Source organism: Toxorhynchites rutilus, chromosome 3 (assembly GCF_029784135.1).
Source record: "Toxorhynchites rutilus septentrionalis strain SRP chromosome 3, ASM2978413v1, whole genome shotgun sequence".
In the NCBI taxonomy this organism is placed as follows: Eukaryota; Metazoa; Arthropoda; class Insecta; order Diptera; family Culicidae; genus Toxorhynchites; species Toxorhynchites rutilus.
In genome coordinates, this window is record NC_073746.1 from 5,195,930 (window position 1) to 5,267,558 (window position 71,629).

The 71,629-nt window shown below is 39.6% G+C and overlaps 6 protein-coding genes and 1 long non-coding RNA gene across 7 annotated transcripts in view; 4 read left to right on the forward strand and 3 right to left on the reverse strand.

Moving 5' to 3' along the window:
• Nucleotides 1-21,056: 21,056 nt before the first annotated feature.
• On the reverse strand, nt 21,057-23,211 carry LOC129777002 (zinc finger and BTB domain-containing protein 47-like). The gene is made up of 4 exons (XM_055783029.1): nt 22,995-23,211; nt 21,639-22,929; nt 21,494-21,579; nt 21,057-21,438 (listed from the first exon to the last, which is right to left on the reverse strand). Exons 1-4 carry the CDS (start codon nt 23,178-23,180, stop codon nt 21,148-21,150), a joined length of 1,854 nt encoding a protein of 617 aa, XP_055639004.1. The 5' UTR covers nt 23,181-23,211; the 3' UTR covers nt 21,057-21,147.
• A 4,553-nt stretch (nt 23,212-27,764) lies between these two features.
• LOC129775649 (mediator of RNA polymerase II transcription subunit 17) lies at nt 27,765-31,226 on the forward strand. Its single transcript, XM_055780629.1, has 3 exons — nt 27,765-27,964; nt 28,023-29,796; nt 30,860-31,226. The coding sequence occupies exons 1-3, from the start codon at nt 27,876-27,878 to the stop codon at nt 30,938-30,940; spliced, it is 1,944 nt and encodes a 647-aa protein (XP_055636604.1). The 5' UTR covers nt 27,765-27,875; the 3' UTR covers nt 30,941-31,226.
• Nucleotides 31,073-32,871, reverse strand: LOC129775650 (histone acetyltransferase KAT6B-like). The gene is made up of 3 exons (XM_055780630.1): nt 32,264-32,871; nt 32,046-32,205; nt 31,073-31,983 (listed from the first exon to the last, which is right to left on the reverse strand). Exons 1-3 carry the CDS (start codon nt 32,665-32,667, stop codon nt 31,267-31,269), a joined length of 1,281 nt encoding a protein of 426 aa, XP_055636605.1. The 5' UTR covers nt 32,668-32,871; the 3' UTR covers nt 31,073-31,266.
• A 4,923-nt stretch (nt 32,872-37,794) lies between these two features.
• Nucleotides 37,795-38,448, reverse strand: LOC129778717 (uncharacterized). Its single transcript, XR_008743484.1, has 2 exons — nt 38,244-38,448; nt 37,795-38,062 (listed from the first exon to the last, which is right to left on the reverse strand). It is a non-coding gene; the product is annotated as an uncharacterized LOC129778717 (long non-coding RNA).
• Nucleotides 38,449-41,835: 3,387 nt separating this feature from the next.
• LOC129779923 (uncharacterized protein K02A2.6-like) lies at nt 41,836-53,900 on the forward strand. The gene is made up of 2 exons (XM_055787701.1): nt 41,836-42,112; nt 52,575-53,900. The coding sequence occupies exon 2, from the start codon at nt 53,124-53,126 to the stop codon at nt 53,898-53,900; it is 777 nt and encodes a 258-aa protein (XP_055643676.1). The 5' UTR covers nt 41,836-42,112; nt 52,575-53,123.
• An 8,606-nt stretch (nt 53,901-62,506) lies between these two features.
• Nucleotides 62,507-64,986, forward strand: LOC129779933 (uncharacterized). The gene is made up of 2 exons (XM_055787718.1): nt 62,507-62,589; nt 62,652-64,986. Exons 1-2 carry the CDS (start codon nt 62,507-62,509, stop codon nt 64,984-64,986), a joined length of 2,418 nt encoding a protein of 805 aa, XP_055643693.1.
• Nucleotides 64,987-69,481: 4,495 nt separating this feature from the next.
• LOC129778984 (RNA-binding protein Rsf1) overlaps nt 69,482-71,629 on the forward strand; it is a 3,327-nt gene continuing 1,179 nt past the window's right edge. Inside the window, exons 1-2 of the mRNA XM_055786197.1 lie at nt 69,482-69,693; nt 71,225-71,629. The exon at nt 71,225-71,629 is cut by the window's right edge and continues 1,179 nt beyond it. Of these exons, the coding sequence (XP_055642172.1) occupies nt 71,362-71,629 (268 nt within the window). The 5' untranslated portion in view covers nt 69,482-69,693; nt 71,225-71,361. The remainder of the gene's footprint in view (nt 69,694-71,224) is intronic.

The following is a 71,629-nucleotide window of genomic DNA, read 5'->3' on the forward strand; positions in this document are numbered from 1 at the left end:
GAAACGGTTAGTGAAATTTCCTGAGGAATGTTTCATATTATAAGAATTTCACAGTCGACAAATAAACGATAAACGCAGCACTGCGTCGAGCAAAATGAAGAACTTCTTCGGAGCGCCCACGTTCCACCTACGGATAGACAGGAAACGCTGGGAGTTTTCTCGCAGCCAGCATTCTGTGCAAGTGCGAGCTAAGCCTTCCCAAGTGGTTCCCGCATTTCCACTGGCAATCAGAGAACATTTCATTTCAATCAGCACACTCGAGTTTCAGCGCCTCCTCGGTACCTCGGGCTTTCGCTTTGAACCGTGGACATGGAATATTCAATAAGAATCCAAATCAAAGCACTCAGAAATCGTTATGTAACTAAATACATTTTTTGGTGTGAAGGAAACGACGGGAGCTTATCCGGATAAAAAAAACCAGCACAACATATGTACAAATATAGCACAGCCAAACCCAATTGAACAGAAAGCAAATTGGAAACAACCAACAGCTTTGAATGGGGTAAAATCGTGGGAAGCACTCTGCCAGTCCTCGTCCATAACACTTCTAGTCTGGCCGGATGCTGGAGGAAGAACAGTGTTACCACTTTTGCCCCGCCGGGACACGTTGGTGGAAAATTGAATTTAATAATGGAGAATATTCTGTGGGGCAAATCTGTTCTGATCGTTCCAGCTGCAATCGCTTGTCTTTCATTGGTCTGTCTGCACACACACAGAATGAGCGCATTTGTCGAACTTTGCCACTTACCTCTGGTACAAACCCACGTTTTGTCGGTTGTCAGTGGCCAAGACAAAATCCAAAGAGTGGAGGTTTAAATATTCATTTGTGCAACTCTAGTGGCACCCTCAAAACTATCGTCGATTTGAGATTTATCTGAATTCTGCATGAAACAAAGCGGAACGAACCGATGACGATTGCGCTCGCGAGTGCTTGGTATCGCCGGGGATGACCCCGAATCGCGGATGTCGTTTCGATGTATAATTAATGAAACGAATTATGTCCATTACCTACTTAAACATGATGTTGAAATCATGGGAACGTGATGCTAATATCACCTAGTTTTGCATGTTATTGTATTAGATTTTTTAGGATCATAGAAATTGTAGTTTCCCAACATTAAGTTCAGGTTTACAGGAACGCAGGAAGGAAACTAGAGACACGTAGAAATATGGACTAGAAAATCTTGTTGGAATTTGAATATACGTTATATTTTCCATAGTTCAGTGTAACAGGTATACATCAGTAGGTATGATTGTAAGATCATTTTTTCAGTCTACCTTTTACAATATCGCATTGCTCGAATTTTTCTTCGCACATCTTCCATTATCTTCTGCCCATTTCCTTCTTATGTGGCAGCTACAATCCATTTCCATTTCCAGTTCAGTTGCAGTTCCACTCTTTTCCTTCAGTTTGTGCTTCAAAACGGACTTGTATTCCTCAATTGGCCTTAACTCCGGAGTATTGGTCCTTGGAGTATACAGTACTGGACAAAATAAAACACGCATCCACTATCTTAATGCTGAATTTCCTGTATCTTTTCTAATATAAGACATGTAAACTTGATAAATTCGGATACATTTTTGAATATACCAACAATTGACGTAATAATGTTGCCAAAGAGTTGCATATGTTATTCACACTAAAGCATAATTGTATTTTCGCTTGGTCAAAAAAAAAGTACGTATTCTTAATAACATAACCAGATTACTATTTCTCAGCTCAGAATTTTTTATTTCAATAGTGCCATACCCCTCATAAGTCTAAAATGATTCCTATTTCTACAAAGAAACGTAAGAATAATACGTTAATTGTTTAATTGTTTATCATTATTAGTGCGCGGTTCAATCTCATAAGATGGGAAAAAATGAGGTATCCGTAGATATCCGTAAACTTGAAGTTAAAACAGTCAGAAAGGTCTAACTTATAGAGAAATTGTTCTAAAATACGAAAATAGCTGGAAATAGGTTGTCTGGAGCGATAAAAGTACTCTTCGTTCGCAAAACGAGTTTGAACGAAACCGACAAAACTAACCGATAAAAATATCCTAAAAAGGCTAAGCACGGAGGTGGCAGTATCATGGCATGGGTCGCTTTGCTTGTCTATATTCTTGAGAAAAGTGATAGCATAATGACGGCAGACTATTAAATCAGCATTTTGAAATGGAATTCTAAAAAGTCGTCGCGAAAAGTTGGCTTAGAGAAGAAGTTAATTTTTCAACAAGACAACGATAATAAACATACCGTCCACAGAACCTTCCTTGTTTCATGTATTAAGCAATTGGAATGACCACCACAATGCTCGAACTCAAATCCAATGGAAAATTTGTGGTCCATTTTGGATGAAAATGTCGACAAGGGAGATGTCACCAATCACGACAAACTGTTTGAAGCTTTGGAAAAAAAAACCTGGAGGAGTGTCAACTCTCAACATATATAAGGGATATTCGAAAAAATAATTTCCCATATGCTCTATATATTGTAATAAGTGCTGTTAATTCAAATGAAATTCGCATTGAGATAATGTCGTATTCCGTTGGGTGGAATTGGGCGTTGGGCGAAGCGAAAATGGAAATGGGTTGAATAAACACTCAGAAAGTAAAATTATAAATGAAAATTACCTTTTCCGTTCCAAATATATTTTCTTTATAATAAAGTAAAATGTTTTTTCTGGTGAAAAAAAAATGATAATTGTGTTCGATGATGATAATTATCTTATATTGCATTGGTGAGTTTTTTTTTTCTGGTGGATCACAGGATCGTCCAGGATTAGAGATGGCGGTTTTCATCATATTTCATTTCACTTCGGCATCTTCTATCGCGATACGCACCATCCAACGACTGATCATCCTTTTGTCACCATCACTTGATTGTAAACACTGGTGGAGGAAACAAACAATACCCAACAACCAAACGAAACGGCCCTTCCAGGGCTACCAAATTATTATCAAAGAGTTTAACGATGTAATTATTCAGACATATCCAAAATCAGCAGGCAACAGATAGTCAACTATGCGGTGGTGTCTCGGACACAACCCTCCTGTGACTTTTCAAAACGATTTCTAAAGTGTGAATTTTAATTTCATCATTTTTTTTGTTTCTTTGCAAATTCAACTTTTCAAGAGTAATATTAGAATCAAACCACTTTTCCATTGCACTTCAGTTGATTTGATGGCACACAAGATTTGATCTCTATCAACGTTTAACCTTTTGAGCCAGGCTATCATCAAATCTTTGGGAAGAATAGAGTAAAACCATCCAAGATCATCTCCAAAATCATCCCTCCATTTGTTCTCATCTGATAAATGACTATTATCGGCAAATGGGGAATAATTCATAATACGCATCGACTCACATTGTGAGCTAACGCTCGAATTGTAGGCAAAAAGATAACTCGTCGCATTGTGGGGGATAACGAATGGCTAGGAAAATCGAAATAACATACCCATTTTAATCGTCAAATTGTTTACTTTTTTACCATATTGCTCACTATTCATGTTTCAAAGAAAAAAAATGCTGGATGAATTTCCTGTCTAACAGTATACAACATAACATATATCGCAATAATGATTTTGCGTTCTAGGTGTCACAGTAGCCATTTTTGGACGTATGAGTACTTCCTTCTGTTCTTCCATTGTTCAATTAGTACCACCGGACAGCGGAGACAGTATAACAAAGTACTTCGGTTATTCAGTGTCATTCCGAATGAAAAAGCATTTGCGGCATTCTCTTTTTTGTTGCGCTAAAAATGATGAATTTCACCTGGTGAAGCCGGCCGAAAAACGATGCTCTGTGTGTGGTGGAACCAGAAGGATATGGTATACCATGAGCTACTAAAACCGGATGAGAGGTAAATACAGATAACTAACAACAACATATGATGAAATTAATATTTTTCGAATTGATGAAAAAATATCGGAATGGACCAGAAGATACGATGAAGTTATATTACAGTATGACAACACACCGGCGAACGCAGCAAATGTCGTAAAGAACACAACAGAAACCCTCAACTGGGAAACGTTATCGCACTCACCGTATTCTCCAGACCTGACCCCGTCAGATTATCATCTTTTTGCTTCAATAGGAAATGCAGATCAATTTCACTTCGCCGAATATAAAGATGTCGAAAAATGGGTCGGTGAATGGTTTTTGTCGGAATATTAAAAAAAGTTGTTCTGGAAAGGAATCCACTGTTTGCCAGAGAGATGCGCTAAATGGGTTCAATCAAACGGAGGTTATTTCGAATAACAATATAATAGGTTTTCTCGAAAATTATGCTTCGTCGAAAAAACGGTCAATTTCAACCTGCGCACCTGTTAGAAATTTTTTATATTGTTCTCGTTAGACGCGTGGCTCTATTCGAATCAGTTTCAAACTGATACACCAATGTTTTCTAACAAATCCAACAAACATTAAGAAGTGGAACGTCTTATTAAGACATATTGATAAAGTTCAGCTTACAGAAGTGAAAATCAGCGTGGCTGCCTAAATTTTCTGCAATCTGTTTCACTTTGTTTCTCAAACTGACGAAAATCCATCCCCGTTTGGGAGCTCCAATGCACCGTTACTTGCACTTAAGTCATATTTAACGACTGTTTTCTTGTGAGTTTGTTGTTATGCGAACAAAAAAAATAGTACAAAACTTTCCCAACGTCAACAGCAGCAGTCGAGCCCCAAGTTGCGCGCCAGAACAGGTAGGACCACAGCATAAGAACGTGCTTTTGAAAAGCGAAACATAAAAGAATAATAGAATTCTACTTTGTATCACATCTTAAACTCCACCAGCAGTCAGCGTTTTTGCTTGCGTGAAAATTTCCATTTCCATCTCCTCACGAAGACGATGCCATCGAGTCTAACTGCTGATTGCCGTTGCCACCATATCGCATCGCCGCTAAGAAACGAGAAGAGATTTCAACGAGAGCACCCTCTCATCCCCCTCATCCCAACAGCTTCCGCGTTTATGCACGTACACAAGAGGTAATGCCATTTTGGCTGCTATTTTACGCGCCGAGTAACGTACACACCGGTACTTCAGTGAGAAATATCTTGTAATATTCCGACAGCTGTGGCGCTTTCTTCTGCAGTTACAACTAATGAAATTAAAATTACTTGCCACATGCTGCAGCTTAGCACCGAAAGGTGAAATAAAACAAAAACAATTCAACGCGGGATAAAGACTAATTCACCTATTGGGACGAACTCTAAACATCAGAGATGGAAAACAAATGTTTGTTTGAACAAAAACTTTGTCTTGCCATCACAAATTTTCACATGCATTAATTGGGTCGCTTTACTCATTCCATCAACCGGAAAGATAATCCGGGGTATAAAAGTAACCAGTGTTCCATAGTTCAAAATAACTGCAGCTCAGCATGGTAGGTACATACGGAGTGGTAAATGTGCTCCCCAAACTAATGGCAAAATAAAATCAAGAAAATATGAAACGAACTTCTATACGGCATTCCTTTTCTTTCTCGTTCATTCTTCTCTCTTCTGTCCCTTGGCCCCATCGTGCAGATTTTTTAACTCTTGTAGAAGAAACAAAATATTAATTTAAAATTAATCATCACTGTTCTGAGGTACAGCTCATCTCGAACACATGGGATAACATCTGATGGCGGTTTCACCTATTTTCTAGTGACTGTTCTAGCAAAAGTTTTGCACTTCCATCCAGTGGCGTCGAGTGAAGCTGGTAATTGTAGTATTTTTTATTAGAAATGGTGCTTTAAAAATATTTTATAGGTTAGAATATTTTTTTATGTTATTTAGGGACTGCGGCACCGAGTAGTGAAAATGGTTGATCTCTAGGAGGGAGACCTGAAAAAAAATTACGAAGAATGTAAAAAAATGCAAAATGCAAAAAAAACTGTGGAGCGATCCGCCCCCTCCGCACCCCCCAGTCGACGCGACTGCTTCCACCACTGTTGATGCTTCAAACATGTTTTTGACGTAGGATTACGTCTTTCGGGAACATATTGGGGTACAAATTGAAAAATGAAAATCGATCGCATCGTGAAAAATGTCCAATTTCAAACGCTTGTTACTCATTCATTTCATGATGGATTGATGAGATTTTTGCATCAAACGATTACGGCACTCCATAACAATTTTTCACATTGAATAAAATAGTATATATCATATAACTAACTATCGAACAATTGAAAAAATTCAACCCCTATCCAAACAGAGATACCCAGTCCTGATTGGTCGAAATTGACGTCATTTCTTTTTCGCGCCCGCTTCGTTCTCTCACCGGCAAGCTGCATGGCAATCGAGTAGGAGGCGCCTACTTCACACATACCAAATGATATAAAAGGAAGGAGCATTCGTGGATCTCATTCTTACAACGGACGTGAAACGGACAACAACAAGTGGAGAGCAGCAGCAGTGAAAGCGGCTAATATATAGGCGAGCATAGAAGTTCAGCGGTCTAAATGCGAGCTGTGTCTCACATCGAGCTTCTATGGCAGCATAAGCAGCGGCAAACAGTAGCAACGGTTGTTGAAACCGGTCTACTACTAGTGGCAGCAGCAAGCATCACGAGCGGATCGTTTCAGGCACGCTCTCTCCGTCAGAAATGTGAGAACGTTTCTTGGCATCGTGAAAGTGCAGTATCGAACCTGAGCGGCCAACAATTGAGCTGTGTCTCACATAAGTGGCAGTAGCAGCAGCAGCGGCGGTAAACATCAAGGCTGAACCTCAACAGTCGAGCTGTGTCTCGCATCGGTCCACTACTGTTGGCAACAACAAACATCATGAGTAGAGAGCAGGGATGGTAAAAAATCACATTCAACGATCAATGAATAAGTATATCCCTCTAGTCGGATGTTTTTAAATCACCCCCAGCAGGCGAGGCTCTTTTATTCTTCATATGTACACAGAGAGAATACTTGGAACGGTGAGCTACCAAGATCTCAAAAAAGCAATATGAGAGCGGAATCCCAACTGCTTGCACTCTCGAAGCATTACTTCTACTACTCAGGTTTTATCGTGAGTGCAAGCCACAAACGATTAATCCCATTCCATAGAGCGGATGATGAGTTCTTGATCGGAAAGTGTAACAAGAGACGATCAACTGAAATCTTACGACACTCATCGAGGGATTTTTAATTCTCTATTGCACTGTCCGCAGTGAGTGGCTGACTCAGTCTCGTGTCGATTTTATTTTGCTGTCGTCTCCCGCCCGATAAACAGCAGACGGGTAATGGATGCAATTGATTAATTTTATTACCAGCAGATTTGGGCGAATCTCATCCCGCCCAAAATTGTTTTTAGATTCCAATAATTCTGAACATTCACATTTCTCTCCAAATAATTTTTCCAACAGTAATTCAATTAGTGACTTCACGAAACACCTTTCGAATTCGATTGAATTTCGGACCCTTTTTTATTTTGTAGATAAAACGGATCACATATTTGATTAATTCAATTCTGTGTGGTTACGTTCTTCGTTGCGAATAAATGTAATGAAATAGTATGGACGTATGATATTCATGTATCGTGGACTTCCGACATATGTGGCAGTAGATTTGTCGAACGACTAATGTTTTTTTATATCCCTTCAAACTTGTTGCATCTCTCAAGTGTACATACTGCTTTGACCGAAGATTTGCATGGTAGAATCTGGTTAATTTCAGGTATTCAGTCTTCATATTGTCGAATGAATACTGTTGGAACAATAGGTATCGCAGCAAATGATTATCAACATCTTACCTTATCATCAAACGGTATGCGAATAATTTCAGTGAACTGACGGCATTGGAATATATGCTTAGTGAGGACGACACAATTATTATCAGAGCGAATAAACGTCCGACTGGAAGTCATGAACATTAATTCAATGTGCCCAAGATAAATTTATCCTTTGAAGGTCATTAACCTTTCTAAAGATGATCAGATGGAATATATTCCAATGTCGTCTGGAATAACCTGTCCAACACCTTATGATCGTTATATTGTTTTTGCTATTATTCTGATGTTTCATAACACGGCACTCTATTGATTATTCGCCGAAAATGAATAAAAAATATCCTTGAAGTTAGCCTACGGTTTTAGTGCCAGTGCAATATGGTGAGCCAGTCTCAGGATAAGAAAACATTTAAAAATTTTTTTTTGAATGAATCAATAGTAAAACAAAACGTCAAAAAATTTCTCGGCTTTGTGATAGCAGATAATCATTATCCATTTGAGTTGTATGAGTATTCCATTCCCCCACAAACTGTGGATAGTCTATCTGCATACAAATTATGTAGAGTGCCACAATCCAAAAAAATTATGAGCAAATATTTACGTGCTTAAACAAAAAAACACATGTTGACATATTTGCGCTAATTTATGTTTTTTTATTAATTCAAGGTAATCAAGGTCTTTTCTAGACACCAGTTTACTCGGCCCCGAAAAAAGTGGTCTGTATTTGGGCAGGCGGAAAAATATATCTCGCAAGACCACGTGTTCGATGTCGTAAAAGCCTTGGCCAATAACGCATTTACATTAACTCATAAAATTAGTGATTTGAGAGGGATTATTGTTTGTAGTCTCTTGATTAATTTAAACACCATCTGAGAAATCCTCCGTGAAACATGAAACATTAAAGTCGTCCTATCTGCTGTAGCGCATTTTTTTTTTATTTTACCCAGTTTCATCGAAGTAAACGCGCTCGGAAAGGAAAATTGAACGCCCGGATGAGAGAGCGAGAATCGTACGTCATAGAGACACTCATTCCCATGGAGCAAATTCTTGTTAGGAGTTGAAAGCAAAACGAGGAAGGAGAGTAACTCAATTATTCGAACTAGTTTCAGTCTAGCAATGCTTTGGTCAACTCAGAGTTACCAAGAGAAAATCATTTGGTTATGATGGGTGAGGATTAATAGTTAGTCGCAGTTTGCACAGATTACGATCTGTGCAGTTTGCGATTAATCGTAAATCACATCATGCTCCCTTGTTTTCCATCCTTGGTAGAGAGTTTCAGGCATGCTCTCTTTCTCTACTGCTGCTGCTGCTGCTGCTACTCAGTCAGATTTCTCATTCTTGTTGGACGCTCAGATCGATAAACATATGTGCTTCTAGTGTGCATTGCTGGTACTCCTGTTCACATCAACCAATACAATTGGATGCGGTTATGGAGGTAAAGGAGACAAAGGATCCGGTTGAGGAAGAGTGTATCGCAAGGTTCCACATGACAACATCCAGTGTATCAAACCCGCTATCCGTTGTTTAGCTCACCGTGAGCTAAACAACGAAACCCTTGCAAACCGATGCACAGAAGCCGAAGATGCCAAAACCAAGGAAAGCAGCAGCGACTCCGAAAAAACTACCGCTGCCAAAAAGTTAACAGCTGCTACATCCGACTGAAACCTCACATTAGCACGCAGCAGATTCCGTACAACCCATTTAACCATTCCAGTCCTTTTCAGGACTTTCGATATTGCTTTGAAACGAAAGAGTTTAATTTATTGTTTTCCACTTATCACAAAAATGATATAAAACTACGTTTACTTTTACATTTTCTTTGATCATGTGCAACTAACAGGAAACTTATCACATCAGAAACATACTTTCCATCAACCAACCTGACTGGATGCGGTAAGGGAGGCGAATGACATATGTATGCATGTATATATATATATATATATATATATATATATATATATATATATATATATATATATATATATATATATATATATATATAGCGAAACGGCTCCGGTCGTGCCTCAAGGAATTTTCTAAAATAATATTTTGCCGATGTCTTTGCGCGAACTACACGGGCGAGTAGCACCATAATAGCAATTCAAATGCCGAAGTTCGTGATATGGGTGCGTTCATCGCTGTTCGGTTCGGCGTCGGTTTAACCCTTTCATTACGGCAGTGTGCTCCGCCGAAGTGCTACCCTTGTACGGAGCACTGCGCCGAAAAGTATGCACATCGCGCTGGTGTGATCGAAGAGCAGTATGAATTTCATGTCGTCTAAAGACGACGCTCGTACACACAGCTCGTCGCGCGGATGTCGTCTATAGACGACGCTCGTAACGGAAGGGTTAACCATCAATAACTACGCTTGGCAACATTGACATCTGGCAATTTTCATATAAGATTTTTCCCCCGCATGTTAAAAGTGGTTTTTTATGTACGTAAAAGCGCAGCGTAGTATGTCAGCTGCTTCCCGGTTAGAAAATAAATGATCGTTAGAAAATAAATGAACGACCCGTCCAATTTCAAACGTTTATTGCTCATTCATTTCATGATGGATTGATGAGATGTTTGCATCATACGTTGTCGGCATGATTTTTCACAATGAATAAAATAATATATATCATGTAATTAACAATCGAACAATTAAAAAATCTCAACCACTATCCAAACAGAAGATACCTAGGCCTGATTGATCGAAATTTCGCGCTTTTTCGCGCCCGATTCGTTCGTTCACCGGCAAGCTGCATGACAATCGAGTAGGAGGCCTCTACTTCACACATACCAAATGATATAAAAGGATGGAGCGTTTGTGGATTTTATTCATTTTTACAACGGACGTGGAACGGACAACAGTGGAGAGCAGCAGCAGTGGACGCGGCTAATATATAGACGAGCATCGAAGCTGTGTGGTCAATAGGCTAGCTGTGCCTCACATCAAGCTTCTATGGCAGTATAAGCAGCGGCAAACTACTACTACTACTACTACTACTAGTGGCAGCAGCAAGCATCGCGAGTGGAGCATTTCGGGCACGCTTTCAGAAGTGCGAGCACACGCTTCTTGGAATCGTGAAAGTGCAGCAGTGAACTTCAAGACATCGAAGCATCGAATCTGAGCGGCCAACAATTGAGCTGTGTCTCATATCGAACTTAAGTGGCAGTAGCAGCAGCAGCGGCGGTAAACATCGAGGCCTAACATCAACAATCGAGCTGTGTCCCGCATCAGTCCAGTACTGATGGCAACAGCAAACATCATGAGCAGAAAGTTTCAGGCATGTTCTCTCTTTCTGCTGATGCTGCTGCTCAGTCAGATTTCTCATTTTGTTCGATGCTCAGATCGGTAAACATATATATTTTTAGTGTTTTAAGTGTGGTCACATCAGATCAACATCAACCAACATGACTTCATGCGGCAAGGAAGGCAAAGGAGGATCGAAGCGTATCGCAAGGTTCTACATGACAATATCCAGTGTATCAAACTCGCTATTCGCCGTTTAGCTCGACGTGATGGTGTCAACGAAAACAACCAAAATGAAAACAGAAATAAGCAGCAGCGGCTCCGAAAAAGCTACCGCTGCCAAAAAAAACAACAGAAGTGAATTGTTGTTTTTGTTGCTCCATAAAGTTTTACGCGAGTAAATATGTCGGAATATATGTTAAGCAATATGAGCGCCAATCTCGTAAACGTGCCTCGGAGCTGAAACAACTTTCTATCACTGATACCGAAAGCTCGATTGTAACACTGGTGAAATGAACAAAAAATACCCAACAACCAAACCAAACGGCCCTTTTCAGGGCCATCAGATCATTATCAAAGAGTTTAACAATTTATGTTTTCAAACATCCAAAATCAGCCTGCGACAGATAGCCTAACGTAATCCTACGTCAACTATGCGGTCGTGTCTCGGACACAACCTTCTGTGACTTTTTTTCTTAATTTTTGTTCTTCGGGAGCTTCTTATCCGAACTCTGTCTATTGCTCTTCTGTTAGAAGTTTTCCCTTTTTTTCTTCAATGGCACCAACGTTACTAGAGGAACTTCACCGTTTCACTAACACTAGATAGATGAAAACATCAGGCATTCAGGAGAACCTCAAACTATTTTTTTTTTAAATAATCTCTGTTTTATTCTACACCTTACGCCAACCTTTCAGACAAACAGTGAATTCCTGTCTAATGAATCTTTTTTGACGTAGAACTACGTCTTTCATTAAGGGTGCCAAATCAGAGAACAGGTCACGTTTTTATGAAATATTAACGTTAATAACTATTTTTACCGTGAACGGATTTTGGCGATTTACATACTAAACGAATCGGAAATTCCGTAAGATTTGTTTAATATGTTGTACATTAGAATCCCCTGGTTTGTAAATGGTTAAAATTCATGAAAACTTTAACGTTTCCATTTTCCCAAACATTTGTTCTGTCCATTTGTGTGCTTTCCGAACAGAGCTGTGAATAACGAGCAACTTATCGACGACCAACGGAGGGGAAATCGTAGGATTTAATGTCTCCGTGAACAAAGGAAAAGTAGAAGAATTAAGGGGAATACTTGCCTAGAGTATAAACAGTGGATCTCGGTGAGGCAAACTTGTTTAGAGGCGAATGAACTTTAAAGTTTAAAGCCTCTTAAAAACAAAGAAAGAAAGAAAGGCAAACTTTCATTCGGCATCGGACTGTTGAGCAATCCAGTTCACTTTGCTTTCGCTGCACTTCGATCTAAGATTGGACCCCACCAGTGGTAACCCAACTTGGATATCGTCGTGTGGTTTTTTTCAGTTCGTTTTTCCCGTTATTTGTATCGTGTGTTTTTCTTCCCGCGTCATAAATTAGACGCTTCTCGTAATGTGTTTGACCAAGAAAAAGAGGAAGGCAGGCTCGAGCTCTGCAAAAAACGAACGCATTGCCAGGGGCAATAAAATTTTGAGGCAAGCGTCATCTAATGATGCACGCGATGTTGGCGCAGTGAATAGCGCTCGCACTGAACCGAGCCTTCGCGAGTGTGACACCGCATCGAACAACAGCGAAGTAGGCGATTTCGGCGCGTCGGTCGAAAATGTAAACGCCGTTACCCAGGCAGCAACCAAAATCAAGCTCCCCACGCTGGTGGTGAAGGCGATCGCTCTTGACAAACTCATCAGCGAATTCACATCGATGGGTGTTACAGCAGAGTACAAGCTGTGTGGCATAATTCAGTCTTTTTCCAGGTAGTTGTTGTTATGGTTGTTATTACAAAAAGAGTTTATTTCGCTTGTTTAGTCACCAAGAAAGTAAATGTCGTTCTGGAATTTTGTATGTGATTAGGTTTCACTTGCCAGTAACAAATTTTCCTCCACTTAGGGTGACAGCTGCGCTTCTCTCTAGCATGAGAAAGTAATGCAACTCTTTTTCGAGGCCAGTAATATTAACGGAAGCGTTTCTTTTGAGAATAGCGCAAAATGATGAGAAGTGTTTATATTTCTAGTAGTTTCAAGCCACCAATGTATGGCTCTGTATGCATGCTATGGCGAACGCTTGTTTGGCGCTTGGTTTACGTTGTACGAACGATGTCTAGAGGTGCGATTCCTTTGAGGCAATACTAAATAACATGTAGCATGATATTTGATACTTGCAAGTGTTGTCATTGTTGTTGTTTCCATGCGGTGCCAAAGATATATTGATGTAGTTATGTGATGTGGAATAATGGTGCTGGTGCAACATGTATATAATCGACTGTAGCCGAGTCTATGTCAATTGCGAAAAAGGCCACCGGAATAGCCTTCGAGGTAAATTTTCAATGCATTGACATGAAATAAATTGCGACGTACGATCAGCTAGTGTATTGTTTTGCGAGGGCAAGAATGAATCATCAATCAATTATCGTCAACAGATTATACAATGAAAAAACCACTTCAGAGATTAGTCTACTAAGCAGTTGTTTCTAAAATTTCACAGCATTATAGAATAATATCCCAAGGTATAAACAAGCGACTTATATAAAATAACAGTGTAGTTCTACGTCAACAATGCGGTCGTATCTTGGACACAACCTCCTATAATTTGTTGTTTCTACGAAAATTATTCACCGATCCATTTATCGACACCTTTATACCGTTCTGAATCATATTTCGGACAACATCATATTTCGGACACTTTGTTCTAATATCTTGAAATGCTTAATGCACTGATGATATAACTATCAAATTAATATCACAATTGCTTCTTGAGAGTAGTCCCTTGGTTTCACTATAATTTCACATGAGAACTACATTTGAATTATAACATAATCGGCAGAAATCTTACAACACTACTCATAATCGTTAGTGTTTGACGTTTGCTTAGCTTGAGCACGTAGAATTTACCCGTTCATTAATATTTAAATTTCTCCCGTGTTTCGTCAGTTCTCATCATCGTTAACAGTTTACTGTGATTGCTTGGTAAGTGTTTCGCAGTTGATTATAAAATATAATCAAGTGTTATGTAATTTTCGTCCAAAGTATTACAAAATAAAGTGTCCGAAATTTGAATTCAATCTGTCCGAAATTGATTTAGTGTCCGAAGTTTGATTCTGTTTCGCTTCATTTGAAAAGCATTTTATTCGATGATTTTTTTATGTTTTCAATCAAATAGGCACCAAAGTAGAAAGCTTAAAAGCATATTGAACTAATTTCTTGAAAATATCAACCAACCTGTGCCTGTGCAAGCTTAGATCTGTTTTCTGCATCATATGCCTTAAGCGTCCGAAATATGATTCAGAACGGTATTTGTCGAAGTGCTGCTCTACATGGCCCATTGAAGCAAAATGATGATAATTTGAATGGGCCATTTCTGAAGAATACGATTGGTGCGATAATATTTCCCAGTAAAAGGTTTTTATGGTGTCTGTGTGATTTTAGCCACCAAAAGACCAGCCATTTTGGAGATGCTTTATGCTTCGACCGCAGAGCACACCAGAATACGCGAGGGCGCGAGAGCTCGCGCTGCGTGATTACGTTGGGCGATGTAGGGTTGGAGCAAACCGCAAAGCGGGCGAAATATGAGCGGCAGGGCTGCGTCGCATAGGCACGGTATGTATAAAAGGGAAGACAACGCATTGCAAGCGAAATAGGAGGATCATATTCACCCTCCACACAGTGTCCTTCACGGCTTTTGCAGGGTGCGCCGATGCATTGTCATTCTGTAATATCACCTTACCTTGTATTCGGGCTCATTTGTTATCAATGGAAAGTTTTAATTTATCATTCGTTGTCGGTAACGGTCTGTATTCAACGTTTCACCAAGTTTTGCTAGCTCATAGTGCACCATACTTCAAGACCCATCACACGAAAAGTATCCCCACCTATCAATTTCTCATCAGTGGGACGTTTATATGGTCGGTGTTCAGTCAAACCGGACTAAGTAACATAGTTATGATTTCGAGCAAATCGAACTCAAAGTTTATAGCTGTGTAGTTTTAGTAGCTTTCAATCATTTTCTCCAATTGGTTTTCTACAGCTCGACTCTTAATATAATTACAAGGTCTTGTAATTATAATATTACAAAAAAAACTTTTTAAAGTCAATCAAGAGGGTTTACGACTGGCTATGTGTACTTGGTCCACTCTGATTGAACAATTTGACGATTATATCATATAATTTATTCAATACGCATTCGAAATGCACTTTAAACAGTAGAATTTACTTTAAGACTGTACAATTCGTAGTTGCTCTCCATGATTGACCAGAACCAGCGAAATTGCACAAAGAACACACTGAATGACGCTTGGGAGTAGCAAACCATTCTCATTGTGCAAGTTTCAGTGATTCGAACTTTAAATAGTCAATAACGACGCCGGCCACGTCCTTACAGTCACCAGAGGTAGGGAAGGAATGTTAGTATGATATTCGCCGCCCGAAGGCCAGAAGGGTCGTCTCTATAGCGTGGTTCCCTAGCGTTTATCAAAGAAGTTGTTAGTGGGGAGAGGTAAGAATCATGATTCACTGAGGTAAGTGATGTGATTATGTAGACGCGAACTATCGACCACTCGCTTCGACCAGAATTCCGAGCATCTGATGTGTCACATCACGCGACAGAGGCTATCCTTAGGTAACTTGAAAAAAACCCTTAAATTAATTGAACCGGCCCCACATTCTATTATTTATCGCACGCATCTTTTATCGAAATACAATCGTAACGGCGGACAGATAACTATGGAACTATGGGAAACCTAAGAAGGTAACCAGGAGAACTCTAAAACCAATCGGGCCTGTCATATGTTCCGTTATTCAACGTCGCCCCAATCGCGACGACGGAGAGTTATATTTGGGAAACCTGAAAAGGTAACCGAAAGATCTTCTCTAAAATCAACAGATTGAACTCATCGCGACAGAGAGTTATTTCTAGAAAACCTGAATAGGTAGCCGAGAGAACTTCTTTAAAACCAATCGACCCGGTGATAGATTCCGTGATTAATCGCGAATACGCTTTACAGAACTGCAATCACGACTGCGGAGAGACATTTTGGGAAACCTGAGAAGATAACCGACAAACCCCTTCAAAACCAATCGAACCGACGATATATTCGGTTAATCAACGAGCATTCTCATTAACGAATTCCAATTGCGTCGGTGGGATTACAAACACCTCCGCTACAGACGCACAGAAAGCACCAAAAACTTTATATTCACAAAAAGTTCTGGAAACGCCTACACGTCTATGTGATATTCTGGCAAACAACACACTATAAATTGCTTGAAAACCAACATCCATATCTATCTTAATGTCGTAATCCACACACTCGTGCTGTCATTCCGACTACACACTAAATCTAGGATACCACAGTCTACACAAAACATCCAAATTATTTACGAGAACACATATACAGCCATTCCATGCCAAACCAATATAGTGGTTCTCAGATTTTCGTGAAAAGTTGTAGTTTTGTTCTTTATCGCAAAACATTGGACCCGTATTTTTTTATTTTTTCAGTAGGGTGACCATTTCTATTTTAGGGTTGTCCGAAAAATCAACTTTTTCCTCTTTTTTCCAAAAATGATTTTTCAAAAATTCATAACTTTTGAACTACAAAACCGATTCAGATGATCGGTATATAAAATTAAAACCAATCACCTTTTTTGAAAAAAATACTACACCTGCAGAAAATTCGAATTCTGTTCTCGTTATTTTTGACTGTATTCGTTTTTTATTGTTTTCATAGTCTCGCGACCAAGGGCACTACAGTAGAACCCCGATTATCCGCGGAATAGTCTGGCTAAGTCAAAATCGCGGATATTGCAATAAATGACTAAAAAGAGATGCAAACACAATACTTCAGCATGATAACTATGTTTCATCAATAAAGGAATCATTAAACTATCCATCTATAAGGTTGTGTACACCAGAAGTCATATAATGTGAAAGTCATGACCAAAACAAAAATGCAAAATCCTACACTTCACTGATAATTTCCGGGATTATCCATAGCATTACTATGGAACTCGCTTTCGCGGATAAACCGCATCGCGGATCATCCGCTCGCGGATAATCGAGGTTCCACTGTATATATTTTTATATTTTTTTTCTGAAAAGATGAGGATTTTTCACATAACATACGTCGAAACCAGAGAGGCGTTTTTTTCGTTTTTGAGCTATTATTTTTCAAAGTTAACCGATGGTCTAAAAAATCATTTTTCACTTTCCTTCCAAAAACGATTTTTTTCAAAAATTTATTACTTTTGAACTACTGGACCTGGGCTTTTTTTGAAAAAAATGACACATTTGCCAATTAATTGAATTCTATTTGAATACATCCAGTCTAGTCGCATAGAAAAATTGAACGAAGACTGAAAACATGTTAACTTTAAAACATCATAACTTAAAAACGAAAAATAACACATCTCTGATTTTTGGATATGTTTTGTAAAAAAACTCAGCTTTCTAGAAGAAATATAAAAAAATATAGCATCCTTGGTCCCGAAACCATGTAAACTTTCAAAATTTCACAAACACACAAACAAACAAAATTTCGAGTTGTTTGGTTCACTTGTTGCATATCTTCAGAGATTTATTTTGTTTTGGTTTGCGTCTCTGATATTTTCCTTTGGGAAACATTTCAGAAACGCTTAAATATACGCAATTTTCAACACATGTTCGTTTGTTTTATTCAGTATTTGTTTTACGGTGCTACCAGAATAGTATATACAAGGTAAGTGTTCAATCCAGTATTATTTATATTAATCATGTTATAATTTAGAATGCAGTACCACTTCCAGAGCATATTTCGGTGGCTGAAAATGAGTGGACACACAAATCGCCACCGGTTTGAACGACTCGTTGAACCAATGAAAGTGAATGTAAACATTGCTCGAGGTATTTGTGGAGACAGTTCAAATAGAATCCCGGTTAAGGAAAAGTGAGGAGCTTAATGCACTGAGACCATCAATGTGTCTTGGTTCAGAATGGCAGAAAGTAAGTGTTTCTTCTACGATCCATATAACTTCATAAGTAAATTTTATCATATTCTTTGAATTACTATCAGACGAATTTCCTACCTAAAAATTGCTTATTCCTGCTAGCGTACATTAGTACGTGTTACTTTTGTCAGAATCACAATGCAAAAAGAAATATTTTGTCATGAAAAGTGAGATTCATGCGTGACTACGGAATTCCATAGATTGCAGTTGTGAAAATACATGAAAAAGTTCATTTTCTTATAATTATATTTTTTGTAAAGCAAATTATTCCATGATGTCGTTTTTATGACACATCCATGAATGCATTACGCATACTAATCTTCATTCGTTGAGGGAATACCAGTTTTCTCCAATACATAACCATAGGACCCTACTATAGAAATCGAATCGAGGATTCGATACAATCACTATCACTATCACACCGAGTAAAATCTGGAATTATAGAAATCGAGGAATACAGCTCGACTCGTCGTGCTCCCTTGGCCGAGTGGTTAGCGTCATAACTAACATGCCGGGTGTTCGGGTTCGATTCCCGTTCTGGTCGGGGGAATTTTTCGTCAAAGAAATTTCCTCTGACTTGCACTGTGATCACGCGTATTCTAGAACTTGCCACTCAGAATGCATTCAAAGCGTGTTATTTGGCATAGAAATCTCAACTAAATACTAATAAAAATGACGCAAGTAATACTACGTTGAGACGGCGAAGTTCCTCTAGGAACATTAGTGCCATTGAAGAAGAAGAAGAAGCTCGACTCGTTACTCTGCTCGAATGTCAGTGGTGGAGCAGAAATATTTTAAAACGAGTTTGAAATGTTTCGCAAAGCACTATAGAAAGGATGCCAAATTTTTTTTGAGACATCTGCTATGAAAATTATAAATATCTATATTTCCATGAGTGTTGATATGGTTATGTTTTGGCGAAAACTGATATTCCCTCAACGAATGAAACTTAATAGGCATAATGCATAAATGGATGTGTAATAAAAACGACATCATGGAACAATTTGCTTCACAAAAAATACAATTATTGGAAAATGAAATTTTCATGTATTCTCACAACTGCAATCTATGGAATTCCGTAAGGAGTCACGCATGAAATTCACTTTTTTAGCAAAACAATTTTTTTTGCATGTAATTTTCTTTAAGCGTCGATTTCTTGTTGTAGCGGCGTCAATAGCTTTATTGTATTGGGCCACCATCTGTGGCCCTACATTCTCGCTTGTTGTGTGCTAGTGTTTCCTTTACCCTTCACACCATATCAATCCAAATCTTTAATTTATAAAGAACCATTATTGTTTTGCAAAACATTTCAGCTTTAGCATATGGTATAGAAAGCTTGGTATAGTATAGCAATAAAAAAGAAAATTTCTGACAAAAGCAACACGTAATAATGTACGCTAGCAAGAATAAGCAATTTTTAGGTAGGAAATTCGGTTGATAGTAATTCAAAGAATGATAAAATTTACTTATGAAGTTATATGTATCATAGAAGAAACGCTTACTTTCTGCCATTCTGAAGCAAGAGGCATTGATGGTCTCAGTGCATTAAGCTCCTCACTGAATTTCTCCCAATTTTCCTTAACCGGGATTCTATTTGAACTGCCTCCACAAAAACCTCGAGCAATGTTTACATTCGCTTTTATTGGTTCAACGAGTCGTTCAAACTGCTGGTGATTTATCTGTCTATTCATTTTCAGCCACTGAAGTATACGCTGGACGTAAGTTCTGCATTGTAAGTTGTAACATGATTAATATAAATAATGCTGGATTGTACACTTACCTTGAAAAGACTATTCTGGCAGCACCGTAAAACAAATATTGATCAAAACAAACGAACATGTGTTGAAAATTGCATATATCTAAGGGTTTCTGAAATGTTTCCCAAAGGGAAATATCAAGGACGCAAACCAAAACAAAATAATTCGCCGAAGATATGCAACAAGTGAACCAAACAACTCGAAAATTTCTGACACTTGCATCGATAGCTATCACTAGCTTGGTGCTATCGAATTGCTCGATTTCTATAATAGTAAAATAGAGCTAACGAGCAAAATTTCTATCGCCTCGATTTCTATAATAGGGCCCATATTAACACTTTTGGAAATATAGATATTTATAATTTTCATAGCAGATGTCTCAAAAAAAAGATTTGGCATTCTTTCTATAGCGCTTTGTGAAACATTTCAAACTCGTTTCTAAATATTTCAGCAGAGTAACGAATCGAGCTGTTTTCCTCGATTTCTATAATTCCAGATTTTGCTCGGTGTGATAGTGATTTTTCAAGTTGTTTGGTTTGCTTGTTGCATATCTTCACAGAATTATTTTGTTTTGGTTTGCGTCCCTGATATTTTCCTTTGAGAAACATTTCAGAAACGCCTAAATATATGCAATCGCAACTCATGAAATTCGAGCTCGGTACAAGGAAGGAAGGAAGGTATTGAATTAGAGAGACTTTAAACTCTGAGAGTTCATTCGTCTCTATGCTCGGTACAAGATTATCTCGATTTACAAAATACGAAATTTTGCTCGGTGTGATAGCGATAGTGATTGTATCGAATCATCGATTCGAATTATATAATAGTTCTCATCGTCTCGTTTTTTTTTCTCAAAGCAATCAATCTCCGTGTATAGTATTCATTATTATCTCCTTATGCCCCTCCTATTCATAATGAAAATATGTTACCCTACTAATCTCGAGCCGTCCGCGACTTACCAACTTACCATAGAATAAGTGAAAATGTAAAAAAACAATGAAATTAAAATTTCAGTTCCTTTAAACTTTTGTACCTTAGTTTGTTATTTTTAGTAGTGAAAATTATATAAATAATGCTATTATATCTAATGAAACATTGATTGGAGTGAACGCAATCAACAATGCTACCAAAAATCGTAAAACGATGAGAAGAATACGTCTTTCACAATACATATATGATAGTGTCACATGTTTTATTTAATCTTATTCAAACAGTTAAAACAATTCGTGAATAAATAACATTTTCAATCCCTCTAATTTTTATATCTGCTTAACACTATTTATCCGCGTCTTGATCTTTACTGTTCTTCCCATGAATTCCAACTTCGTGTCGCTTCAGTGCACTTTTGTCTGTGAATATCCGGCCACAAAAGCATGCAAACGTCCGGCCGTAATGCAGCGCCAAGTGTCGACTCAGCCCAGAGGCATACTTAAACTGTTTGTCACACATATTGCACTTGTGGATAGTAATCACCGGATTCTCCGTGTGTTGAATGTTTATGTGATTTCGCAGCTGATCCTTTTGATTGAAACGCTTAGAGCAGTGTTCACAGGAATATGGTTTTTCCTGAAAAAAAATGATACACAGATAGATATCGATTCAGTCATCTAGAAGAACTTACGTCCAAGTGAACGAGCATATGCCGTTTCAGTATTTCCTTCTGAACGAAGGACTTCCCGCATTCGGCACAAATAAATGGCTTTTCTCCTGAAGAAAAAACATTATGAAAAATAATATAAATCGCCGAAAAGGCAGTTTGAGTTTACCCGTATGTATTCTGTAGTGTCTTTGCAGCGAACTTTTCGTTGGACACCACTTTTCACATCTGTCACATGTATGTCCTTTAGAAGTCGTCGGGTGGACCGTTTCCGTATGTTCTCGCAACTCTCTGTTGCTTTTGAAAACTGTTGGACAACGAGCACATTTCATTTTATTGCCCATTTTAGCACGCAATACTGCCAATGAATCATCCTTTTTCTTCGGTTCTGTGCTGAATTCCATGCATATGACCGATCCATCATTACCGCGCACCTCGACCTTTGTGAGTTCATTATCCTTTTCCACCTTCATGATGCAACTCCCGCCGATGTTGAATCCTGGCTGTCCGGCCAGCTCTGCCTTAACGGCATTTGTTACTGCCTCCAAATCTTCCTCCGATTCATCTGCCGAACCATACAAATCTTGCTCTTCACGATCCAGTTCATGCTCTAACACGAATGTTTCCGGGTCAGATACTTCTGTTATGAAATAACGATCCGTTCCAGCCGGAGTACCGCTTCTGTCACCGTTATCACCATCAGAGCCAGGATGTACTTCTTCATTCAGAACTGATATTGTGCTTCCTTCTTCAGCATCGTCAACTTCCATAAACACTTCCTCGTCAAGATACTTTTCTTCGTCCTGTTTTTCAATACTATTTTCATAATGACTGAGGAATTCCGTATCCTGATGTTCTGATGCTATTGATGTTATCTTCAAAATTACTGGTTCCCCATCCGCATTCAGGTGTTCATGCGTTAATTCCCGCAGTGACAAAGGATCATCTGGTTGGCATATTTCTACGTCCTCAGCCCGACTCATTTCCTCAGATCCATTTCCATTGATAGTAATAACAATTGGCTCACGTTCTGGATTGATTTTCTCACATCTTCTAGTGTTTATCATTTCATCCGTATTGGTGCAAGCATCCACCAATCTCTGTTGTTGCTTAGTCAAAAGTTCCTGTTTTACTTCTTCATAAATTGTACTTCTCTCAAGCTTCCTTACAGCTTCATATTCCAACTCCATGGTGGACACTCGATCGTCCCATTCTTTCCGCCTCGCCACATCGTTAGCCCCATCGATCGTCTTAATGTACACCAAACTCTGCTCGAACTCATCATCATCCTCATCCAAATCATCCAACAAATTACTCGATTTGCCGGCAGCTAGCAGCTTCACATGACGGCGATATCTGATATCATTGTTGCGAACTCTATTTCGAAAAATGTAAGTCTTCTCCAGCTGATATCGGCATTCGGTGCAAATGATTTTCGACAGGCTATCATTTTGGTGAACCTGCAAGCAACAAACACGTCAGATCAATTTTGTTCCAATCATCACACTTGAAGCAATGGATAAACCTCCAGAGAAACGCTGGCCATTATACGCAGAACCAGAGAATTTCCATCGTTTCTGCCGAAAATTTCCTCGAATGAATCGGATTCCTTCAAACACAGCCGGCATAATGTGTTTATAACATTATGCTGTGCCATATCTCTGCGGGAAACAAACGAAACAACTTCCAGTTGTTTCAAAACACAAAACATAAAAGTATGATTTTGAGGCAAATGTTTACATTGACAACTTAACGAAGTACACACATAAGTTAGAATTATGTTTTTGGGGTAAAAATATTTCAAACAAATTTTTTCTAGCTGTGTTGCCAGATAAAACAGGGAGAAATGTGGATTATGACAATCTTCAAAATATGGGTAAAGTGCGATTCACATACAACATCCACGTCACGTTCACGTTCCGTCCCGTCACGTTGCGTCAATTATTCTTCCAAGTAGTTCTTATACAAACATTCACATACACCGGCAACGGCAACTTAGATTTGCTGTTGCTGGTGTATGTGAATGCTTCAATAGGAATTGCATGGAAGAATAATTGACGCAACGTGACGTGACGGAACGTGAACGTGACGTGGGTGTTGTATGTGAATCGCTTTTAAAATTTGTATAGTTTTAATAACCATCGATGAAAAATCATTTCGCGAACTTTGCAAAATAAAAGCTATCATTATGGTATATACAGTATAAGATTACATTCGTGGCTAGCTGCCAAACTACAAAAAAATATATAAAGAAGGGTGTGTCACGACTGTATTGTTGATGTAGGCCTACGAAATTATTTGAATCAATTTGCTTGTTCATCACTTCGAATATTATTTCAGAATTAAATTAAATAAATTGTTTCACGCAGTGTATTGCTTTCGGATGAATATTACCCCAGTGCACATCGCAAGTTCGTATTTTTTGCGCAATTTTGTTCGTAATAACCGCTTAAAAATATTTGCAAACGATGGAATCCATCTTAGAAATAGAAATACGCATCGATGGAGTGCATCGTTTGCAAATATTTTTAAGCGGTTATTACGAAGAAAATCGCATCTTTGCGTTATAATCTGAGTTATAAGCATTCGAAATCCTCCATAATTTCGTTACATGCTTATTTTTCAGATTTTCATTTTTCATCCTACCTATATCTACTTTTCGTTAAAAGGGAAGAAATTGGTACCCAATAATACTTCAATTGCTAAAGCTTCATGATCATTCTAGTATTGCTTCATTGTTTCACCTCAAAATGAGATTTTTTTTCTTAAATATTTAGATTTTCTTTTCCAATTCGTTAATATGTAAGATTCAATGACAGTTTGTTCATGGATCAGCTAATTCAATAATTGTTTGAATATTTTCGACTTAGTTCTCTGGTCAGAAAGATTCGATTCCGCGCTTTACTTAAGGGGCAACAATTTTTAGTTCTCAAGGCCTTGGACCGAAAGAAAACAATTCATGGTGCATTCGATAACGACTGGTGATATCCATTTGGCATCAGAAGATGCCATAACGATTGCCCGATTGGTGCGCAATCACCTGGAAAAACCCACGCAAAACTAACTTAAAACAAATTTAGACTAAACATTAACCTAATCTAAAAACTAGCTCAAACCAAAAATAAAAACAACCAAAAACTGCTTCAAAAAAACGATGGTACGCGGCTGTAAAATGTCCAATTAAACGTGTCGCATCCCGGGTATGCCCAATTAGCTAGATGTCGCAATTAAATGTAACTTAGGCCGAGGGCATAGTAAAGGCGATGCGGTGCAATTCGGAGCGATTAATCGCGTGCTATGACATACTGATCGCTTCAAATCGCGCGGTTTTTGATGTTTTATTCCACTCCATTCTACATGTAAACAACCCAGCACAAGAATGCCATATATGATAACATGTCTTCATTTTGTAAACAGTTGAATTGTGAGATCGTTTTTATCTGTGTACATGGTATATGGAAACCCCTTAACGTAAAGTTTTCATTATATACATTATATAAATTAGAATAAAGTTATTTAATTCATCGAACAAAACGAAAATAATAATTTAACAACTCAATCTTTATTTTCGTTCGATGAGTTCGATTGTGAAGATATTTATGAAAATCGTCTGGTAACCCCCACTTGCATTCACACGCGGAAAAACACTCCACCTACAGTATCGCCGCATTGAAATCGCATCGCGTTTACTTGCGGTTTGCATTTGATTTCAACAGTCGTAAACAAAAGAGCTTTCCCGCCAACGATCCCGCACCCGCGCCCGCGTCGCATCGCATTCACTATGTCCTCGGCCTTCAATCCGCTTGTGTATCACTTTGAATATTATTTAATAATGCACCGAAGTTTTTTGAATAACTTTTTAGAAGAAACTTTTAGTGGTGATGAGAGAGTCGTCCTTTTTTTTCTGCGCGAGATTAATACGACGAGCACGAGAATAATGAGCACGTATCGAAAGCGTTATTTTTCTTCTTGATGATATAACTTTAACATTTATAGTGGCGGTTTTCCAGTTGATGCAACCATAGTATGCGAAAACGATTAACATTTCATTACTTTTTTTGTTGTTTGTTCCATCTGCACCATCAGCATTGGCGACTTTGAGCTTTATTTTTCGAATTTCGAAAGCGACAATGACAATAATGGATTTTAGGTGGAGTGAGCACACTTCAAAATAAAAATTACGAAATAAAATAAAATTTTCTGCATCGAATATTTTTTCGCAAATTATGAAAGGTTGTGAAAAATATTAAATGAAAAATGTGTTTGACATGATGATGACATGTTTCAAGTTTTCAAATGACATGAAGTAAGAATTTTAATTAGAAATTTGAACAATTTCAAAATGCCTTCGGGCTTGGAAATCTGATAGAGAATAACTAGCATCCCTAAAAGGATATCGTTACAAGATTTTTCTAATAAATAAAACATCAAAACAACCTTATGGTAACGATTTCAATATTCATTTAGTAACATTTTCCATTTAATTCTCCGTTAGATGCAACGTGACAGTTGCATTATTATCGCTACAATACTCTCTTTTTACAGCACAGCTAGGAGAGCATAGATTGCGTGTGCCAATGGACCAATCAGAATGCGGGATTTTCATTTGGATCATTTCCCAGTTGTTCCAATGATTAGTTCCAAAGGATGTAGAATTTTCTTTATTGCAATTTGAACGCAGGAATATTTCCTATCGATTGATGCAAATATCTCAGCGATCTATCGAGAAATAGCGGAGTTTAAATCGCAGTGTTTCCTCTCTCCTCTCTCATTGCATTGTAGAACGAACATCGTATTCGATTCGTGTATTATGTGTATGTAAGCATCTTTTGGATCTTCCATAATAAATTTCTGATGGAGAGAGTCGTCAAAAGCTGTGAGCGCGTTTCGTTTGTTTGGATCTGTCCTCAGTTTGCGATGGAGCTGCGCTGTAGGCGATTGTAGGCATGAAAGGTACGTTGTATCTAAACGTCCATATTCCAAAATTCTGTATACTTTCCCTTATCTGCTCTGGCACAATAATTTCCCGTATGTAAATATTTGTGCCGTTTGGAAACTAAAAAAGAAACTTGTATCGTCCAGCGCAAATGATTGAGAAAATCGACAAAGAACAATTTTGTACACATTATCCTGCGTTTATTCCTTTTTAGAATGGCTGACGTTCTTGCTGCATGCGTCTCCATTGTCATTACACACTTCGATACAGCAGGGTACCTCTTCTTCGAGGCTGTTGATAGTGTATGTGAAAAAAATTGCACTTCTGTTCCATTCTTGAATTTTGTGTATTGTTCACTCCCTTGGCTTGCTAGTTTAAGACTGCGATTTCTTACCGCGAATGGCTTATTTATACCAAATAAGTTCGAAACGGACAGAAAAGAACGTATTAGTTGCCCGTTATTGAAGTTACGGGTAGGTGAGTACACAAATCGGGCGAAAAAATATATGATAAAATATGAATGTTTCCAGTTTTCATTATTTTGAATCGTTGACAGAAAACGCGATTTTTTTTCGCGTAAAAAATAAACTCAGTGTAGTAATGTATTGGTATGCAAATCATCCAAATTCGTTCGCAGTGAAAATAGTTATTAACGTTAACATTTAAAAAAAAGTATTCTAATGAGACAGAACACAGTTTTTCGCGGAGCTTTAAAAACCCGCGTGCAACAATGTCAATTTCTTCTTCTTCTTTGTTTTTAAAAGGCTTTGAACTTTACAATTCATTCGTCTACAATGTAAACACAATAGCGTAATGGCAAAAGCTATTTCATTGAACTTCTTTATTTTGATGGAGATACCGATGCGACACCCAATAGAACCGATGCACAGATCACCAATCCAGCGTCATCAGAGGGGTGCTGCTTCCTCGCTGTTACTGACTCAACTTGCCAATACAAATATTTGACACTTTTTGAAAGACAAAATTTGGTACAAATACTACTTTGTTTATCAGTACTCGATCATCAACAGTGATAATCAATGTCAAACATCAAACGTGGAAAAAATTGACTGGAATATTAACGTATGTTAGCGTATGGTTCGAGGCACATGTTCAAAAACAAATAAAGCAAACAGGAAATAAATATTTAGTTATAGTGAACTGTATCTAATATGTTTGATAATGTTAATCATATTTTAACTGTCAAAAATGTGAGATATTTGGCATCATGGCCAAACAGTGTATCAGCACCTTAAGAGCACGCCAGCAGAGATTTTGGTACACTAGAATCGAGTAGTAACTCTCCATTCAACAGGCTCTCTAGCGAATAAGCAAAACATAAAACGTCAAATACTCTTCGAGTAGACAGCAGGCAGCATTTCTCGTCGTTGAATTCCACTGCAAGTAAATATAAATTTTCCCCGTATTGGTCTTTTAAACCTCCGCGAATACCGTAGTTTGCCGCATGCAATGTCTATTTCGGCCAATATTAGCGTCGAGGCTCCCATCGAAAACCAAATTCAGGAAATTGCGTACGATGGAACGGAAATATATCAACTGTAAGTTCTGGTTCACAGTTTCATGTTTGTTTTTCCTCTACAGACAATTCTTCCGCAGGCCACCAACATTGTCTGAACATTTGGCGAAGTGCGCCGCCAAGATAGATTTCAGTAAAACAGCTAACGATATCGATTTAGTGCAGCAAACCATCAAGAAGGAGGACGAAAAGAAAGATGATGAATCCAAGGATCCAGCCGCTCACTTCCAGTCTAGTTTGTGGCCATGGGATTCGGTGCGAAACAAGCTGAAAGAAACATACACCGAGGTGTGCGTTCTGTCCGATGTGCTGTCGATTGCCAAAGAGAAAAGATTTATGGTGCTGGATCCTATCCCACAGGAACCACCGGAAGTGAAGCCGATGGTGCAGGTTTACGCGAGGAAGAAAGCTCTCGCAAGCGCAGCGAATATTTTATTGACCGGCGCAGAGCGGTTGAAAACGGCACACACTGATCAGGGTGGGAACCGAAGCACACCTGATTTTCATATTGAACTTTTGAGGCTGAGGCGAAATTGGAGACTGAAGAAGGTTTCCAATACGATTATCGGTGACTTGAGTTATCGCACCGCTGGGTCGAAATTCATGCATCCCGGTATGTTTGAAGTTACGAAAGCAGAGGACGATGAGACCAGTGAAGAGGGCAGCAGTATTGCCGGAGGAACGGTTGGTTTGGTGGCAGGCTCTGCACCAGGTCCTAAGATCAATTCTGCGTTGCGAGTGAATGTTCCGACCGAACTTCAAGGTGTAGCGTTTATTAAAGTAATAACGCAAAAGGATCAAGAGGATTTGTGTTCGGCAACTGTTAACATGATGGGATCAACCCAACTTTGTCCTCAGGCAGGAGCATGGCAGCAAACGTTGGAGTTTGCCCAAAATGTATTGTTCTGTAAGGAACTGTTCAATCAGTTGGCAAGAGAAGCAGTTCAGCTTCAGGCTCCGATTCCACATGTAGTTGTTGGCAATCAAATTAGAGCAACACTGCTGCCCGGCATTCAGCTGATTATATCGCTTTGTCATTCAACTTCATCCGATTCCAACAACAGCTCGGAGCCGATTAAGGATCACGACCATGTATTGGAACATTCGCTTCATCAATTGCTCAGAGAGTTTCACCATAAAAATACACACCACCCCTTCCCTCATCCAGCTAGTGCTCCACTTGGACCAAGCAAGAAACGCATGATGGCGGGTCCTTCTGCATTCGATCGTTACGAATTGCTTGAAATGACTAAATCTCAAACGCTGCTGGAACAGATCATAGCTCAAGCTCAGCACATCTTCACCAGACGCCGGGCTCAGTACGTGCTGGACACCCTTGCCAGAGATGTGAAGGATCCACAGATCACCTCCCATTGGAACGCTATGAACAGTCCAGCAATGTCCTGTGTGAAAATCAACATCACATCCCACGGATACGATGCCAATCTCCGGACCTCACTCGTCATCCACGTCAAGGAACGCTCCCTCAAATGTATTTGTCGAGATGGGCGCATAATGCACATGTCCTACGAGATGTGCGAGCTGCGCGATTTGATTCTGTGCCAGATAAGCCAGCACCAAATCATATGCCTGCAGAATCTGGCCAAGTGTATGGCGTGGCAAATACTGTCCAACAGCAGCCATTTGGGGATCGGAGCGGTCGAACCGCTGGGCAACGCCAGCTCGTGTGTGTTAGCCTCGCCCAATAGTGACCGCTTGATTGCGGTCCAGGTGCGGTGCGATCCCCAAATCGATGTGAAGGTTTACATCGCTCAGAGCCCCGGGAAGGATTTCTTCCCCGGTTCGCTGGTGCAGGGTCGACACTGGGAACATCTCGGAGGGCATTTCAAGGAGGTAGGTCGCATTTTTTTGACGTAGGACTCCGTCTTTCATTTCTATACTCGGGTGTATTTTCGATGTTTCGGATACGAGAGCTTTACATTGAGGAAACAAGATTTCGAGCGTTGATACCTCTTTGCCGACTGAACGAAATCACTTCAAGATAAAATGTCTATTCGTTACATGCTTGTTGATTATGGATCCAAGCTATTGAAGCTTCAAAATTTCTTCGAAAACAGCCTATTGAAATCACACAAATCTGTATATAAGCTAGTGCCCGCTCGGAAATCCACTTAGTTGCAACTGTGAAGTAGCTGGGGAATATTCTCGCGAAAGCGCTATGCTCTCCCTCTTCTAAACGCCTTTTTATTCTGGAGGGAACCTCTAGCGACAAATAAAGTATCACTGATAATTCGATACGTATTGCGTACAAATGGTGATATGGGCTATGGATTCGATAGCAGAGAATACAAAATTACAATTCCCGTTCTGGTCGGGGGAATTTTTCGTCAAAGAAATTTCCTCCGACTTGCACTGTGGTCACGCGTATTCTAGAGTTTGCCACTCAGAATGCATTCGAGGCGTGTTATTTGTCATGAAAATCTCAATTGTGTACTAATAAAACTGGCGCAAGTAATACTCTCAGGAACGTTAGTGCCATTCAAGAAAAAGAAGAAGGGTTAACATTCGGCGATGTTTAGTTTTGAGACACAAATAAAAAATCATAAAAAGAAACCAAGGCAAAAATTTGTTGCACTGCTCATTTTGGTTAACAATTTTGTTTGCCACATCTTAAGTCGATGCTTCTGCACGCAGTTTTTCCGGTCTCTTTCCACGTAACGAGACACCTGGATAGTACGTAGCAATGACAGATCATTCCGGCTCTTTCAATTTATCAACAAGGAATGATTTAAGCTTAATGTGCTCCGTCGCTGTCGTTTTCATAAGTCTTGTGTCGAATGGCGTCGGTCGATTGCTAATTCTTTAGTTTTCAAGTATTGTTTTCCAGTCGTTCAGTTACCATGTTTCACATTCCTATCTATGTATCATAAATAACTTTACGTTTCTCTGCCCTCAGGTACGCTTCGACAAGATGGAGGGCAAGAACTTCCACAACAAGATGGAATTCCTGATGGCGAGCCTCACGAGCCAATCCTAACCATTACTGGAGGAGCTTTTCCTCAGCGTGGTTGACACTGCCAGCGATGGAAGCAGCAGCAGCAATCGTCACAATCCGGATTTAGGACAGTTCTCACTCGACATTAGCGATCGGATCGATTGAAAGCAGTAGTTGAAGTTTGTATTAACATTCGCTAACCACGCGAATGCAGCAGCTGCAGTCGCAAGTGATATCGTAATCATTTCAGCGAGTATTTTATTGTGCTAGTGTGCGAATATTTGAATATCTTAATTAGTTTTACAAAATAAATATTTACACTGACTAAGAGAGCTTGCATTGAAACGATTGGGTCGAAAAATCCTTCACTAGCTATTGTATTTCTCGTCATATTCTAGTTCGTACAGCAATTGCTGAAACTTAAGCCGAGCTAATTGATTCTTTTTGCTTGATAATCGCCGTAGAATTGGCGCACAAGATAGGAGAAATCGTTCATCAGCATCCGCCCCATCATATTTATCTTGTGATTCTTGTGCAGGAGTTGGTAGCACCTTGCTTTCATCTTGCAATGCGGGATGACTTTGAATTTGTGCAACTGGTGGGGATGTTTGCGAGGAAACATTCGATTGTGTTGGGGTATCAGTTCCCTGTACGACTGTCGATACTTTCATTTCTGGAAACGACGAATCTTCAGAAAAATGTGGATCCATATTTACAATAGATTGTGGTTCTGGTTCAGGACAATTGTGTTCTCCTTCGGCATCTTCTGACATCAGTAAATCCATTTCGATCTCCTCTACATGTATCTCATCAACATCCGGCTCGGAATGTGCTTCTTGCTTGATAACTTCTTCTTGGATCAGTGGTTTTTCACATGTTTCAAATGTGTCCAACCTTTCCTCGTAAAGAATGCTCTCCGAATGATGCTGTTCTTGAGGAGTCTCGATTTCTTGGTCATCATATTCAATCGGATGATGAATATCCTGAATAACACCCTGTTCTGCCTCTTCTTCACCTTCATCCTCCTCTTCTGTTTCTTCAATACCGATTACAGCACCCTCCGGTATGGTATCGGGATCTTGAAGCTGTCAAATATTACATTTGTTTTCAATAGATGACACGAATACTACTTCTACAGTTCACATACCATCTGAAACACTTCCTTTCCGTCCTCGGTAACATATGAAACAGTTATAGGTTCTCGCGATCCATCGTACAATTCAATGTCTTCCTCAAGCTCGATGAACTCCGTTTCTTCGTCGTTTTCAAAATCCTCTAGGAATTCCACAGCTTTTGATTTTTTCATTCTTCAAAATAAATAGGATGTGAAATCAACAAAAAATCTTCCCATAAATCGACACTTACCTATTGCCTATATACGGAAGCAAAAATTCCAGCAGCCGATAGTGGATCCAAGTTTTTCGTTCTTCCTCATTTTTGTTGCGCACCACCTTCATGAAGGCATCCCTCAAACTTCGCCAACGTTTCTTGCACTCCTGCTCGGACAAATTCATCGCCACGGCAACTTCGGCCCAGGCTTCGTGCCGGGTGCTGAAGCGTTTGTAGTCCTTCAAGGTGGTGTTGTACAGGATCGGTCGCTTCTTGATTTCCTTCACGAACATTTCTTCGTTCACTTTAACAAACCGACGCTTGGCACCGTTATTGGTGTAGGAAGTTATCAACAGTGGAGGCGTAGCGCAATTATTTTCTTTCGATGTGTAATCTACGTAATGTAGTTCCTGTCGGCCAGATTTGATAATTTTGAACATTTTGGAACGATCGAATCGTTCGGGGGCAATGACCCTCGAAAATCCGGATAAAAACAAAACCGATTGTAAATATTTACACTGCTAGGAACGCAAATTTGGTTTCTATTTAAAATATTGCAGCAAATCTGCGGAGCCGCAAACAACTATCGAAGTGTTTCTTTTTACTTTTGCGATGTGGAAAATGCGTTCATGCACGTTTCATTGACAGATGGTGTTTGGTTGTCAAATTCATCCGTGGCATAAGATGTTTCTGGTTCAGTTGAACAATTTTAGTTTCATATTTAAATATTGACTATAATGAAAGACGTAGTCTTACTTCAAATCATTGAAGTATTAAAGTAAAAGTGTCAAAATAAAACGTCTCAAACTCAAACCTGGGGTTTAGAGGACTGATCTACAAAGTTAACTATAAATTGTATCACTACGATGACTCTACGACTAACTATGAATCTAATGACCATCCGCGATGACGAATGCACAGTGTAGACGTCTGGCGAAGATTTCTGAATTCCTGATTTTTCCTGAGGGAACTTTGTCGTCTTTTTTATTAGAACTTAGAAAAAAGCCTCTGATTTTTGGATGTTATGTGAAAAAAAACCTCAAAAAATATAGCCCTCTTTGTCTCTATAAAAAAGAACAATAAATACGAAAACAAAATCCAAAGTTTTGCAATTTTAATACTTGTTCAAACAATTTGTTGATTGGATTTAATAAGATATGTCGATAATTTGAATCGGTCCAGTAGTTCAAAAGTTATGTTTTTTTTTCGTTAATGTCATTTAGGAAAACATGATTTTTGGACCATTCTAAAATGGAGATTGGTACTTTAATGAAAAAATTAAAAAATATACGAGTCTAATATTTTGCAATAAAGAACAAAGCTACCAATTCTAACGAAAATCTGAAAACCACTATATTGGTTTCGCATGGAATGGCTGATATCTTTATCATAATAATCGATTATTTTATAGTAATGAAGCTATCCTCAAGCAATGAAAATTTTAAGAGATAATTCTCCTTCCATATCCATTTATTGTGTGTCTATTCCCTAACTGGACACGACGGTTCGAAATAGTCGCGTTTGGAACGGTCGTAAAAATAGTCGCGTCTACATTAAATGCTAGTTTTTCCGTGATAAACTGCGTGTTTCTTTCGTAACATCCGAAAACTGTCTCTGGCCAATAGGTTATGGGCACAGCGGAGCAGGTGAACAAAGTGCGCGGAACCGTTTTTTGAGTTGTTTGTTTTCGGTCGGATTTTCGTTTCGGTTCGTTTGTTACTGTCATGGCTACCGGCGAAAAAGCCCCAAGCTGAACGGGTCAAATTATGACAATTGGAGCTTCCGGATGAAGCTAATCCTTTTGAAGGAAGAAAATAGAAGTGTCATAAGTGAGGAGAAGCCTGAGGTGGTGACCCCGGAATGGACCAGCAAGAACAACCAAGCGATGGCAACGATTGGTTTGGCAGTGGACGATGGTCAGTTGATCCACATTCGGAAGGCCAAATCTGCGGCAAAGGCATGGGAAAACCTGGAGAAATTTCATGTCAAACGTACACTCACGACAAAAGTATCACTTCTGAGGCGGAAAATCTGTCGCCTCAGGCTCGAGAGAGGCGGAGATATGGAAGCACACATCGCTTGCATTACGGAACTTTTCGAGAAGTTGAATAATCTGCAGGACGATAAAATACTCGATGATCACTGGCTCGTTGCGATATTGCTCAGTAGCTTGCCTGATGAGTACGAAACACTCGTAACTGCGTTGGAGGTCCGTTCAGATGAAGATCTAACATCAAATCTAGTGAAAGGAAAGTTAATAGATGAGTGGCAAAAGAGAAAGAATCGCTATGATAACGATGAAGATTCCGAGGTGGCCTTGCGAGTCGGGCGGAGTGCCAACAGTGGAAAATGTTTTTTCTGTAAAAAGTCCGGGCACAAGAAAGTCGAGTGTGAAAAGTTCAAGGAATGGAAGAAGAATAAAGATACGACTCAGAACGAAGAAAAGATTCATAGTGCGGTGAATGTTCCAGAAGAAGACTGTCATTGGACATTCCTAACCGTGGGTCCTGAGCCATCAGAAAAACTGTGAATTTTAGACTCGGGTGCTACGTGCCACATAGTGAATCATCGTGACTTCTTTGACACTCTTGACGAACTGTTCGAGAAGTAGTGTAAGAAGTCGCGTAATTACAGTAGAAGAAGCTCTGTTTGTGCCGGAAATGAACACTAATCTTCTGTCCGTGAAAATGCTGGTGCACAAGGGTTTTGTGATAACTTTTGATAGAAAAGGAGCTGGAATAGCTCGCGGCGGAGATGTTGGTGTTCACGCATATCTGAAGCACAATCTTTTTGTTTTGCGAGTGAGAGGTGAATCTGCTTCATTAGTGCAGAAAGACAGTGACTACATACATGGTTGGCATCGCCGTTTGGGCCAAGGAAATTTGGACGCTGTTATGAAGATGTGTAATCTGGCGGATGGTTTCGAAATCGAAGGCTGTGAATGTAGTGATGACTGTGAAGTGTGCATACAAGGGAAAATGTACAGAAAAGCCTTCTCGAAGGCTTCCGGGTCCAAGTCGTCTGCCGTTATGGATTTGGTGCATACAGACCTCTGTGGGCCGATGCGAACGGCAACGCTTAGTGGTCGAAGATATTTCCTTACTATGATCGACGACATAAGCAGATATACTTTTGTTTATATTCTGCGGAGGAAGTCCGATACGCTGGAGAAGCTGGAAGAATTTGTTGAAATGGTGAGGACACAATTTGGGTGTAAGCCGAAGGTGCTCAGATCAGATCGAGGTGGCGAGTACATCGGCAAACAGGTACGAGCTTATCTTAAATCTAACGGTATCATTAGTCAGATTACTGCACCATATTCACCGCAGCAGAACGGGGTTGCCAAAAGAAAAAATCGATATCTCGTTGAAATGGCACGATGCATGCTAATTGATTCAGGACTGGATAATCGCTTTTGGGGGGAAGCAGTCGTTACAGCAAATTATATGCTAAACCGATTACCGTCTCATTTATCGCAGGGACACCCTATGAACGATGGTTTGGACAAAAACCCAATCTGAACGATATAAAGCCATTCGGCATTGATTGCTATGGTCATGTGCTCAAAGAATCCCGAAGTAAGCTAGACAAAAAGGCAGTGAAGCTGAAGTTTATGGGGTACAGTGAAGGAACTAAAGGGGGATTACGATTGGTAGATGCTAGAACCGGGAAGGTGACGATAAGTAGAGATGTCAGTGTTGCAGTATTGTACACACCTATGGAGCACAACCCTGCATAGCTGTTATTCGTGTCTTGCCTCTCCCTTATTTTCTTGCAACTTGCCTGATTGGAAGTTTCCGGTTGCATCATCATCAGAACGAATTAGAGTTTGAAAGAGTGGAGTACGCTGGTTAATAAATTGTTAATAAATAATATCGTTAGACTTTATCAAGTGCGTTTTATTCAAACTACATATAATATGGTGTCAGAAGCTAACGTGTGCTTCAAGTGAATTTCCGCGTCATTATAATCGAAATCGCGAAAAATCGTCGGTAGAAAACCGAAATTTAATCCGAGAAAAAAAAATCGTTCTAAAGTCGCGTCGTGTCGGCGGCCATTTCGTTTTTTTTTCGATCAGGATCGTGAGTGAATATTGTGATCCTCATCAAAATGGATCCAAACCAAATGAAAATGTTGCTGGACCAGCAAATGAAAATGTTCACAAAAATGATGGAAGGAATGCAAGCAATCCAGAATCGGGCTCAAACAGTACAGCTTCAGCAACCAAATGCGTCGAATGTGCAGGTTCCACAGCCGTCGCCTCTAGCAGTTGAGGGCGACATGCAGGAGAACATGGACTTTTTCGAGAAAAGTTGGAAAGATTACGCCAAGGCTATTGGTATGGATCGTTGGCCGCAGGAGGAAAATCCGCAAAAAGTAAGTTTCTTGCTGTCGGTCATAGGAGAGCCGTCAAGAAAAAAGTTTTTCAACTTCGAGTTAACAGCAGAAGAAAGTGATAATCCGGAAGCAACATTGGCTGCTATACGAGAGAAAGTCGTGGCTAAGAGAAATATTATAGTGGATCGTCTTGATTTTTTCTCTGCAACGCAGCTGGCTCGTGAATCAATCGACGATTTTGTCTCTCGTCTTAAGAACCTGTCAAAAATGGCTAAGCTCGGAGTGCTAGAAACGGAACTTATCGCATATAAGGTAGTCACGTCCAACAAGTGGTCAAGTATGTGAACCAAAATGTTGAACATTGCTGACATCACATTGACAAAAGCCATTGATATTTGTAGAGTTGAGGAGATTACCGCGAAGCGATCACAGGAACTTTCAGGATCCTATTCGGAAGTGGAAGTAAACAAAATAACTAAAGCTAAATTTCGATCTAAGAATCAATCGCAACGGTGTAAGTTTTGTGGAGATCGTCATGAGTTCTCTAAAGGCTCCTGTCCTGCTCTTGGTAAACGATTTCACAAATGCAACGGGAAAAATCACTTCGAAAAGGTATGCAAAGCTGTGGGAGATAGGATTGGTGTTATGAAAACAGTACATAGATATAATAAAATTCATTCGATGTAGCAACAAAATAATAATAATTAATAACAAGTGCTTCATCTGTTCAGGAGCTTTGAATTATTTGTTGATATGCTCTGAAAGATCGGAGCAAGGTGCTATACTATAGGTGGACCGCAATGTCAAAATTGCTGTTCGGCCATTGCTCGTGAAAAAACAAATTTGTTTACAAAACATATCATATCTTTTGGTGACAAATTCATTCGTCGGCAAAATAGCTGCTCGCGCTTTACTGTAGGTAGGTAATGTTCTGGATTTTTTCGTATAACAATTTCTCATAATTGCTTCTACTTTTTCAGATATCTACAATCAGCGGTCGAATTAAAAACAGTGCAGAAGGATGTTTTGAGTATGTTTTAGCTTCTAGCCGCGCAATCAATGCTTTTTTTCCAAGCAAGATGTACTTCTGTTTGGATCCTATCGGCGAGGAAAAAAGTACTTACGGCGACGGTGACAAGAAATAGCGCTGATTGCGAGATTACCAGATCCAGAAGATCCGGAAGGGCTGTTACAAGTAATTGGTTTTGCTAGAGCAAAAGGAGGTTGACAATGATTGCAACAGGTTCGTGTTTATTTTTCAAATTAGTGGACTTTTGTGTTGCTAATATATTACAGGTGAAATAAACTGTTGGAATCACGACTATCGATCACGCCAGAAGATCCGGAAAAAGTTGTTGAAAGTAATTGGCCACAGAAAAGTATCCATTTATGAAGTCTATCTCCATCTCGGGGGAAAGTGTGGTAAACAATGTCCGGGTTGTTTTTCGTTATGCGGACCTTGTTTCCGCATCCTTTTACTGCACAATAATACGGCATCTGAAGAAAATAAGATATTCACAATATAATTTTGGCATGATAGAGAACCGCGAGATGAACGATTATCTGTGGAGGAGTTGGACAACAGATTTCTTAGACTTATAGCACTTTAATCACACTCACAAGCTCTTCAAATCCTCACTGTCCCCCAAAACTATTGAATAATATGTAATATAAATACCTTATTGCAGCTCTAGTACACTATTTTTCACGAATATATATTTGCTTATTTCTTTCTTCAGTTGTTTTCCTCAGCGAGTTGATATGAAACCATAACGACACAACCAAACAAAAAGTAAACAATGCAGAAAGCTACGTCTCGCAACTCGTCTCACGTATTGTCATGAAAGTGTCAAGAACGAAACACCTATAGTTTAGCATCTTGGATCGGAGTAACCTAAAACTCTCTGTTATAGCGAATATGAATTTGAGGGTGTATAATGCTGCTAAATAAAAACGGAAACGTTAATGAGATTGCGAATCGGGAGTGTCAAACGAACGCATTCTCCTCTCTTCTGTATGACATACATGAGGTACAGCGAAAAAATCGAGAGGTACACGAGGACTTGACGATCTCTCGAGAATGAGTTGTGAAGTGAATTTGGAAGTCAGTCTCTGGATTATTGTTGTGACGAGCGGTTGATTTAAACGGCGTGGAGTGGTTACGACAATGGCGCAGTCGGTAGCAGCCTTCAGTGAAAATTAGTGCAATGAAAATAAAATGGAGCTCGGAAAGAAAGTGGATAGAATTCTTGATAGTGAGATAAACATTTTATTCGTCGGTCATGGTACCAATTGGCTATGCAGTGAATTTGAAATTGAGTGAAATTGAAATGACAAATAAAATAAAAGGATAAATTGAAATCGTGGGACGGAAATTTGTTTCGTCACCCATGAAAAGTGCATTGGTTGTCGGCCATGTTAGAAATCGTGGGACAATGGAAAAAAATAAAAGAAATCGTGGAACGGAAATCGTTTTTCGTTGGCCATGGAAGTCGTGGGATAGGATTACCTATTGGCCATGCATCTGAATGAAGAAAACGTCGGCCATGTTGAAAACGTGGGACATAATTTGATTGAAGTCGTGGGACGAATAAGATTTCGTTGGCCATGAAAGTCGTGGGATAGGTATGACCTATCGGCCATGCAAAATGTAATCGTGGGACGAAAATTAATTCGTCGGCCATGAAAGTCGTGGAATAGGTTTACCTATTGGCCATGCATCTAAATGAAGGAAATGTCGGCCATTTTGAAAACGTGGGACATGATTTAATTTAAGTCGTGGGACGAATAAGATTTCGTTGGCCATGCAAGTCGTGGGACGAATAAGTTTTCGTTGGCCATGAAAGTCGTGGGATAGGTAGGACCTATCGGCCATGCAAAAGGTAGTCGTGGGACGAAAATTAATTCGTCGGCCATGAAAGTCGTGGGATAGGTTCACCTATTGGCCATGTATGTAAATAAAGGAAATGTTGGCCATGTTGAAAATCGTGGGACATAATAAATGGAAGTCGTTGTCTTGAAAGTTCATTTAGAAAATCGATTGGATAATTTAGAGATGATGTAGTTTTGTCAGACTTGTTCAAGAGATTTCTTTAGTATACGCAGACGAAATCGGAGGATGGTTCTTTCAATGATACGGTTTCATTGGGAAGAAAAGTGGAGATAATGGGACAAAAAAATAGGACAACACTGAAAATCGAATTGTTCATATAAGCTAATAATAACGAAGTAGAATGAAGTAAATTGTAGATCAATCGATGAATAATTTAAAAAAAAATGTAAAAAAAATATGATCGTGTGGTATAATTATTGGTGTGGGGATAACAAAAAAAAAGCGGGTCAAGCAACAAACATAGTTTCGGTAGCGTTATGGTATGGTGATTATAAGTGAATGCATATTTACCACATGGGTGTTTAACAAAAAAAAATATTAAAAAAAAATGTTTTGTTAAACTATAAAGCGAAAGTGATTTCGTCGGTTATGTGCGGTTGTGTGCTGAATTGATCATGTATAATTATCTGAGTATGGAGCTTCAAGGAGGCACGATGTCAACGTTATTAGAATCGAAAGTCACCGGTAATAAAAAAAACCAATTATAATTCTTGAATAGTCGACGGTGGCAATTTCATGAAAAAAAATCGAAATTAAATTATATAGCGTGATATACACTTTACTTCTTCGAAGATCAAGACTTTTGCTTTTGAGAGCTTCTTAAAAGGCAGATTGTTTTAGATTTGATATTTCGAATTTATCATTTCTTCGGCGTTATGGGGACAAATTAAATTCAATTAGAAATTGGATTTGTGCTGTTTTGCGTATCCGTCTTGACAATAGCTGGAAATCCAAAGCTGGATGATGATAATAATTGAATGATATTTGGTTATCTAACAGTACATGTGATTTATTATTTCGATTATGTCATTTTCAAGCAATTCTGCCATGAAAACAGGACAAACAGAATGTTAAAGTAGATTATATATTTGTTTTATCACGAATTCGATCAAGTACTGGAAAAGTACATAATGATTGTAAATAGAAATATTTTCTTGATATAATCGAAAATATTACTTCTATTAAATTGATTATGCTGCGGTGCGAGAGAATCATGTTTTATATGATAAACATGTGGTTTTGTGAATCTATTTAATTAATTGGTTATTAACAGAATGGCCAAAACAGTTTTGAATAAATATAGAAAAAATTTGAATGTGTCGACAGTGAAATAATTGCCGTCAATTCCCATGAAAACATTCACATACACCAGCAACGTAACGACCCGTCAGCATACGTTCAACGAAAACGACCGGCAGGATTTGTAGGAAAGAATAATTGACGGAGACGGACGGTTTTTGTCTGGGCTTTGTGTCTCGGCTTTTGTTTTGATTTGGTTGTACAGTAATTTACATTTAAATCGACATTAAGCTAATTTAACCGATCTGTGATGCAACACGTTTAATTAGACATTTTTACCTCTAATTGGACATTTTTGTAAATATTGAATTCGGGGCCCAAATTATGGCCCCACATTGAAAGTCGCTAACAGTCGCGAATGGCCGATTACTGATCAAAATCGACTCCAATACGACACTAAGTGGTGCCTCAGCATATCGCATTATAAGTAACTTACTGTACTTTTTATGCCAACATATCGCTTAGCTCCAAATTTCGGAGTGAAAATCATTCGCGACTAGTTGAGAGAATTATTCTATTTATTATTATTGTTGAATAAGGGTCGGACTACGGGGTTTAAGCATTTAAATAATTGAATTCAATGATTCCCATTGAATTTTCCAAAATTCGAAACTGATTTTAGGCATGCTGATTTGAAAGAGTGCATTGCAATTCAAAATTGTTGTAGGTGGCGACACCATGAATAAAATTAATTGAATCATTCGTTTGGCATTTGACGTGACGGTGCTGGTGGAAGCATTGACTGCATGTGAACATTGACGGAACGTAGACGTTCTTCTCTGTAACGTGCTATGTGAATCGCACATAATGTGGGAGATAGGATTGGTGTTATGAAAACAGTACATAGATATAATAAAATTCATTCGATGTAGCAACAAAATAATAATAATTAATAACAAGTGCTTCATCTGTTCAGGAGCTTTGAATTATTTGTTGATATGCTCTGAGAGATCGGAGTAACCTAAAACTCTTTGTTATAGCGAATATGAATTTGAGGGTGTATAATGCTGCTAAATAAAAACGGAAACGTTAATGAGATTGCGAATCGGGAGTGTCAAACGAACGCACTCTCCTCTCTTCTGTATGACATACATGAGGTACAGCGAAAAAATCGAGAGGTACACGAGGACTTGACGATCTCTCGAGAATGAGTTGTGAAGTGAATTTGGAAGTCAGTCTCTGGATTATTGTTGTGACGAGCGGTTGATTTAAACGGCGTGGAGTGGTTACGACAAAAGCCACCAACAGATTCCAGAGCAGGAGGTCACGTAAAGTAAAGGAGGTGGAGGATGAAAGCACCGATTCGGATGGGAAAACATCATCTTGCAATGAAAATTCATCGGAGGAAAGTGATAGTGAGTATGAAATTGGAAATATTTTCGATAATTCATCGAAAGGAGGTGGTGTGATGGCTGAGTTAAAACTCAAATTCGCCAAGAAGTGGAAGTCAGTAGTTTGCGAAGTAGACACCGGAGCAAATACAAGCTTGATTGGCTATAACTGGTTAGTCAAACTCACAGGAGATGATAACCCGAAAATGATGCCATCAACCTACAGACTACAAAGTTTCGGTGGAAATCCCATAAAGGTGCTTGGAGAAGTCAAGATTCCTTGTCGTCGGCTGAAGCGTCGATACCGATTGGTCTTACAAGTCGTGGACGTAGACCAGCGGCCACTACTTTCGACAAAAGTATCTCGGGTAATAAGCTTCGTTAAATTCTGCAAATCGGTAACGTTCGGTAAATCTGAAGAAACAAAATCATCAAACATGTTAAAGATACACAGGATTGAAGCCGAGAGAATAATTGAGGAGCATAAAGGAATTTTTGCTGGTTACGGAAAATTCGTCGGTCAAGTATCATTGGAGGTCGACCCTTCTGTTCCACCTTCAATACAGTCTCCCCGTCGTGTTCCAATCGCCATGAGAAACAAGTTGAAGAAGGAGCTAGAATCGTTGGAGAAAGAGGGAATGATCGTGAAGGAATCTAGACATACCGAATGGGTGAGCAACATAGTGATAGTGCAACGAGGTGACCCGGAATCCGCTAGCATCAGAATTTGCCTTGATTCTATTCCTCTCAAAAAGGCGCTAAAGAGACCGAATCTTCAGTTCGCTACACTGGACGAAATTCTCCCGGAGCTGGGAAAGGCTAAGATTTTTTCCACGGTTGACGCAAAGAAAGGGTTCTGGCACGTAGAGCTCGATGAACCCAGCAGTAAACTTACAACTTTTTGGACTCCATTTGGTCGGTACCGTTGGACTAGACTGCCATTTGGTATATCCTCAGCTCCTGAGATCTTCCAGATTAAACTACAAGAAGTTATCCAGGGTCTCGAAGGCGTTGAGTGTCTGGCGGATGATCTGCTGTTGTTTGGGGCTGGTGAATCTTTGGAAGAAGCTCTCATCAATCACAACAGATGCTTGAAGAATCTTCTCATTCGTTTTGAAAAAAACAACGTGAAGCTGAATCAATCTAAACTAAAACTCTGTCAAACCTCGGTAAAGTTTTACGGACATGTGTTGTCAAGCAACGGTCTTAAACCAGATGAGTCAAAGATTTTTACAATCCAGAATTTTCCTACACCACTCAATCGAAAAGAAATGCATCGTTTTGTCGGAATGGTAAACTATTTGGGAAGATTTATTCCGAATCTTAGCTGTAACCTGACGAATCTCCGTAAGCTAATTTCGGATGAAGTACCATGGCAATGGACGAAGGTCGAGGAGGAAGAGTTCAATCGAGTGAAAGGCTTGTGAAAATTTCTTTCTGTCAAATAAAGAAATTTTACGCTTTTTCGCGTGAGTTCGTGTTTAAGACTAACTTTATTTTTCAAATATGTACAATATATATACAGACATTCTTAACCTAAAGATGAGGAATATCTCCTCTCTCTTTCATGAAACCGATACACATCGGTTCCATTATCTCCACGCGACGACCACGTGGTCGTCACCGTGGGCCTATCTTATTTTCGAGTTGGCCCTTTCCATCCTTCGCCCTAAAAATAAACCTGAATAAACATCATCTTATATTTTATTACACTTTACTGGTGTATCTAGCCGAGCGCGCAGCTAGGGATGGAAAGGGTAATAAATGCATCCTAAGCGATGCGTGCATTAAATTGTTTACCAGACGCAATCTAAATATTCGTCTGTTTTGAATTTATGACCAGCAATAATTTCGAGCTACAAGCGTTTTCTAGCCTGATCAAACACTTGAGCTCTTACATTTGTTAATTACCTTACATTGGTCCTATCTAAATATTGCGTTTCGTCCTAACTAAACGACTATTTCCCATTTGGGATTTAGGATAAGCAAATACTTGAGTTTGTCTTGCTCTTACATATTTTCCTTCGCTCAGCTGGGGTCTTGTTTTAAATGTATATTTTGTCTTACTTATTTCGTAGCCTATCTGTCCGCGACATTCCGGACCCCGTAAATATATCCCATAGATTTACAATTACAGACAACTATCGCGGTTTACAATCATAGAAGGATTTCTTGATGTTGATCCTTCTCGTAATCCATTTAGCCTTATCATTTCTAGAATAGAACGTGGAGGTTCGTTATTTTCATTATGTTGTCTGTTCCTTCTCGATTTTTCTTTATAAACATGAAAATTCCTATTATCATAATTACCGATATGATGCTTATTGCACCGCCGAATGTAAAGACATGCTTCCTTTGAATTAGATCATTTTCAGGGATGCTTATGTCCTCTATGTTCAAATTTTTATATGGATTTTCATTCGAGATTGTTTTGTTTAGTTTTACATCTGCGTCTAATTTTGCAATATTATATGGAAGCTTTTCTATTGATTTGAAGAATATTTTTGATTTTGTATCATTTCCTGATATTTGGGCGTATAAAACGTTATTCTCAGTTAGAATTTTACAGTCTGGGGATAACTCTACAATCGCAACCTTATAGGGTGGTGATATCACTGTATTATCGCAATGAATTATAATTGTCTTAGAATGGCTGGTTATATACACTATTGAATTAACTTTGCTTAGTTGTATCAACGTTGCGTATGGCTCCTGTAGTGTTTTTGTTATACACATGTTTTTTTGTAGATTTATGGAATAGCTATACAATCCATTGTTCTAATAAATTCTGGTTGATTTATTATATAATGACTATTATTAAATTTTACTAAATTTTCGTTTGGGTAGAAAAATTCTTCGTTATCGTTTATTGCTATAGTAGGGTGGTCTATCTGTACAATACTTCCATTCTCAGGAATCGAGATTACTCTTAAGAGTTCGAAATTGTTCTTAAAGATAATAACATTTTCCATTATTATGTGTATAGTTCCATTTTCATTCTTAAATTCATATTTGACTGCTAGCGGGTCCCCAAGGATAGTGTATCCTCTCGGCAACTGCCGTCTGATTTTCTCAGTTGTTTTTTGCATTTCATCGTTAGTTAAGGGGTGGGTTCTTAATGTTCTATATTTTTGAGTTATTCCTTCAATCAGTCGTGAAGCTAATATTGTTGTTTCAAAAAACTTTTCTGTAAATTTATTATTTTTTTCTTCCGAGTACTTTTCCTTCAAGGCTGTCATTCCTAAATTAAGATTATAAATTCTCTTGCTTAATTCGTCTCCCATATTTTTGCTTTTCTCATTTAGGGTTCTCATCGTCTGTGAAATTTCATGAAGCTTCTGCTCTTCATGGATGCGTAAAGATTGTACTTCGTCTTCCACGTCATTACTTCCGAATAGTAAATCCTTCAGAAAACCAAGTATTCCTTTACTTCTTTTTAGTCGACGTAAAAGAGTTATTTCTTGTTTAGCGTTATTACATTGTCGTTCTATTGACATAGTTATTTCTGCTAAAGTTTTGTCTCTAGTTACGTTTCCCAAAAATGTTAAGGCTTCTGCTAAATTCGAATGAATTGAATCAAGCATGGATATATCGTCATTAGGTGCTATATTGGATACGATGTTCGTCCTCCAGATTCCACGCTTTACTAGGCAGGATCCTAAATGGTCGAACATCAATCCTCCTCCTTCGAGAGGCTTAATGCTCACGGCACTTGTTAAATTAACTAATGCCAAAACTGCTAAAGCAGTTACTAATTTGTTTTGTATTGAGCCAGTATATGGTCTCATTTTTCCTGTAACTTTCTGTTTTTGATCTTGTTTTGACTTGAAACTCGATGCAAGTTCTTTTACATGTTTGTCGTCAGCTGTTTTCCTTATTCCCCAGTTCGGAAACTTTTTTCGTTCTCCCACTTCCATCTTATTCTCTGGTGCAGCTTGTATTACACCAACAAAGTTGAGAGGCGATGAAAAAATATTATTTTCTGGCGAGCTCTTAGTGTGGTCTGTATCGTTTCGAATCACCTCTAATACTGCTAATTTCACAGCTGGTCTAATAAATTCCCCTTTTATTGTTTTTACGGTTGCGGATCTAACTTGTCCGTCCGTATTAACAACGGTTTTAATCACCTTGCCTTTATGCCATTTGCCTTTTTTCTCCTCATCGGCGAATACAACTATGTCGCCTTCCTTTATAGGTTTAACTTTCTCCAACCATTTGTTTCTTTTAGTTAATGTTGGAAGGTATTCCTTTACCCATCGATCCCAATATCCTTTGACAGTTAATTGCGCTCTTTTCCAGTGCTGCCGAGTGGCCTCCGCCCTTGAGACATCGTCGATAGAAGCTACCGCTTCGCCAGCGCATCCCAACAAAAAATGATTGGGAGTTAAAACTTCGTCATCTTCAATATCTAGTGGAATATGTGTTAATGGTCGATTGTTGATAAGAAATTCTATTTCGGTTAGAACCGTTCGGAGCTCATATTCTGGCATTGTTCCTTGCCCTTGCGGCAGCAAACTTTTTATTTCTTTTACCATTCTTTCCCACGCTCCGCCGAAATGTGGCGAAGCGGGAGGATTGAAGTGCCATTTAACTTCGTCATTCGATAATTTTCTAAGCATTCTTTCGAACTTGTTTTTCGCTCCAATGAAATTAGTTCCATTGTCGCTAAATAATTCTTGTACTTTACCTCTACGATATTGTAGATTTCGAAAGCATATAATGAAAGAGTCTGTGCTCATATCTTGTGCTAGTTCAAGATGCACTGCTCTAGTGGTCAGACAGGTGAATAGGCATCCCCAGCGTTTTTCTACTCGTCTGCCTATAGATACGCAATATGGCCCGAAATAGTCTGTTCCAGTAAACGTAAATGGTTTGCAATATGGCGTAACTCTACATGGTGGTAGGACTGACATTATTGGGGGAACAGGTTTCGCGGACATGTTTTTACAGTACTGACAGTTTCTTTTAACGGTTTTAACGGTTTTAATTGATCCAAAACTTTTGTCGTACGGCTGCTATCACCGTTTCGCTTTTTCTATGCCGATATTTCTCATGGTAATGGCGTAATATTAATGTGCTTACGTAGTGTTTGTAAGACAGTATGATAGGCGTTCTAGCTGAAGTAGGTAGACAGTTAGCATTTTCAATGCGGCCTCTTGATCTTATCAGTCCGTGTGCGCAGAGCTCAGGATTGAGCGTTCTTATCTCGCTTTTTTGGTGGATTTTCTCTCCCTTCTGTAGTAGTTCCATTTCGCTGGGATATGACTCCCATTGCGCCTTTTGAATTAAGATGCGTTCGGCATAATCCAAATCAACTTTCTCGATGGTTTTGTTGAATTTTATTTTTCTCACTTTTGATTTTAACCAATCAATATATTTGAATACAATGGCTAGTGATCGCTTTAGCCTTGTAAATTCCGAACACCAATTTATGTGAATATTATCAAGACCATTGATTTTTTTCGATTTGATAGGGTACATGGGTCTAATTTCTTCGGAAGTATCAATTTTTTCATCTTCCTTGGGCCAATTTTCCTCATTGGCATGTAAGAACTCGGGACCAGAGAACCAGATCGAGTTATATTTTGTATATTTCGTAGCTTCATCAGCTGGATTATTTTTGCTATTTACCCATTTCCATTGGTTTACATATGTTGTTTCTAAGATTTCTCCAATTCTTAAGGCAACAAACTGCTTATATTTGCGTGGTTCTGAGCGAATCCACGCTAATACTGTTCTTGAATCTGTCCAAAAAACTACTCTTTTTATTGATATGCGCAGTTGATCTTTCACCGTCTTTACCAACCTAGTCCCTAATACCGCGGCTTGTAATTCAAGCCGTGGTACAGAAATAATTTTAGTTGGTGCCACCCTTGCCTTCGCGGCTACGATATTGATGTCAGTGCATGATTCATATATATTTTTAAGGTACACTACAGATGCGAAGGCATTCTCTGATGCATCTACGAATACATGTAGCTCTCGTTCCTTAGGGTAAGAAAATTTACTATATGAGCGTGGTATTTTGGTCGATTTAGCTTCTTCGAGTCTTTGATGCCATTTTTCCCACTTAGCCTTCATGGTTGAGTTAATTGGTTCATCCCATGTAATTCCACTTTTCCAAAGCTCTTGCATTAAGATTCTAGATTGAATTGTTATATGCGAAAGTAATCCTAGCGGGTCATAAACACTCATGCTTTGTGAGAGCAATCGTCGTTTAGTAAATTCTTGAGTAATAGGGATTTCTACTTTGTAGCTTATACAATCTTCTTTTGTATCCCAGTATATTCCAAGTACTTTCTCGTATGATTCCTCGCGTTTTTCGAACAACACTTTTTTAATTTCAGTCCTATTTTCCATCGGAATTTTTTCTAGCAGCTTCTCGCTATTGGATGTAAAGTTCCTAATGTTAAAGTGGCCATGTTTATGTATCGCAATAACCTCGTTTACGATTTTTGACGCGTCTTTTAAGTCATTGAAACTATCTAGGTAGTCATCCACGTAATGGTTGTTTTGTATAGCTTCTACCGCTTGTGGGTGAGCCTCTCTAAATTTCTCTGCGTTTGAATTCTTCACGAATTGTGCACAAGCTGGTGAGCAAGTAGCTCCAAACGTCATTACTTGCATCACGTATACTTCGGGATCTGTATCAAAATTCTCCCTAAATAAGAACCTTTGAGCATTTTGATCCTCTTTTCTTATTTTTACTTGATGGAACATTTCTTGAATGTCCCCAGCAATTGCAAATTTTCCCTCTCTAAACCGTATTAAAACTCCTTGCAGCGACGTTGTCGCGTCTGGGCCTGATAATAGCTTTGTGTTTAGAGATTCTCCTTTAACCTTTGCAGCAGCATCAAATCGTGGTTTTATAGGGAATTTATTTGGGTTTACCACTGTAAAGTGTGGTAGATAGAAGTTTTTAGGATCGTGTTTCTGTTGCTCTTTAGAAGTGAGTTTTCTTGCGTATCCCTTGATTACATACTCTTTAATTTTGTCCACATACCATTTTTTCAAGGCTGGATTTTTACTCATCCTTGATTCCTGACCATGAAGTCTGTTCAAGGCTGATTGATAGCTATTTGGGAACTGTACATTATCATGTTTCCACAACAGTCCGATTTCATACCTTCCTTCTTGATAAGTCAGAGTTTTATTCATGATGTCAATCGCTCTTTTCTCATCGTTAGACATCAATGCCCTCACAGGTGCTTTTGCTCCAAAGTCTTCTAAACTGAAGTAACCTTCCATCAGTCTGTTGAATAGATCTGATGAGTCAATTTCGTCATTGGTGAGTACATGCTCTTTTTCTGTTTTACATTCATTTGTCTGTCCAAATAGCACCCATCCGAGCTTAGTTCTCTGAGCAACTGGTTCATTAAACCTACCCGATCTCGCCTCACTACCGCTTATCAAATATGCGTGTGGGAGACCCAACAATATTTCTGGTTTGGCGTTATTATATCCTTTTAAGGCTAAACCTTTTAAATGGTCATATTTTTGTTGCAATTCATCAACACACATTGATTGAGACGGAAGCGATAAATCTGATACGGTTCTCAGATTTTTCAAATAGAAATGTTGATCATTGCTCCCGCATATACCTACAGTAACTTCTTCACTGTCTAATTCTTGTTGAGTTTCGCCATTAGTCCAAATCAATGTCAATGGATTATTCCGACCCTTCATTCTTAGTTTGGTTTTAATGTTATCGTGAATTAAGCTCACAGACGACCCTGGATCAATAAACGCGAAAGTTTGAATCTTCTTACTTCCGTTGTCTAGCGTAACCGGAATAATTTGATACAAAACTTTCTTCTCCTTATTCATTGACGAACTCCTGAGGAACACTTTCCTTGTCTTTTTCGCTACTTCTGTGCAATAGAGGATGGTGTTTGAATTTACATCCATCAACTCCACAAGGCTTTGCTATCCTACAGTTCTTTGCCATATGGTTCGTGAAATTACAGCAGGCTAAACATAGTTTATGTTTATAGATGAAATCATATCTCTGAGGAACATTCATTTTTTCAAATTCTGGACATGCTGATGTTTTGTGATCACGTTTGCATAAGAAACACTTAAGCGGACGCTTGTGTTTGGAATTCGTTTGCCTTGTAACAAGGGTGTTTAGACGATCAACTCTAGTATTTCGCTCGTTTTTTTCCGAGAGTAGCATTGTAGGTAATTCTTCATGCGGTTTCAACCAGTCATTAAAATCTTCTAATGTTGGTATGAATGGGTCTATATCTACTCTATCTCTCTTTGAATCTGACACGAATTTTATCCATTGAAAATGTAGGGGTTTTGGGAGTTTTGCAACCAAGTCACGAATCAATCTTGGATCATTTAGATATTCATCATGTTTTAACATTTTAACGTTTGTTACGAAGCAGTCGATCGACGTGACAAAATCAATGACTGTTTGTGGTGACTCAAAACGAGGGTTCTTGACATTTATCGCATCTTTCAACAAATTTGAGTATATTGTTTCTGGGTTACCAAAACGCAACTCTAATTTCTCCATTATTTTGGGAACGTTTGATTTATCTATTAGGAGCGCACTTACTAACCTCAGTGCATCTCCTTTTAGATGCTTTTGAAGGCGATTTATATTTTCTAATTCAGAAAATTTTCCTTGAAGGGTGGTTTCCTCAAAAGTTATTTTAAATCTAGGCCACACTCTGTGTGAGCCGTCAAATATTGGAAGATCTGAAAGAGATTGTCTTACCATTAATCTAGATAGATCGAGATCTTCTTCTTTGTTTTCCGTTTTAATGTTTTGGAAAGATTCTACCAGAGTTTGTATCGATTCTCTATGAATTCTCATAAGATCCTCTAGTGAAGTTGCAGACTTTGATTGGAGCCTAAGCAACTCACTTTCTATGCGTTTACATTTGATACATAACCATCTTTCATTTTTGGCAGGTTTTTGTTTTAGACCTGCGCATGTCAAATGAAACCATCGGTCGCATTCGTCACACGCTACTAGGTCATCCCTAGAGTCGGGTTCATTGCACAATCGGCAATTTCCATTCTTATTATTAGTGAATTGTACAGACATTTTCCTTACTTATTTATATGTGTGAATTTTATACCTGTTTCCGGTGAAGTCGTCTTGTACTAAGTCACCCTGGTTTCGCTCCTACTGCGATGGTTTTCTACTGCTGCTGCTACTGCTGATGCTGTTACTGGCGCCCACGGCTACTGGTTTTCGGCTCTGCTGGTGTCCGTGCCTGGTTCGACCGCTCGTCACACCCCAGGTCTTTGTTCCACGGCTGCCTCACTGCGGCAGCTGGTTCCTCCTATTGTTGCTTCAGCTCCTGGAATCTACTCGCTCTGCTGCTGTTACTAGTGCTGCTGCTATTACTTCTCTTTTTTTTTTTAAACACTGTTCGGGTTCTTAACCTGGCCGTTCCAGGTGACAATCTTGCCTTCAAACTACCGGCAATCACTGCCTTGATAGAGCTTGCCAAGGTTCACTTTTTCAGCTCCTGGCAATCACTGCCAATCACTGTCCAAAAATTGTTTTTATTAAAGGCAATCTCTGCCAATCACATGAACGTCCGATTTTCCACTTGTCAGAAATACTTCACAAATGGTAATCGCTGCCAAGAATCACTTTTGTTCGGAAAACTTGTTAACAAATGGCAATCGCTGCCAAGAATCACTTTTGTCCGGAAAATTTGTTAACAAATGGCAATCGCTGCCAAGAATTACTTTTGTTCACATGTCGATTTTTTTTTTTAAATTACTTGGCAATCACTGCCTATTTAGCTTTTGTATGAGTCAGGAATCCGCACTGAAACTTTGGTGTTCCTCTCTGGAGCCACCATGAAAATTTCTTTCTGTCAAATAAAGAAATTTTACGCTTTTTCGCGTGAGTTCGTGTTTAAGACTAACTTTATTTTTCAAATATGTACAATATATATACAGACATTCTTAACCTAAAGATGAGGAATATCTCCTCTCTCTTTCATGAAACCGATACACATCGGTTCCATTATCTCCACGCGACGACCACGTGGTCGTCACCGTGGGCCTATCTTATTTTCGAGTTGGCCCTTTCCATCCTTCGCCCTAAAAATAAACCTGAATAAACATCATCTTATATTTTATTACACTTTGCTGGTGTATCTAGCCGAGCGCGCAGCTAGGGATGGAAAGGGTAATAAATGCATCCTAAGCGATGCGTGCATTAAATTGTTTACCAGACGCAATCTAAATATTCGTCTGTTTTGAATTTATGACCAGCAATAATTTCGAGCTACAAGCGTTTTCTAGCCTGATCAAACACTTGAGCTCTTACATTTGTTAATTACCTTACATTGGTCCTATCTAAATATTGCGTTTCGTCCTAACTAAACGACTATTTCCCATTTGGGATTTAGGATAAGCAAATACTTGAGTTTGTCTTGCTCTTACATATTTTCCTTCGCTCAGCTGGGGTCTTGTTTTAAATGTATATTTTGTCTTACTTATTTCGTAGCCTATCTGTCCGCGACAGCTTGGTTGCTGACGTTAGAACTCTACAGTACTACAATCCTGCGAAGCCGTTAATAATTGAATGCGATGCAAGTTGCTTTGGGCTAGGAGTTGCAGTCTATCAGGATGAAGGAATAATTGGATATGCATCAAGAACGTTAACTACCACTGAACGAAATTACGCGCAGATCGAAAAAGAATTGTTGGCGATACTATTTGCGTGTATTCGTTTCGACCAGCTCGTGGTTGGAAATCCGAAAACAATTGTGAAAACCGATCACAAGCCTTTGATCAGCATCTTCCGGAAACCCTTACTGTCTGCCCCAAGAAGATTACAACATATGCTGCTCAATCTTCAACGTTAAAACCTGGTGATACAGTTCGTGACTGGAAAGGAAAACGTCGTGGCCGATGCGCTTCTCGGGCACCATTCGATGACGAAGCAGTAAAGGATGAGTATAAAAAGCTGCACATTTACAAAGTGTTTGAAGATATCGAGTATTTAGAACTTACAAAATTTCCTAATATATCGGATAGTTGCCTAAGCGAAATAATGAGCGAAACCATGAAGGATAATTCCATGCAGAAACTTATCACTTTTGTTCAACAGGGTTGGCCTAGATCAGTTGATCGAGTACCACACGAGATCCGTGTATTCTACGGTTATCGGGATGAGTTATCCGTTCAGGGTGGCATTATTTTTCGACAAGATCGGATCCTCGTTCCGTATGCATTACGTCGTAAAATGATTGAGAAATGTCACGTTAGCCACAATGGGTGTGAAGCTACTTTCAAACTGGCTAGAGCAAATCTGTGCTGGCCAGGCATGAGCAACCAAATCAAGAACATCGTTAAGAACTGCCCAGTCTGCACAAAATTTGCGTCGTCACAACCAAATCCACCTATGATGAGTCATCAAATTCCCATCTATCCGTTCCAGTTGATTTCGATGGATGTCTTCTTTTGCGAGTTTCGTGGTCGTAAACAAAAGTTCCTGATCACTGTCGACCACTATTCAGATTCTTTTGAGGTAGATGTCCTAAGAGATTTGACGCCGGAGTCGGTTATTGTAGCATGCAGTAGAAATTTTGCTCGACATGGAAAGCCACAAACTATGTTGACGGATAATGGGACAAACTTCGTTAACCAGAAAATGAAAAAGTTCGCGCTAGAATGGGACATTGAACACATCACTTCAACTCATCACCACCAGCAGGGAAACGGCAAATCAGAGGCGGCCGTAAGGATTGCAAAGCGTTTACTGAAAAATTCAGAGGACCGGAACCGACTTCTGGTATGCACTATTACATTGGAGAAATACTCCAAATAAGATTGGCTCTAGTCCAGCTGCTCGTTTGTTTTCTCGTTCTACACGTTGTGGAATTCCAACATCCGGGGCCAATCTCATGCCAAAAGTTGTAGAGCATGTTCCTCAATCAATCGAAAAAAACAGAAGGAGAACTAAATTAAGCTACGACAGGAAATCGAGAAATCTACCTGAGCTGCAAACCGGATCAGCAGTATATGTGCAGATGAATCCGGATATTTCCAAACAGTGGACGCCTGGTACTGTTACAAATCGCCTCAGCGATCGATCCTACACAGTGGATGTGAACGGAAGCAACTATCGTCGAAGTTTGAAACACTTGAAGCCACGTAAGGAACCCAGATCTGACTGCGAATCTTCGTTGGAGAATCTATCAACAAAAATCGTTCCTGTTTTGGTGCCATCAGAGGGAAGAAAAGAAGTAGAGATAAACAATGATCCAGTTGACAGTTCTCAATCAGTTCCCAATCAGAACTCGCCTGTTCAGGCAGTGGTGCCAGTTTCAGTTTTGCCGAATCTACATACCGCAGCGCCACGTTTGTGTCAATCACCGAAACCTAAAAATAATTCAGCTCTATTTAGGTGAAAATATTGGACGATATGGCAGAACGGCGAGGAAAGGAGACAGACAAGATAAGTACGTTCAAGCGTGAAGGTGAAAATTATTACGGTGATTAAACGCAGAGTTGGACCAGTAAATCGTGTTTCTTTCAAACAATTCCGAACCCTACAGCGATGACCCTGGTGATATGTTGGCTGACAATGAATGTTACTTGACGATGACGATGGTAATGACGATAATTTTTTCCAGGAACCGTTAGATGATCCATTAGAGCTGACGGTCCGTCGGTCACAAAGAGCAACTAAGAATGTTCTGCCATAGAGATATGCCTGTGTCGCAGGAAATTTAGAGGTGGAGCCTCGAAATTACGCAGAATCGCAAGCAAGTCTTCACAAACGCGAATGGTGGAATGCAATGTTAGAGGAGTTAGATTCAATTCATGCAAATGTTACCTGGGAGATCGTGCACTTGCCACCAGGGAAACGGGCACTTGGATATGCAAATGGGTATATAAGATGAAGCGAGATGCGGATGGAACAGTGGAGCGTTTCAAAGCACGACTTGTTGCCCAAGGTTTTAACCAGCGATATGGGTCTGAATATGATGAAATATTTGCACCGGTTGTACGTTTGACTACATTCCGGGCACTGTTTTCAGTTGCGGCAAAAAAAAAAGATGAAGGTGAAGCAGTATGACATAAAGTCAGCATTTCTGTACGGCAACCTTGAGGAGTTTTTGACGTAGGACTACGTCAAAACCATTTCTATACCGGGGTGTAAAATCAAAGTTTCGAATACGAAAGCGTTACGCCGGAGACCGAGATTTTGAGCGTTAATAGCTCCTAAGCAACTGAACGAAATAGTATGATAAACACTTCATTCGATAGATAAAATGTCTACGCGTTCTATACTTGTTACTTTCTGATCCAAAAACTTGTTTCAATAGTCTTAAAATTGATTTCAAAACAGGCTATTGAAATCACCAATCGGTATATAAGCGAGCGCCGCTCGGAAATCCACTCAGTTCTAATTGAACAGCGATTGGAGCATGTTGTCGCTGTTGTGGTGAAGCTCTTCGTTTATCATGAAAGCGCGAATGAACGGTGTCACCAAGAGCCTGTTTGTGCACCTTAGGCCAGAAGGGATCTATCAGGAGGAGAGTGATGCCACAAACGGTTCCCCGGGAAGACATCGCTACACACACACATACACGCGCGGAATTCTTTCCGTTTGGATGCCATTCAGCATCGAGAAAGATCCAGAAAATAATCTGCCAGTTCCTCTGGGAATTTAAAAATACATTCATGTGAAAGAGTTCATTTGAATGTTTTCTATCTATGTAACACTGTGACCAAATATGTTTCAATCAAGTGCTATTAACAGATGGTTATCGAGTTAGCATTAACAACTGGTGGGCTTCCAGTATCGAGGAAAATGTGGAAATATCTAATCGTTACTGAAAATAATCTGCCAGTTCCTCTGGGAATTTAAAATTACGTTCATGTGAAAGAGTTTATTTTAATGTTTTCTATCTATGTAACACTGTGACCAAATATGTTTCAATCAAGTGCTATTAACAGATGGTTATCGAGTTAGCATAAACCACTGGTGAGCTTCCAGTATCGAGGAAAATGTGGTAATATCTAATTGTTACTGAAAATAATCTGCCAGTTCCTCTGGGAATTTAAAATTTCATTCATGTGAAAGAGTTTATTTTAATGTTTTCTATCCATGTAACACTGTGACCAAATACATTTGGTTTTGTGATTTTTCGATCAATCGCAATTAACAGAATAGCTTCTGAAGATTATTCTTCCCCATCAGTAGAATATTTTCGTATCCAATATTGGATGCATAAAACCTTGTGCATCCAACGTAACACTCTCGTTTTCGAAGTCCCCAATATTCATTCATTCAGAATGAATTCAGATTCAACTTCAAACAAATGATCTCTAAATCAACGATAGTCCTACGTCACCCTTGCGGTTATACCATAGATATAACCCACTTCCTGTTTTCATCCGGCAACCTCCCGGATTTGTTGTGGATGGAGCAGAAGGCATGGTGTGCCGTTTAAATAAGAGCTTATATGGGTTGAAGCAGGCGGCGCGATCGTGGAACAATCGGCTCCACGAATTTTTGGTCAAGGAAGGTTTTCAGAGGTGTGGTTCGGATCCATGCTTGTATAGGAAGCTGATTGGAGACAAGTTGTGTTTCGTTCTTGTTTACGTCGATGACTTAATCATTTCAAGTGGTGATCAAGCTGTTATTAATTCGTTGGAGGAAGCACTCAGGGAGAGTTTCTCTATCAGTAGTTTGGGTGCTGTGTGGCAGTATCTTGGTGTCGATGTTGAGCAGGATTCGGGAGGAGATTACTACATCAGTCAGCAGCGCTACATTGCCGATGTTGTTAAGACTGCTGGATTGGAGAGCGCGAAATGGTCAACGATTCCACTGGATACAGGGTATCTTAAACAGGATCAAGATACGGCTTTCCTGCCGGACAACCATGAATATCAACGGTCGACTGGAAAGTTGCTGTTCATTTCCGTTAACTCACGACCAGACATATCTGCATCGGTATCTATCCTTAGCCGTAGGACAAGTAAGCCCTCTCAGCGAGACTGGAGTGAGCTCAAAAGGGTGGTACGTTATCTCAAAGGAACCGCAAATCTGAAGCTTCGTCTGAGTAGCAAACTTGACGACTCGGGATTAGTTGGGTATGCAGATGCTGACTGGGCGGAGTGTCGTGACGGGCGAAAGTCGAATAGCGGTTTTGTGTTCAGTACAGCGGCGGAACGATTTCTTGGGCGTGCCGCAAACAGTCTTGCGTTTCACTTTCAACGGCTGAAGCAGAGTTCGTAGCTCTTTCTGATGCATCTCAGGAGGGACTATGGCTTAAGCGTTTGATGATTGATTTGGGAGAGAATTTGGAAACCATTCGGATGTATGACGATTACTAAAGTTGTCTACAAATGCTGGACTGCGATAAGTTCAACAACCGCACCAAGCATATTGATACAAAATTTTTTTTTTAATCCAAAATATATATTTTGATTAAGGCTCATATGGCGTCAGCCTAACGGGACCGGGAGTTCAATATTTTGACAATGTTTGCTTACAACTATGTTAGTAATATTTAACCGATTACTCGCGGTTGGCTCGAGGTTAGTATTACAAGTGTTCTCATAATTGGGATGTTGCAGTCTTCAGTGCTCTGTACGTGTGCCCGACATGGGATACTTCCTATTGGGATGCAGCTGACCGTTAATCAGCATTATACCAAATATTACTTCACCAAGGAGTTAAAAACTACAGGAGTAATGGAGTACCAGTACTGTCCCAGCGAAGAAATGCGAGCTGATCTTTTGACGAAGCCGCTCTCACGAATTAGTCTTGAAGGATTAAGGAAGCTGTGTGGGCTTGACGTACTCAACTGAAGAAACGATATGAGTTGAGGAGCAGTGTTGTTGTGTTTGGCAACACAGATCGTTTTGCCATGAATATGAAAACCATTAAATGATTTTGTTCAGTGCATAATATTCCTTTTGACACTTAGTAACCGCCACAAAATTGTTCACGTGTGTTTTTTATTTTTCTACATTAAATGCTAGTTTTTCCGTGATAAACAGCGTGTTTCTTTCGTAAAATCCGAAAACTGATCCGAAACTGGCCAATACTTTTGACAGATAAATATGTCATATGTGACAAATCATACTATCGTGTTTCGTGAAATTTAAATGAATGATAACAGCATGCAAAATTTAATTCTTAAAACGTTCAGCATCGTCGGGCTAATATAAATACATAATATCATTGTTCATACGGCTATTAGAGGCGAATGAACTGAAAAGTTTAAAACCTCTATAATTCATCACATTCGTTCATACGGCTACTACTTCTTGGGATTATCACGATTTACGTGAAGTGCAAATCAACCATTAGTTCCTGGAACGTAGTTTATAAACGAGGAGAAATAATAAGACGTATAACGACTTTCCGAAAGTTTGATGTAGACAATCGAACCTGGTTCTATACTACATGCATATGGATGACTTCGAAACCCTTGGAGAGTTCCTCACCAGATACGTCGAGTTGACATCAAAATAAAAATTAGGAATTAAGCTGTTTTCAATGGGATCTTCATCAGCTCTTGCTTCTTGGCGAAATTGCTATTGCGGAGCCGAGAATACGCAATATATGAATTATATGACTGTTACGAACCTTTGGTGTCGTGCGCTCCCATCTATAATTACCTTGCCCTAATGACGATCAAAGTTGTGTTGGTTTGTTTTATTTGTAGTATGTTTTGGTATGTTATATGGGTTATTGTTTAAATTCAGAAGTTGAAAAGGATCCTACGGAGGCTGAAAGTTCCTTTATGTAATGTCGATTGTAGTCAGTAATAGAAATAGTGTCTATAGTGAAATATATGTTGAAAGATTACGACAATATTGCGAGTGCGAGAAGCTTCAATAATAGTATACCACAGTTAGATCAGAATATTGCGATTCGCTAAGCCCAGGGCAATAGTCTTACTGCGGTCGGTCGGAAAGTAGAGCACGAGAAGGAAAGAAGAACACTAAACGTGAGTCTTATGAGATTAAGATAAAATGTAAATTTGTCATATATGTCTCCTCCGTAGGATTTTAAAAACACTTGAAATACAGTTTTTGCAAAATCGGAAATCGATTTATTCTTTCCTGCCACAACATTTTTTAAAATCGTTCATAAGGATGTCCGACCGAGAAACTGCAAACGTAAACCTAGACTTAGTAGGTAAGCGTTCGATAAAAAGCGTTGATAAAAAGACGGGTGTGTAATGTCGGTGACATAACCGGAGTGACGTAGGACTATACAAAGGGGACAACTTTTGCTAAATATATATTTTAAATATATTGTTTTATTTTCTTCTCCTACGTGAATACCTACCTATCTACCTGAAAATGGATTAGTTTACTGTTTACTCTTTATGAACATGTTGGGGGTTCTGAAAAGAACCTTTGGTGTTGTGTTTTTGCGTTTTTTTACAAACTTGATTCTTGATTTTTTTCTGAAGGTTTTGTACTTATTAAATGTTCAATGTCGGGCATCTTTCGGCGTATACACATATTGTACAATCAAAATGATGACTGTGATAGGGAATGCATAGGTAGTCATCAGCTCGTTCACTATCATATATTTCACTATTGAGCACATTACCGTACCTTAAGCTGTGGTTTCGGAGACGAATGAATTGTAAGATTTGTAGTCTCCGCAAACAAAGTAAATAAAAATGAAAAAGAACTGAGGTTTTGGAGACGAACTCTACGATCTGTCGAGAAATAAACGAGCTATAAGCGTTCTGAAAAACCAACAGTAAATACAGGGACGAATGACCTTCGGATTAAAGTCCTTTAAAATAAGAACAGAGCAGCAGGAAATACATAGCTCATCGTGTTGCTCCTTAGTTATTTCTCTATGCAATGCAGATGTAACGTCAGTCAATTTTCAACATCAGTTATCAACCAAAGAAAGCAGTTCTTGCTACCGAGAAAATTCGTTAATGCCATCCTGCATACAATGTGTTGTAATTTGAAGCCACTTTTAATTCGGACACCATACATGGGTTTTTGAAAACTGAATGATCAATTTAAAAGACCCCACGACGTGCCGAAGCACCACTCAGTATCGCATTGGAGGCGATTTTAACCTGTAATTGAACATTTGCGATGACAGTGGTACAGTGTCGACTTTCAATGTGGGGTCATAATTTGGATCTCTATGTTTACAAAAATGTCCAACTAAATATGTCGCATTACATGTCCGTCCAATTAGCTAACAGTCGAACTAATTGTAAATTACTGTACTTTCAATCTGGAAACAATTTGAGAATTGGTGAAAATTGAATAATCAGGAAAGTCCCCAACTATCAATAAGCTCAGAACAACTGACAAATTCACATACTCATCAGATCCTGGCAAACAAATTATGAAAAAATCAATTTGTGTTTTATTATTATTTTGGATATTATTTTAGAAAGCATTGAACCGTATTTCGTAAACTCTGTTTTGAAAGGTTTAATGGCCCTGATAAGCGCCGTGTTTTATGGAATGGTTCCAATTTAGAAAACTTTGTACTCGTGGTTTTGAAAAAAAAAACATTTCGAACGCCCTCGATGCCGCCTTGTTCTGGATTTGCCACCAAAGCAGTTTGTATAAAGAACAAACTTTTTTCTTCTGCTACCAGCTGCCGTTTTGCGATTGCGTTTGCCACTCGCCGCTCGCTGCAACTGCCTGTTGTCTTGATGTCCACCGAGCCGAATGTGTTCTGTTCCGAATGCGGGTTTTCTTATCGTCGCGAGCAGCTTTGCCAGCTAACTCGATCACTTCGGCGGCCGAAACTATATAACGCCGACTAGGTGGACTGGTGCACTGGTACTAACGCGCTCGGCCTAGCTACACTTGCGGGGAACTCGAGACCAACACGGTTCGAGCGGGATTCTGCCTTTCCCTTCACTTTTCCTCCTTTGCCATGTCCAGACATGGCTGCTTGGGTTGGTTCGTTTATGTGTTGTGATGCGAACTGATGTGGTGTACGGTTTGAATGAGAATGATCGTTACGGAAGGAAGGAAGGTATTGTATTATAGAGACTTTAAACTTTTGCGGTTCATTCGTCTCTAGCCTTGAGAAAGGCCCTTTGAAAACTCTACTCTACTCCAACGTTACCACCTCCACCCTCTTGCCTTGAGAAAGGCACTCGATCCCTCGCCGACCAGCTCGTCCAGCAACTATGTTGTCCAGTCGGTATCCACACAAAGAATAATCGTTACGGCAGCGGAGCGGGGATTTTTAAGCTGACTGGCTGGCTCGAGAACTACGCATGTGTGAGACTGCGACCAATGTTTCGTTCATTTTTTTTTTCTTTTTCCTTTCCAATCGTGCTTCATTCTATTTCGCTGCTGCTCTGGTTGCCCGTATTGGTCGGTACGATTTGAGGAGCACAAAATGGACCAATCAAAAATGGGCACATAGTGCAATTGGACAATGCTTGATATTCCACAATTATTCAATTATTTATCTCAAGAAAAATTAAATGTTATTCGTTATGATAGATGCGTAGATATATTTCCTATCAATTGATGCAAAAACCTTTGCGATCTATTGAGAAATGCTCGAGTTATAAGCGTTCCAAATCTTGCATTTTTTCCTACTTGTTCAGTGCCTAGATTTCCATTTCACCCCCTATATCTTCCGGTTAGACGTAGTCCTACGTCAAAAGAAAAATAAAGAAGCTCAACAAGAATCCAATGAATTATTATTAAGTGGTAATACTCCCTTTGCTACTGGTGGCGCAGCCACAACGGAATGTAAGGCTGGAACATCTGAAAAGGAAAAATGTACTCCACCCTCTGTAGAAAATAACTGTCGTATCTGTAACTCTGAGGATGATAGTCGAATGGTACAATGCGACAATTGCGATGGTTGGTATCATTTTGCATGTGTGGGCGTTTCACAAGAAATAGAGCACCAAGATTGGATTTGTACGGAATGTGAGTCAGCAAAAAGTTCGCAGGAGAATGCATTAGGCGCTAAAAAGAAAACTGTATTGAAATCGAAACCACTCCAAACTAAGGAAGAAGACATTAAACAGAAGGTTACGGTTGGTGATGTGTTTCTGGAATTACACGATCAGAACCAGAAACAATCTCGAAAGTCGTTGAAAGAAGGATCGGTGACTTCTGGGTTATCAAAAAAGTCGGCAAAGACATTGTTGACAATACAACTCCAGAAAATTGAGGCTGAAGAGGCGCTTATGAAGGAAGAAATAAGGCGAAAGAGAGAGTTAATAGAGAAAAAATTCAGTGTATTAGAAGCAATAGCTGAAATAGAATCAGAAACGAAATCCGCTGGTGTGCCACATACTAGTTCAATGGTGAAGGTGAAAGAATGGTTGAACGATGACCAGGCGATGAATACTGCAGATAGAGAAGCTCATGGTGACGAAGATTTATGTGATTCCGATAATGATGCAGCGATATAAGGCAAAGGCGAAGAGGCGTGCGAAGATGGAAGTCAACATAACTTGTCAGGTCAGGCAGGTGAGGATCAGCGTAAATCTGAATTCAATCCACCTAAGCGATCGACTCCAGTAGGCGTGGAGGTTCCGCATACATCTCGTACATTTCGTTGTTCAATCCACTCCGAAAAAAGAATCACTCGCGAGCAGATTGCCGCCCGCCAGGTTGTACCACGCGATTTGCCAAAGTTCAGCGGTAATCCCGACGATTGGCCAATGTTTTTCTCCACCTATGAGAGTACAACGACAATGTGTGGGTACAGAGACGAAGAAAACATGATTCGCCTACGAAACTGCCTGAAAGACGAAGCTCTCGCCGCTGTTCGAAGCTTCCTCATGCACCCCTCAACCGTTTCCAAGGCAATAGCAGCGCTCAAGCTACGATTTGGACAACCACATACAATAATTAGATGTCTTAAGGAGAAAATATTGGCGATGCCTCCAATAAAGGGAGACTCCCTGGATCGACTAATAGATTTCGCCTTGTCGGTACAGAATCTGTGTGCCACTATTGACGCGTGTGGAACGAAGGAATATATGAAAGATGTTACGTTACTCCACGAATTAATCAACAAACTGACATCACCCCTGAAACTTGATTGGGCAAGGTATCAGAGAACACTGAGCAAAGTCAATTTAGCAATTTTCAATAAATGGATCTATACGTTAGCCGAAGATGCATGTGCAGTTACTGAACCACACAGCAATCATAAGGGTAAAGTTTTCCTAAATGCACACTCGGAAGAGCCCGCTGTCGTTGAAGAAAGATCGTCCATCGGTGAGTCAATACATAACGCGCGGGTTGCCGCTGCTACTCACGCTAAGTCGAGTAATTCTTCACCGTTTGAATTGCTGCCACGTGGCTCGAATACAGACGTCATAAAAAAATGCCCAGTGTGCAAAGGCGGATGCACAAGCGTCGGATTATGTAATATCTTCGAGAGACTGTCATATGAAGCACGATGGTCTATAGCACGCGGGATGAAAATATGCCGAAGGTGCCTCAAACAACACAGAGGAGGCTGCAGTGGCAAAGTTTGTGGGAAAAATGGATGTACCTTCAAGCATCATCCATTGCTTCACAAAGACTTTGTAATATCTCACGAAACAAACAGCCAATCGAGTCGCGAATCAGAACATGACCTTCACACGCACCAAACGGTTTCGAGCGGTGGATTGTTCCGCTACGTCCCAGTAGAGCTGTATGGAGCTAGGAAACATATTCGATGCTATGCATTCCTTGACGACGGTTCCGCCCTTACACTTATGGATCAGCAAATTGCGGATGATCTTGAATTATTCGGAGCGGTCAGTCCCCTGTGTTTAAGATGGACTGGAGGTACACACCGTTACGAAGCGAACTCCCAAATTGTGTCGGTGGACATATCTGGGTGTGAAGGTAAAAAGTTTCATCTCCGTGAGGTAAGAACTGTAGGGGAACTACAACTGCCATATCAATCCCTCGACATGGAAGAATTGCAAAGGAAACATCCGTACTTGTCAGGTCTACCGATAAATTCCTATCACGAAGTACGTCCTCGCATACTGATAGGGTTGAAACACGCCAACGTCACCCTAGTTAGACGCAGTCGCGAAGGGAAACAGGGTGAACCAATTGCTGTGAAAACCAATTTGGGATGGACGGTCTTTGGAGTTATGCCCGCGGAGCAGTCTACGAATATGGTACATTATACCTACCACATATGTTCTTGTGATGGAGTTTTGCAACAAGCTGTAAAAGACTATTTTTCTCTCGATAGCTTAGGAATAGCGAAGTTAAGTCATACGTTCAGTTCCAATGAAGACGAGAGAGCTTTGTCACTATTAAATTCGCTAACACGTTGCATGGGGGAACGCTTCGAGACGGGCCCCCTTTGGCGTTATGATGACGTTCGGTTGCCAGATAGCAGACCTATGGCTCTCAAACGGGCAAAATGTCTTCGAAGCAGAATGACAAAGAACCCTCAATTGGCAGATTCACTTAACAACCTAATCGCCGAGTATCAATCGAAAGGTTACATCCGAAAAGTTTCGCAGAGTGAATTGGTTACGACTTCTCAGCGTGTGTGGTATCTTCCAATATTCCCGGTTTTTAATCCCAATAAACCCGGTAAATTGAGGATTGTGTGGGATGCGGCTGCGACGGTACATGGAACCTCACTCAATTCTGTTCTTCTGACTGGGCCAGATCAGCTAACTTCACTCATCTCAGTATTGCAAAAATTCAGAGAACATCGATTCGCAATTTGTGGGGATATCCGTGAGGTGTTCCATCAAGTTAGTATTAGAAAAGAAGATCAGCAATGTCAACGATTTTTGTGGTATGAAGGTGACGAACAGGAGCCTAGTACATTTGTGATGCAGGTCATGACCTTTGGTGCGTGCTGCTCTCCGAGTGCAGCTCAATTTGTGAAAAATAAAAACGCAAAGAGATTCGAAGTCGAGTCCCGCGTGCCGCGGCTGCTATAATGAAAAACCACTATGTAGATGATTGGCTTGCAAGCGCTGAGACGGAAGAAGAGACTATTGAACTAGCGAGAGCAGTCCGGCACGTTCATGCGAAGGGTGGGTTTGAAATGCGGAATTGGGTGTCCAATTCCCCTAAGATTTTATCAGCCCTTTGCGAGAGACCAACAGGTTCCAAAGATTTGAACTTAGGAGCTGCATTAGCTGCGGAGAAGGTATTAGGAATGTGGTGGGATACATCGACAGATTCCTTTGCCTTCAAAATTTGTTGGGCGCGGTTGGATCATGATCTTCGGAACGGATGTCGACGACCAACGAAACGAGAAATGCTCCGTATACTGATGACCATTTTTGATCCATTAGGGTTGATTGCACATTTTCTCATGTTCCTGAAGATCATTCTTCAAGAGGTATGGCGTTTGGGTGTACAATGGGATGAGGCTATCCCTGAAAAACAATTTGAGAGCTGGATGTACTGGGTAGAACTGCTCCCAACATTAGAAAATGTTCGCGTTCGAAGATGTTACCGGCAGGAAACGTCTATCAGCAACAGTAATGTCAGAGGTACAAACTTTGTGGGAGCCCGTAAAGAACTTGAAAAACACCTGAAAAATATTGATCAAAACGCGATTGCTGAGGAATTTACTAGCTCTGAAACAGAATGGAACTTTAATCCCACAGCTTCACCTCACATGGGAGGGGCCTGGGAGAGGCTAATTCAGTCTGTGAAACGAAATTTAACCGAAGTTCTGCGTACAAAACGACTTACAGAGGAAGAACTCCGGAATGCGTTAATCGAAATAGAGAATGTACTAAATTCACGCCCCTTGACACATGTTCCTGTTAATGCCAATTCGGATACGGCACTAACTCCAAATCATTTATTATTGGGATCGTCAGGCGGCTCAAAACCACTCACCACTTGTGACGACAATGCTACAGTAGTACGACGAGGCTGGCAGATCTCTCACATAATGGCGAACTATTTCTGGAGACGCTGGCTGCGTGATTACATACCGGAAATAACCAGACGAACAAAGAGGTTTCAGAAAGTTAAACCAATTGAAGTAGGCGATGTCGTCGTTATAGCCGATCCAAATCATCCAAGAAACTGTTGGCCAATAGGCAAGGTTATAGCTACTTCCCTTAAAGGCGACCAGGTGCGTAGCGCTACAGTACAGACGGCGAAAGGTATATACGAACGTCCAGCAGTGAAGTTAGCCGTTTTGGACATAGCGAGCGAAGAGAAGTAAACCGAATCTATGCTTTCGGTTCACGGGGGGGAGTGTTACGAACCTTTGGTGTCGTGCGCTCCCATCTATAATTACCTTGCCCTAATGACGATCAAAATTGTGTTGGTTTGTTTTATTTGTAGTATGTTTTGGTATGTTATATGGGTTATTGTTTAAATTCAGAAGTTGAAAAGGATCCTACGGAGGCTGAAAATTCCTTTATGTAATGTCGATTGTAGTCAGTAATAGAAATAGTGTCTATAGTGAAATATATGTTGAAAGATTACGACAATATTGCGAGTGCGAGAAGCTTCAATAATAGTATACCACAGTTAGATCAGAACATTGCGATTCGCTAAGCCCAGGGCAATAGTCTTACTGCGGTCGGTCGGAAAGTAGAGCACGAGAAGGAAAGAAGAACACTAAACGTGAGTCTTATGAGATTAAGATAAAATGTAAATTTGTCATATATGTCTCCTCCGTAGGATTTTAAAAACACTTGAAATACAGTTTTTGCAAAATCGGAAATCGATATATTCTTTCCTGCCACAACAATGACAGAAGTTAATATTTAAAGAAGAATTTTGCCGGAAATCAAGAATCGATTAATGTTTTCTTCATTTTATTCATCAAATAAATCCGTGTAAGAAAATTAGTACTAAAATTAGTGATTATTATCGTTGGCATCAGTAATTTTCGATCCTAAATTCTGAATAGGTTTTTTTGGCGGCACCAAAGAATTCATTGGATCCAGCAATGAACGAAAATTTCTCAATTTGAGTTCTTGTATCTGTGTATGAACAAACGAAGCTTTCATAACGATGGAGTCAGTTCGTTTATACAAAATATCGTTAGATGACAAAACATTCGGTAATATTATAAACCAATTGTAGACTATGATGTGTCGCTTGAAGTGGGTTTCCTTCCGAGAGCGACACAGCTCGGAACAGGTGAAGGTATTGATCCGGCGGAGCTTTTATCATTAACTTTGAATGCATATCTCCCGGTCGCACAAGGATGTAATTCTTCCACTTTTCCCACGAAGCGTATAACGCAATGTAGTCGAGTATATTGCTCTCAACTGTTCGATGCAATTGGAAATTTCCTGAGTGGCTGGCGCTCCTGTTTTTGCTTTTTATTCGAAATACAGTTTTTCTGCTCACTATTTTCCACAATATATGTGATGTAATCTCAACGGAATGTGTACCTTCACGCGATTTTGATAACAACTTGGTATTTATTCTCAAATCGTTTGATATGCATAGCTTCGTAGTCTTTCTGTCATTTCCGCAGTCTGCTCCACTGTCCATCTCACATCCCATCTCTTTTGTACATCAGATTCGATAAATGTTGTGTACGAAATGAACGAAGTTAAAATTTTCTTTGGATCCACAATTTGCAGCTGGATCTTCACTCAAATCCTGAAAAAACGATAGAGTCTTTGTATCACTGGTTTCGCTAGAATGAAAATTAGATGATAGTAATTTGTTATATTTTCTTACTATATTGTTTCTCTCTGTATTTTCATAGCCGTCACTATCATGACCCGATTCCAGGAGCATATCGAAAACAAGTATCCTCACCAAAAAAAAACTTGTTCTACAGTCAACCCTCCTATAACGCGGTTAGTGCGTACCGCGTTATATGGAAACCACGCTATAAGAAACTTGGATTTAACATACAAACCAGGCTAATTCGTAGAGCGTTGTATGGAAACCATTTACCATGTTGTATGGAAGCCGCGCTATAAGAAAATAAGAATCATATTATTCGTACCGCGTAGTATGAAGACCAAGAAGAGAACATGAAAGGAAATGATAAAAAAAATGAAACAAAAACTAGACCAAAAATTTACCCCTTCCGCTTTCTGCCGTACTCTTTTCTACCGCCACTCTACCCAGCTTAGTAACCAAATCTGCCTTGAGCTCACCGAGTAGTTTTATAGGTTTGGCAATGACGGCTAATTTTGCAACACATTCTGACTTGCGAATCATATCCTCTAGGCCGGAACTTGTCTGAAACCGATGTCGTGAACGACTAAGAGATAAGCTTAGATGTTATAAACTGGATATATAACATCTATATATATATATATGAAAATGGATTTCTGTCTGTCTGTCTGTCTGATTCTTATGTACTCGAAAACTACTGAACCGATCGACATGAAAATTGGTATGTAGGGGTTTTGGGGCCGGGGAAGATTTTCGTGGTAGTTTGAAACCCCTCCCCCCTCTCTGAGGGGGGCTGCATACAAATGAAACACAAATTTCTGCATTGCTCGAGAATAAATCAAGCAAATAAAACCAAATTAGGCATATTGAGGTTTTAGGGTGCAATACATGTTTCTATTGTGGTTAGACACTCCTCCCCCTTTCTAAGGGGGGCTGCCATTCAAATGGAACACAAATTTCTGCATTACTCGACAATTAATCAAACAAATGAAACCAAGTCAGGCATATGGAGGTTCTAAGTTGCAATAAATGTTTCTATGGTAGTTAGACGCTCCACCCCCCTCTCTAAGGGGGGGCTGCCATACAAATGAAACACAAATTTCTGTATAACTTGAGAATTAATCACAAAAAATGGAGCCAAATTTGGCTTGTGTAGGTTTTAGGAGGCACGAAACGTTTCTATGATGAATACACTCCTCCCCCTCTCATATTTTATTCATGCTATCTCGTGAATAATACACAAGCATCCCATAGCAATGCATGCATGCATGGCTGGTAGGTACTCTCACAAAAAATGCTCGAATATTTGAAATTCTGCTGACAAGCATTCAGTCATTGATTGGACGAAGAAAATCGCGAAGGAATAAGATCAACAGAAATAATCGCAAAAAAAGCGTAATGTTACAACAACTAGAATGTCATACGAAAAAGTGTTGTTTTTTCATGTCGCACATTTTATTTTTCTATTCACCTTGTGTCCGACAAATATAACAGTGCGACAAATATAACAGTTACGTAAATTCCACAAATCTAGCTACCAAGACGGGTCTATGGTACTAGGTGAGGCCGTTTCGTCACTAAGTTGGTTAGGGGAGCGGTATATGAAAACAGTACGGAAGAAAGCAGAAGGGGAATTATTTGCTTGAAGCGTGAAAGAGACAGACTGATCACGAGCGAGCTTCTGCACTAGCGTATTGTGTTTTGTTTACAAACATAGCACAGTAGACTTCCAAGATGGCTGAAGAGTGCTTTTAGCGAGTTGGCCCACCTTAGGATATACTTCTAGGCGCCTTGCTAGCTACGACACAACGTCAAATTTGTTCGGCTGTTCATTCCGACTTTGTCACTAGACAAGTTCGGTTGCGAAAAGTTTTCTCTTTTTAACTTCGTTATATCGGTGGTGACTCATCAGTGAATCAGAGAAAAGAATTGCAGCAAAAGCCAAGCCCAGATAAAAAAAAACGACCAAGCCACGCCAATTCGTCAGCTCCGCCGCCCATTTCAAATCTACGACGCTCTTCTCGACGGTAACCAATTTCAGCCACAGCAACAATAATTTCGACGTTTTTCGATCAAAACCGCTTTTACGACAAAATTTTCAGTTCTTTTCCGTAGTAGTGAAATTTATTGATTTTTCATTCTCTTCAACGAAACTATAAAAAAAAGTGCTTGTGCGTGCCTTGTTGAAACCGTGATCGACGCCATATTGGAGATGTAGTGACAAAAATGTGTGTAACTGAGCTTCGCGTTCAAGCTGCAGAATTAAAACGAAATTTCGACGCCCAGCGCTTTCCTCGATTTCTTCGCAACGCTCGTAGAAAATAGGAAAATTCTTCAAAAGTCAACGATTTCATCTATTTCGTCGAAATTTTTCTTCGATGGCGTCACAAGCCTTATTACGAAATATGAATATACATGAGAATAAGATTTTCCTAGAAATGCTCTTCGTGTTACGCAAAATCCCAGAACAAACGCGTCATCGGCTAAAAATATTTTTTCTTCGGTGAGAAAAGCGAAAACGAAATGCGACGCCATTTTTGCTACTGTCGAGCGAAAAAAATCGATATCTCTGGCTCCGAGTTCAAGTAGATGGAAACAAGACACAATCACGCAATAATACCGTCTTCTCCGTGCCTTCGTGTGGCTTTTCTATGCGGAGCAGGCACACTGATTAGCGATTTGAGTTTTGGAAAATGCATGGATTTGGTTTATGTTTTTCGACCTGCCACTAAACTAGCGTTGTTTTTCGATGTATCTGTCTGAAGTAGTCCGTTCCTCCGTATATTTTCACGTTTTGCTGCCAGAGCCAACAATCAATAACGAATTCATCTTGCGAACGATTTTGTTTTGTCATCAAATCTAAAGAAACCGATGTAAATTCTGCCTGCTTCACAGTCTCGTGATAATGTAAAAAAGTTATGAAAAAAGGAATGCAGAAAAATGCTCTCCGAATTAACTATAGCATCATGGTTTCTCCTTGCCTGCAATCGAATACAGACCTCTGCATCTGCGCACCTAACATCACACGAGACCAACTATAGAAACAAAATGGCGGCTACATCTGATTAGAAAATCCTGTTTCAAAATACCGACAAAAAACATTTCCTCATCGCTTTCTGCTCCGATTCTCCGTAACTGTATAACAGCTTTCTACCCACCAATCCTACTCTTCTTACGAGCGGTTTATGCTCTTCATCTGTTTAATTTCAACCGCCATCAAATAAAAAAAAACAAAACCCTCTTAGTCACGTTCTACGACACAATATTTTGTTTGGAATAGCACATACACATTTACCAAAAATCGAATACAAATAATCTACGACGCATGTGTTAACTGAAGCATCATTACACGCAAAAGAGTAGCCAAATGAAAATGCCATTATCCTAGATAACTGTTACTTCGTCGCTAGCGTAGAAGCATAAGGATGATGCTAACAGTAGAGACTATTCAGTTACACATTCATCGAGCCTATGTTCAACATCAAAAACAAAACTATAAAACCTAATATACTGAGTAACTTATTTTGCTACGAACCACTATTCTGATCAATTCCACAGTAATCGCAATCTACGAAACCCGACGACGTAAATCATCGCATCGTCGTCTCGTCCTCGTCGTCCTCGGAACTTCTACGTCGTCAAGGCACGCACACTCAGAGAATCGTCGAATTGCGCAAAAGTGTTTGAACTGAAAAATGAGCGATCAGAAGGGCACTAGAGTCTACGTGGGCAACCTCACCGATAAAGTGAAGAAGGAAGATCTCGAGGGAGAATTCACCAAATACGGTAAATTGAACTCTGTTTGGGTAGCTTTCAATCCACCAGGTTTCGCATTCATTGAGTTCGAAAACAAAGAGGAAGCCGAATCGGCATGTGACAATCTGAACGGTCAAGACATCCTCGGCTCGAAACTGCGTGTCGAGATATCGAAGGGCCGCCGCAACTCGCGGGGCGGTTCACGTG

Coding starts and splice junctions, on each gene's coding strand:
- LOC129777002 (XM_055783029.1), bottom strand. CDS start 23,180: ATGTTTTGTGTTTTGAAACAACTGGAAGTTGTTTCGTTTGTTTCCCGC. Junction 22,930..22,994: donor TGGCCAGCGTTTCTCTGGAG/GTTTATCCATTG, acceptor TGTTGCTTGCAG/GTTCACCAAAATGATAGCCT. Junction 21,580..21,638: donor ACACTACAGAATACATACGG/GTAAACTCAAAC, acceptor TTTTTTCTTCAG/GAGAAAAGCCATTTATTTGT.
- LOC129775649 (XM_055780629.1), top strand. CDS start 27,876: ATGTCTATTTCGGCCAATATTAGCGTCGAGGCTCCCATCGAAAACCAA. Junction 27,965..28,022: donor GGAACGGAAATATATCAACT/GTAAGTTCTGGT, acceptor ATTCTTCCGCAG/GCCACCAACATTGTCTGAAC. Junction 29,797..30,859: donor TCGGAGGGCATTTCAAGGAG/GTAGGTCGCATT, acceptor CTCTGCCCTCAG/GTACGCTTCGACAAGATGGA.
- LOC129775650 (XM_055780630.1), bottom strand. CDS start 32,667: ATGTTCAAAATTATCAAATCTGGCCGACAGGAACTACATTACGTAGAT. Junction 32,206..32,263: donor CTTCCGTATATAGGCAATAG/GTAAGTGTCGAT, acceptor TTTATTTTGAAG/AATGAAAAAATCAAAAGCTG. Junction 31,984..32,045: donor GAAAGGAAGTGTTTCAGATG/GTATGTGAACTG, acceptor AATATTTGACAG/CTTCAAGATCCCGATACCAT.
- LOC129779923 (XM_055787701.1), top strand. CDS start 53,124: ATGAGCGAAACCATGAAGGATAATTCCATGCAGAAACTTATCACTTTT.
- LOC129779933 (XM_055787718.1), top strand. CDS start 62,507: ATGGAAGTCAACATAACTTGTCAGGTCAGGCAGGTGAGGATCAGCGTA. Junction 62,590..62,651: donor CACCTAAGCGATCGACTCCA/GTAGGCGTGGAG, acceptor CTCCGAAAAAAG/AATCACTCGCGAGCAGATTG.